Below are 72089 nucleotides of genomic sequence, written 5' to 3'. Positions count from 1 at the left end.
ATTAAAATAAAAATAAAAATAATATTTATTAAATAAATAAACAATAATTAAATTAATTAATTAATTAAGGAATTAATTAAGTTAATTAATCATAATTAGATTAACCTAATTAACTAATTAGTTAAATTAAACTGTAATTAGATTAACCTAAACCCTAATTAATTTAAATAGAGAATGACAGGTGGGTCCCACTGGACCCATATGTCAGGGTTGACTCAGTCAACCCCTGTTGACTGCTGACGTCAGCATGACATCATGCTGACGTCATAAATACATTTTTTCGAATTAATTAAATAAATAATTAAATTCCAAAATTGTTAAAATCTTTTAAAAATCATATCTTTTAATCCGTAACTCGGATTAAAATATTTTCAACATGAAAGTTGCTCAGAACGACGAGACGATTCCGGATACGCAGTCCGTTCGTCCGCCACACACCCCTAACCTATCGAACTCGCAACTTTTCCCCTCCGGTTCATCAGTCCGAAAACGCGAAACACCGGGAATACTTTCCCGGATGTTTCCCCCTTTCGTCGGTATCACCTACTACCGCGGTTGGGCACACCTAGCATCGTTACTTGTCATGTCATGCATCGATATGCATTTGTTTGCATGGTATTCATTGTTTCTTCCCCCTCTTCTCTCCGGTAGACTACGAGACCGACGCTGCTGCTGCCCAGTTAGACTACGGAGTTGACGACCCCTCTCTCTTGCCAGAGCAACCAGGCAAGCCCCCCCCCCCCCCTTGATCACCAGATATCGCCTATTCTTCTCTATACTGCTTGCATTAGAGTAGTGTAGCATGTTACTGCTTTCTGTTGATCCTATTCTGATGCATAGCCTGACATTGTTGCTACACCTGTTGATACCTTACCTGCAATCCTAAATGTTTAGTATAGGATGCTAGTTTATCATCATTGGCCCTACATTCTTGTCAGTCTGCCTTGCTTTACTATTGGGCCGTGATCACTCGGGAGGTGATCACGGGTATATATTATACATACATACATACTATACAGATGGTGACTAAAGTCGGGTCAGCTCGAAGAGTACCCGCGAGTGATTCACGGATTGGGGGCTGAAAGGACCTTGTCCCGACGGCCCTCTGTGTGGATCTTTGTGGCGGAGCGGCAGGGCAGGTTGAGACCACCTAGGAGACAGGTGGGCCTGGCCCTGTTCGGCGTTCGCGGATACTTAACACGCTTAACGAGATCTTGGTATTTGATCTGAGTCTGGCTACGAGCCTATACGCACTAACCATCTACGTGGGAGTAGTTATGGGTATCCCGACGTCGTGGTATCAGCCGAAGCACTTCAGACGTCAGCGACGGAGCGGCGCGCGCCGGATTGGAACGTAAGCCTGCTCTGTATTAAGGGGCTAGTTCTGCTTTCGGCCGCGTACGCAACGTGCAGGTGTGCTATGGGCGATGGGCCCAGACCCCTGTGCGCTTAGGTTTAGACCGGCGTGCTGGCCTCTCTGTTGAGCCTAGGTGGGGCTGCGACGTGTTGATCTTCCGAGGCCGGGCATGACCTAGGAAAGTGTGTCCGGCCAAATGGGATCAAGCGTGTTGGGCTATGTGGTGCACCCCTGCAGGGAAGTTAATCTATTTGAATAGCCGTGATCTTCGGTAACAGGACGACTTGGAGTTGTACCTTGACCTTATGACAACTAGAACCGGATACTTAATAAAACACACCCTTTCAAGTTCCACAGACAACCCGGTGATCGCTTTTTCCGCAGGGCGACGAGGAGAGGATTGCCGGGTAGGATTATGCTATGCGTTGCTACCTGGATATGCTACTTGGAGATGCTACTTGGAGGACTACAATCTACTCTCTTCTATATGCTGCAAGACGGAGGCTACCAGAAGCGTAGTCTTCGACAGGATTAGCTATCCCCCTCTTATTCTGGCATTCTGCAGTTCAGTCCACCGATATGGCCTCCTTACACATATACCCATGCATATGTAGTGTAGCTCCTTGCTTGCGAGTACTTTGGATGGGTACTCACGGTTGCTTTTCTCCCTCTTTCCCCCTTTCCCTTCTACCTGGTTGTCGCAACCAGATGCTGGAGCCCAGGAGCCAGACGCCACCGTCGACGACGACCCCTACTACACCGGAGGTGCCTACTACTACGTGCTGCCCGCTGATGACGACCAGGAGTGACCTAGGAGGATCCCAGGCAGGAGGCCTGCTCCTCTTTCGATCTGTATCCCAGTTTGTGCTAGCCATCTTATGGCACCCTGTTTAACTTATGTCTGTACTCAGATATTGTTGCTTCCGCTTACTCGTCTATGATCGAGCACTTGTATTCGAGCCCTCGAGGCCCCTGGCTTGTATTATGATGCTTGTATGACTTATTTTATTTGTAGAGTTGTGTTGTGATATCTTCCCGTGAGTCCCTGATCTTGATCGTACACATTTGCGTGCATGATTAGTGTACGATTGAATCGGGGGCGTCACAAGTTGGTATCAGAGCCGACTGCCTGTAGGAATCCCTCTTCCAACTCCTTGGCCGAAGTCGAGTCTAGACTTTACAAAACTTTTACTAACATGGCTGTGCGGCCCATGGGCCCACGTCGCCAATGGGTGGTATTAGGATCTTTTACTCCTCGATCTTTACTCTGGGATTCTGAACTCTCTTCTATTCGGGTTAAACGATTTTGCTAATATCAAAACTAACTTTAGGTTCTCGCGAGTACTTTCTCCCGGAGAGCCCCTCACTTCAGATGATCGTCTGCTAATCAGAAGAATTCGGAGATACTCTACGATGTGCTCTCGAGACTATGTGCCATCGCGTTTGCAATCCCCCTTCCACCGCAAACCCTTATGGATAACTACTTGAAGTTATCCTTACATTCATCCCCAGTTGGTCTTGTTATTACAAGATACCCCGAAACACTCGTCGTTGTTTCGATAATCCTTTGAGCTTACTGCCTCGCTGTTCATTGACACCTGAATACCCCTCCGGTTAATTCTCGCACTTGTTGTGTATCCGCTCATTCCCCCAGTTGTTCATGTGCTACCCAAAAGTCTTCGAAATACCACCCGATATTCCGAAAATCCTCAGCAACCTATTGCTCTGGAATTTCTTGTTTGCTTTCATTATGATTAATCCCATAAGTATAGAAATCTTATTGACATTCCTTGTCATTATCATTTTGAGTCTGTTGACTCAATATGTTTGCGAATACCCGCAATCATCATTGATCCTTATAAATTACCTTTCCGGCTGAGCTGCCATTCTTTTAACTGGAATTGGTTCTCGACCAATCCAAGTGTCGTTGATTGTACCCTAAGGCTATTCAACTTATCCATCCCTAATCAGAGCATTGCTTCTGACCCCTTGATTTGGGAATCGTAATTCAGTTGCATTTGACAATTGAGTTAGTCAGTTGTTTCTATATTTTGATCTCCTTGCATCCTTCTTCCTCTAGATGAGAACTGATGCTCACGTCAGATCCCTTGAGGATCACCAGATCCTTTGTTGGATTTTATCTGACAACGCCTTTCATATTCAATAACCTTGTGAGCCTTTTCCTCTGATACATAAGGCCTTTGGTAAATTGTATCCTCTGCTTTCTCAACCATGCTCTGCCTTCGAGCTTGAGTTAATTATTTCTAAAGATTCTGGTATATGATTCCAAGAAGCCCCTATGGGTTGAACATATGCCTTCACTAAACCGTGTGAACCCGAAAGTTTTCACGAATCATACTCTTCTGGTGCCTCGCCAGATAAAATTTTCAACACTGCAACTTCATCGAACGTGAGAAGTGAATGGAAGGTTATACATTGAAGAAGTGGGAGTCGACCTTGAACTTGTGTTCATGCCCATGGACACGATGTAGATCTTATCATTAAAGCTTCTATTAAATTAATTATTCCTTTGGTATAAGTTCATCTTATATCTAGGATCTGGCCTTTTGCAATCGTGGTTCCGACCATGATTGTTCTTCTTTGATCTCATTTCTCGGACAAGTTAAAACAATTGTCTTCTATGGATCAGTACACCGGTCCAATCTTTACTTTGATCTTGTGTCGAGTATTACCCCCTGGTATCTCAAGATTATCATGAAACTGCATAACTTCTTATGAGTTCTTCATCAAGTGCTACCTTTCCACTGATTCCAATTTTTCACGGGCTCTGAGTTATTATACACTCAAAGACACCGATAACTGAATCGAGTTCGCATTGCGATTCAACAAGTATTTGAACCCATCACTGCTTACAAATTTATTAATCCTTCAAGTCATTCCTAGCCTGATCGGCTATATCATTATCGAGCTAATTTTAACTGTGCTACCCGGTCCTTCTTCCCGGAGCACAATTTTCGACGATGAACTAACCTTACGTCGATCATCATCGTCCTATCATTTCACCTTGAACAACAAGCTTGGTTTCGAGTTTGTGTCGTACCCTTGGTTCCAATAACCTTTCACTTTATCATTACTTGACTTGATGTCATCACCGATCGATTACATCTTCATGAACTCTCGCGACAAATGTGTCGTGAATATCATCAACATTCTGAGCTCTTCCAAGAGATCAATTGAATTCATGATGGGTAATACCATCCTTGCCCCTCGATGATTCCTGTTCTCATCGACCACTTTATTGCCTTCCGTTCAACACAACTTGTTCGTGTTTGGTGTAAACCTTGAGATCACTGCTACCCAGCAGTCGATCTTCCTTACCTCGGTAGTATTACCATCTCTTTTGTCAAGAATGTGGTGAGAATTTCACCACCTCTTAATAATTCTTCATAACATAATACTTCTTGCCATCTTCGTTCATTCCTTGGTCCCCGTATTGTTTTCAACCGGAATACCGACAATGGAGCTATGACGTGTGAATTCAAAACTTCTAACAACCCTATTGCTTTGAAGTGAATGGGCAATAGTTCATTCTAAGTCCTTCGCTAATTGAATCACCATTCTGACATTGGTCGTGCAACCCAACCCATATTTCGGGTGCACCTTTCAACCAATGTTTAATTGTGTATGTTTTTCTCGAACATACATCATTATATCATTTGATCTGACAATTGATATTTCCTTGTTCACATAATTGTGGAAATCAAATCCTTTGGAAATCTCGATGATTTGTTGCTGAGCCTATCAGCCACCTCATCCTCTCCTTGGTTTAATGATGAACTCCTGTTGCGGAACTCGCTTCCATAGTTCAATTCTCGAGAATCTTAAAATGTCATCTTGACAATTTGTGTTGCACTTTCCTCTCAGGTATCCTGAAGTCTGAGTTATCCATGACACCAATCAGATCTGAATATCGGTCAGATATGATGGTTGGAACATATTTTCAAGAGTTATAACATTGGTCCTTTGATGACCTGGTAACATGATGTCATGCCTAGCACCCCCCCCCCCCTGGGTGGAGGACCTATTATTGTAGTATCCTTTTAGCAAGTTTAGCCATTCTTCCCTGAGGAAATTGTAAGACTTATTCTACAAGTTATTCCTGATGGATCCTTCGTGTTTCCAAAGTCTGATCTTCACCTGAAGACCATGTCAATGCTATCTCGAAGCATGTCAATGGTACTCCGATTTGCAACAGGAACATTTGAAGCACGATGCTAGATTCATTTATCATTTATCCTAACACCGTTGTATGGGTAATATCATGAGATTCCTCCCCCCTTACCTAAAGAGTTTTCTACATTATATCCTGCCACGGATATCATGCTCTGCTTGTCCTTGGGAAGGACATATCCCTAAAATATGTGTTTAAACACAATTTCCTTTCCATTGTTCTGTTTAATCTGATGATCATATTTCCTCCCATTGTTGGTTTAACCTTTCTTGTGAACTATATGATCTGAGCAGTAATATTCTCCTGCTTATATAAACACCTCGTTGTACAATTCTGTCAGTAAGAACCTGTTACTTTTGTTGATGACATTCCGGTAACCACCGATGGACGAGAACTTCGCCTACTGGTCCGCCTCGTTCAACGAGCAGGAAAATGGTTCTCTTCATCCCTCGCCCTTGGTACCGACATTGCTGCCGACATAACTGACATGCTACTCTCTGACATGCCTTGCTATCGTGATCGTACAAGATGTCAGCCCCCCCCCCTTTTCTACTTTTAACCCACATGGTGGGCCCATAACCCACAGGTCCCAGGAACGAAACCTGACTCTCCCTGTACAACCTGTTGTCAAAGTTATTCCTCGTGCTTGACTTTGTATGTAATTCACGGGCCACTTTCCTGTTGATCTATTCTGGTATGGGACACAATACTTATTCCCGTTGCTCAGAATCCCTTTCGCACTCTGCTTCAGGCAATGAACGATTGCCTATCCGCTTGAAACTTCTTATTGCACCGTCTTACTTTGCTCTCGATAGGTGTAATTTGTTCAACTTGAGAGATACTCATATGTTCATTCTTGGGATACCCCCAGATGAATTTCCCTTATAACCTCCTATCATTGTAGAGCTGCCCCTTACCTATTCGTAAGTACGATGGAGTTCCCCGAAGAAAGGACGACAACTTCATCATGATGCTTTGGAATAAAGAATTGAAGACATCAACGAAAGGGATTAACTTCTTCAAGAAGATCCATAGAATAACCAAACCCCCCCCTTACTCCCCTCTTAAATCTCGGGACGAGATTTCTTGTAGTGGAGGAGAATTGTGACGCCCGGATAATTAGACTACAGTAATCCCAAGCTAATGATGCCACGTCACCTCCATTACTGTGATTAAACTCACGTTGATTCGAACCCGATTCAAATTCAAATTTAAAACATAGGCAAACAACAAAAGTTTTCAAACTTTAAAACTAAAATGTTGTGAGTGAACTAAATAATGCAGCGGTAATTATGGTGGAGAAACCTAACTTTAATAAAATGTTTAAGTGATCAAAATAATTAAAATTGTAGGTTAAATAATAAAATAAATGCCTTTTGAATTTTATAAAATATTAAACTATTTTAGTTGGGATAAGAATTAATGTGGCAGTAGTTTATTTAAAAGTACCAATTTAGGTGTTAGTGATAATTTTTACTAAAACTAAAATAAAACAGAAAAGAAAATAAATAAAAGAAAGAAAATACGAAAGGGAAAAACAAACGGAAAAAAAAAGAAAAGAAGAGAACCCCCCCCCCCACTGGTCTCCGGCCCAGCAGGCCAAAGCCCTACTGGCCCAACCACCGGCCCAACCGGCCTCGCCCACTCTCCTTATCCCCCCACCCGGTGAGACCCCGACCCCCACCGACACCCACTCCCCTCCCCACGAAAATATCTCCTCCCCCTCTCCCCCGATTGGATCGGGATCGAGGAGGAGGTCGCCGCCCGAAGCCGCCTCGCTGCCTCGCGTTGGACGTCGCCACGCCGGAGCTCCCCCGCCGGCCTGCTTCCTCCTCTCCACCGGCCTGCCTCCCCATCGCCGTCGTCCCCGTCAACCCCCACGAGCACCACTGCCCCGTCCCCTGCTTTCCCCCGTGAGCTCACCCTCTCCCGCCTCTCTGTCTCCCCGCGCACACCCGCACCGCGCCCGACGCGGCCCTTGCTGGCCGCGCCCGGGCCGCGCTCGGCCATCGCCGTTGGAGCATCGCCTCTTCCCTCCTCCACTCCCCGCGTCGACCAAGCCCCGCCTTGCCTCGCACCGGTGCCCCGCGAGGCCACGACGTCGCCTAGAACCCCCCGGCTCCGCCTCCTGACGCCGCCACCGTCCGTCGCCCACGGCGGCCGCCCGCACATCGACGCCCCTGCATTCGGGCGGCGCCCTGCGTCCATCACCCCGGGGCTCCACTCCGGCGCCACCCCTCGCCTCGCCCGCCTGTTGCCGTGCTCCGGCACCCGGATCCCCTTCCCCCCTGCTTCGATCTGTCGCCGTTGAGGCCGTCCCCGTGCTCGGCCGCCATGGCCGGAGCTCGCTCCGCGCGTGCTCGCCCGCTGCCCTGATCTCGCCGTGCCCGCTTGCGCCCATGGCCGCGCCGCACCTGACCTTGGCCTCCTGTGGCCACGCGCTGGCCGCGCCCCACCCTTCATTGCTGGCCCCAGGCCACCGCCCCCTGCACCGGCGCCCATATGCGCCCGCTCGGCCCTCCTCTCGGACGGGCGCCCGCTGCGCCCAACGCCCGCTAACCGCCCCACTAAGGCCCCCCCAGGGCCCAATGACAAACGGGGCCCACGCCCCAGAACTTTAAAAAAAAAAGAGGAATTAAAATTAAAATAAAAATAATATTTATTAAATAAATAAATAATAATTAAATTAATTAATTAATTAAGGAATTAATTAAGTTAATTAATCATAATTAGATTAACCTAATTAACTAATTAGTTAAATTAAACTGTAATTAGATTAACCTAAACCCTAATTAATTTAAATAGAGAATGACAGGTGGGTCCCACTGGACCCACATGTCAGGGTTGACTCAGTCAACCCCTGTTGACTGCTGACGTCAGCATGACATCATGCTGACGTCATAAATACATTTTTTCGAATTAATTAAATAAATAATTAAATTCCAAAATTGTTAAAATCTTTTAAAAATCATATCTTTTAATCCGTAACTCGGATTAAAATATTTTCAACATGAAAGTTGCTCAGAACGACGAGACGATTCGGATACGCAGTCCGTTCGTCCGCCACACACCCCTAACCTATTGAACTCGCAACTTTTCCCCCTCTGGTTCATCAGTCCGAAAACGCGAAACACCGGGAATACTTTCCCGGATGTTTCCCCCTTTCGTCGGTATCACCTACTACCGCGTTGGGCACACCTAGCATCGTTACTTGTCATGTCATGCATCGATATGCATTTGTTTGCATGGTATTCATTGTTTCTTCCCCCTCTTCTCTCCGGTAGACTACGAGACCGACGCTGCTGCTGCCCAGTTAGACTACGGAGTTGACGACCCCTCTCTCTTGCCAGAGCAACCAGGCAAGCCCCCCCCCTTGATCACCAGATATCGCCTATTCTTCTCTATACTGCTTGCATTAGAGTAGTGTAGCATGTTACTGCTTTCTGTTGATCCTATTCTGATGCATAGCCTGACATTGTTGCTACACCTGTTGATACCTTACCTGCAATCCTAAATGTTTAGTATAGGATGCTAGTTTATCATCATTGGCCCTACATTCTTGTCAGTCTGCCTTGCTTTACTATTGGGCCGTGATCACTCGGGAGGTGATCACGGGTATATATTATACATACATACATACTATACAGATGGTGACTAAAGTCGGGTCAGCTCGAAGAGTACCCGCGAGTGATTCACGGATTGGGGGCTGAAAGGACCTTGTCCCGACGGCCCTCTGTGTGGATCTTTGTGGCGGAGCGGCAGGGCAGGTTGAGACCACCTAGGAGACAGGTGGGCCTGGCCCTGTTCGGCGTTCGCGGATACTTAACACGCTTAACGAGATCTTGGTATTTGATCTGAGTCTGGCTACGAGCCTATACGCACTAACCATCTACGTGGGAGTAGTTATGGGTATCCCGACGTCGTGGTATCAGCCGAAGCACTTCAGACGTCAGCGACGGAGTGGCGCGCGCCGGATTGGACGTAAGCCTGCTCTTATTAAGGGGCTAGTTCTGCTTTCGGCCGCGTACGCAACGTGCAGGTGTGCTATGGGCGATGGGCCCAGACCCCTGTGCGCTTAGGTTTAGACCGGCGTGCTGGCCTCTCTGTTGAGCCTAGGTGGGGCTGCGACGTGTTGATCTTCCGAGGCCGGGCATGACCTAGGAAAGTGTGTCCGGCCAAATGGGATCAAGCGTGTTGGGCTATGTGGTGCACCCCTGCAGGGAAGTTAATCTATTTGAATAGCCGTGATCTTCGGTAACAGGACGACTTGGAGTTGTACCTTGACCTTATGACAACTAGAACCGGATACTTAATAAAACACACCCTTTCAAGTTCCACAGACAACCCGGTGATCGCTTTTCCGCAGGGCGACGAGGAGAGGATTGCCGGGTAGGATTATGCTATGCGTTGCTACCTGGATATGCTACTTGGAGATGCTACTTGGAGGACTACAATCTACTCTCTTCTATATACTGCAAGACGGAGGCTACCAGAAGCGTAGTCTTCGACAGGATTAGCTATCCCCCTCTTATTCTGGCATTCTGCAGTTCAGTCCACCGATATGGCCTCCTTACACATATACCCATGCATATGTAGTGTAGCTCCTTGCTTGCGAGTACTTTGGATGGGTACTCACGGTTGCTTTTCTCCCTCTTTCCCCCTTTCCCTTCTACCTGGTTGTCGCAACCAGATGCTGGAGCCCAGGAGCCAGACGCCACCGTCGACGACGACCCCTACTACACCGGAGGTGCCTACTACTACGTGCTGCCCGCTGATGACGACCAGGAGTGACCTAGGAGGATCCCAGGCAGGAGGCCTGCTCCTCTTTCGATCTGTATCCCAGTTTGTGCTAGCCATCTTATGGCACCCTGTTTAACTTATGTCTGTACTCAGATATTGTTGCTTCCGCTGACTCGTCTATGATCGAGCACTTGTATTCGAGCCCTCGAGGCCCCTGGCTTGTATTATGATGCTTGTATGACTTATTTTATTTGTAGAGTTGTGTTGTGATATCTTCCCGTGAGTCCCTGATCTTGATCGTACACATTTGCGTGCATGATTAGTGTACGATTGAATCGGGGGCGTCACAAGTTGGTATCAGAGCCGACTGCCTGTAGGAATCCCCCTTCCAACTCCTTGGCCGAAGTCGAGTCTAGACTTTACAAAACTTTTACTAACATGGCTGTGCGGCCCATGGGCCCACGTCGCCAATGGGTGGTATTAGGATCTTTTACTCCTCGATCTTTACTCTGGGATTCTGAACTCTCTTCTATTCGGGTTAAACGATTTTGCTAATATCAAAACTAACTTTAGGTTCTCGCGAGTACTTTCTCCCGGAGAGCCCCTCACTTCAGATGATCGTCTGCTAATCAGAAGAATTCGGAGATACTCTACGATGTGCTCTCGAGACTATGTGCCATCGCGTTTGCAATCCCCCTTCCACCGCAAACCCTTATGGATAACTACTTGAAGTTATCCTTACATTCATCCCCAGTTGGTCTTGTTATTACAAGATACCCCGAAACACTCGTCGTTGTTTCGATAATCCTTTGAGCTTACTGCCTCGCTGTTCATTGACACCTGAATACCCCTCCGGTTAATTCTCGCACTTGTTGTGTATCCGCTCATTCCCCCAGTTGTTCATGTGCTACCCAAAAGTCTTCGAAATACCACCCGATATTCCGAAAATCCTCAGCAACCTATTGCTCTGGAATTTCTTGTTTGCTTTCATTATGATTAATCCCATAAGTATAGAAATCTTATTGACATTCCTTGTCATTATCATTTTGAGTCTGTTGACTCAATATGTTTGCGAATACCGCAATCATCATTGATCCTTATAAATTACCTTTCCGGCTGAGCTGCCATTCTTTTAACTGGAATTGGTTCTCGACCAATCCAAGTGTCGTTGATTGTACCCTAAGGCTATTCAACTTATCCATCCCTAATCAGAGCATTGCTTCTGACCCCTTGATTTGGGAATCGTAATTCAGTTGCATTTGACAATTGAGTTAGTCAGTTGTTTCTATATTTTGATCTCCTTGCATCCTTCTTCCTCTAGATGAGAACTGATGCTCACGTCAGATCCCTTGAGGATCACCAGATCCTTTGTTGGATTTTATCTGACAACGCCTTTCATATTCAATAACCTTGTGAGCCTTTTCAAGTTGCACGGAGGCTCGGAGGCTACACTCAGTGGGTGCGCTCGCGCACCCTCACTCAGCCGGCGGACTCCGCATTCGCATCCGGCAAGGCCCCGCGCCCCCCAGCCGGCGGAGTCCGTGTCCACGCCCTGCAACCTCAACGTCACCGTCGGCTTATTCAACAACGGCAAGACCCTCTGCCCAATTTTTACAAGTTGCGTGAAGGCTCGGAGGCTACATCCAGTGGGTGCGCTCACTCGCCCCCACTCAGCCGGCGGACTCCGCTTTCGCGTCCAGCAAGGCCCCGCGCCCCCAGCCGGCGGACTACGGGTCCACGCCCGGCAACCTCGACGTCACCGTCGGCTACATCGACACCCGCTAAAACCCTCCGCGCAACTTTTCCAAGTTGCCCGGAGGCTCGGAGGCTACTATCGGAGGGATGACCCCCGGGTAGGCCCAAGACGGCGAACGACGCTTCAAAAACAACGGGGCCAGCATCGCCCCTCAAGTTGGCCCGCGCTTGGCCGGGTTGCTTGACCCGGCCAAGTCCCTCGACTCGGCCTCGACAACCAGCGCAAGACAGCCGAACCCGGCATGACCAAGACTTCCGCAACAAGCAAGCTCCGCCCCTGGCGTGTTCCTCAACCCAGCCACGGGTCAGCCCCCGTTCCATCCAGGCCGTACGATGGGAAGAGTCTTCATCCACTAGATGACCAAGGCAACAGTGCCCTGCCCATGCCTCTGGTTAGCCGGAGCATGGCAGCAGTGCCCCTCACCTGCCCGCTGACCAGGGCCGGCGTGGTAACAGTGCCCCCATCGTCACCACTGACGCCAGTAAGTGGCAACCTGACAGAGCGCCATTGTACCCGACTCGACTCGGCCACTCCCTGACGATCGACAAGACGGCGCACAGCCCCCCTAGGCACGCAGGGCCCACACCTGGGGGAACCCGGCGAACCATAGGCATCGGGCGGGTCCTAGCCCGGGTCCCCAGACGCTGACGACCCGGCCCTATAGTCTTGTAACATTATCATTGTACCCCTGGGGGTTGGCCTATAAAAACCCCCAGGAGCCCTCACGCATACGGGCAAGCAAGCATAGAGAAGCAGTAAGCACACAGAACCAGCCACCGATCAGTAGAGCCCACCTAGGGAGAAGGAGCAGCTAAGCCTTGGCCAGTCTTCCTTCTTCCTCCATACAGCTCTAGGAGCGACCTTGTACTGTTGCATGTCAACCACACTCGGCAGGACTAGGGGTGTTATCTCTCCGGAGAGCCCCAAACCTGGGTATGTCTTGTGTCCCGCGCTTGCTCATGCCGACCCCGCCTCTAGAGCCCACCAGTGCCCTCGAGCCTCCTCCTCTCTTTAGCCATCCCATGGCATCTGCCGTGCGCCCACCACGACACCGACGCTGCTGCTGCCCCGTTCGACTACAGAGTTGACGACCCCTCCTTCTTGCCAGAGCAACCAGGCAAGCCCCCCTTGATCACCAGATATCGCCTATTCTTCCGTCTACTGCTTGCATTAGAGTAATGTAGCATGTTACTATTTTGGTTAATCATATTCTGTTGCATAGCCTGTCATTGTTGCTACAGTTGTTGATACCTTATCTGCAATCCTAAATGCTTAGTATAGGATGCTTGTTTATCATCTATGGCCCTACATTCTTGTCTGTCTGCCTTGTTATACTATCGGGCCATGATCACTCGAGAGGTGATCACGGGTATATACTATACATATATACATACTATACAGATGGTGACTAAAGTCGGGTCGGCTCGTAGAGTACCCGCGAGTGATTCACGGATAGGGGGCTGAAAGGACATTTGTCCCGACACCCTTCTGTGTGGATCTTTGTGGCAGAGCGACAGGGCAGGTTGAGATCACCTAGGCAAGAGGTGGGCCTGGCCTTGGTTAGTGTTTGCGGCTACTTCATAATAATACGCTTAACGAGATCTTGGTATTTGATCTGAGTATGGCCACTGGCCTATACGCACTAACCAACTACACGGGAACAGTTATGGGCACTCGGCGTCGTGGTATCAGCCGAAGCCTTCTTGACGTCAGCGACTGAGCGGCGCGCGCCGGGTTGGACCATGTAATGCAACTTCCTTTGTAATGGAGGTTGCTAGGTCTGCTCACCGACCGCGTACGCAACATGCAGGTGTGCAATGGGCGATGGGCCCAGACCCCCGCGCGCTAGGATTTAGACCGGCGTGCTCACCTCTCTGTTGTGCCTAGGTAGCTCGGCGACGTGTTGATCTTCCGAGGCCGGGCATGGCCTAGGAAAGTGTGTCCGGCCAGAGGGATCGAGTGTGTTGGGAAATGTGGTGCACCCCTACAGGGAAGATTATCTATTCGCATAGCCATGTCACTTGGTAAATGGACGACCCGGAGTTGTACCTTAACCTTATGACAACTAGAACCGGATACTTAATAAAACACACCCAAACAAGTTCCAGAGACATCCCGGTGATCGCTTTCCCACAGGGCGACGAGGGGAGGATCGCCGGGTAGGATTATGCTATGCGATGATACTTGGTGAACTTCAATCTACTCTCTTCTACATGCTGCAAGATGGAGGCGGCCAGAAGCATAGTCTTTGATAGGACCAGCTATCCCCTCTTAATCTGGCATTCTGCAGTTCAGTCCATCGATATTGCCTCTTTACACATATACCCTTGCATATGTAGTGTAGATCCTTGCTTGCGAGTACTTTGGATGTTGCTTTGCTCCCTATTCCCCCCCTTTTCCTCTTCTTCTCGGATGACGCAACCAGATGTTGGTGCCCAGGAGCCGGACGCCATCATTGACGACGACTCCTACTACACTGGAGGTGCCTATTACTACGTGCAGGCCGCTGCCGACGACCAGGAGTAGTTTAGGAGGATCCCAGGCTGGAGGCCTGCGCCTCTTTCGATCTGTATCCCAGTTTTTGCTAGCCATCTTATGACAACTTGTTTAACTTATGCCTGTACTCAGATATTGTTGCTTCCGCTGACTCGTTTATGTTCGAGCACTAGTATTCGAGCCCTTGAGGCCCCAGGCTTGTAATATGATGCGTGTATGACATATTTTTCTTTTAGAGTTGTGTTGTGATATCTTCCCGTGAGTCCCTGATCTTGATCGTACACACTTGCGTGCATGATTCGTGTACGATTGAATCGGGGGCATCACAGGGACAAGTAAAAGTAGTTTTCTCTTGATTCTGACACAGGTGTTTGAGAAAAAATAGAATATCCATCAAGGAAACAAAAGTGTGTGTGTGCTTAGATATTCTTTCTAACATTTGATCAATAAAAAGCAAGGGTTAATGATCCTCTTTGTAGCTTTATTAAATTTTCTGAAATCAATTACAATCCTATAACCAGTTACAATTCTTTGTGGGGTTATTTCATTTTTATCATTAGGAAGAACGGTTATACCTCCTTTCTTAGGAACACAATGAACATGACTTACCCATCTACTATCATCTATGGGATAGATTATACCTTCTTCCAGAATATTTAATATTTTAGTTCTTACCACATCCTTCATTTTAGGATTTAACCGTCCTTGGTGATCAACAACTGGCTTAGCATCAGGGTCCATATTAATCTTGTGTTGACACAATGTGGGACTAATGCTCTTAAGATCATCAATTGTGTATCCAATAGCAGCATGGTGGTTCCTTAGAGTTTTAAGTAATCTCTTTTCTTCATGCTCTAAAAGCTTAGAACTAATAATAGCATGATATATCTTATTTTCATCAAGGTAAGCTTATTTCAACGTGTCAGGTAATTGCTTTAATTCAAACACAGGATCACCCTTAGGTGGAGGAGGTCCTCCAAGAGTTTCAATAGGTAAATTATATTTAAGTAGGTGCTTGATCAAAGAATACCTTATCCATTTCATTTCTTTCACTCATATGCATATCATTTTCATGGTCTAACAAATATCGTCCTAACGGATGAGTAGGATGTACAATAATAGAGGCAATACCAATAATTTCATCCTTACTAGGTAATTATATATCATGAGGTTGTCTACGGAATTTAAAAAATTAAACTCATGAGATACGCCACAAAAGTTTAACGATACAGTTTCTTTATTGCAGTCTATCTTAGCAATAACTGTATTCAGAAAAGGTCTACCAAATATAATGCGACAAAAATCATCTTGTGGAGAACCAAGAACTAGAAAATCAGTAGGGTATTTGATCTTTCCACACAAGACTTCAACATCTCTAACAATCCCAAGGGGTAAATAGTATCTCTATTCGCAAGCTTATTAGTAACATCAATGTCCTCTATTTCAGCAGGTGCAAAATCATTCATAATCTCTTGATATAAGGTAAACAGAATAGCACTCACACTAGCACCCAAATCACACAAGTAACAATGATCCCCTATCTTAACAGAGATAACATGCATGCCAACAACAGGCTTATTCTTATCTTTAGGATTTGACTTAGCAATTCTAGTACCTTCATTACAGAAGTAAATAAAACGCCCATCAATATTATCGACCAAGAGATCTTTAACCATAGCAACAACATTAGGTTCAACTTTAATTTGTTCATAGGGTCTAGGTGTTCTAATATTATTTTTATTAACCATAGTTGAGACTTTAGTATGTTCCTTTATCCTAACAGGGAATGGAGGTTTCTCAATGTAAGCAGTAGGCACGACTGGATCAACATTGTAAATGATAGGGTCTAGGTGTTCTAATATTATTTTTATTAACCATAGTTGAGACTTTAGTATGTTCCTTTATCCTAACATGGAATGGAGGTTTCTCAATGTAAGCAGTAGGCACGACTGGATCAACATTGTAAATGATAGTTTCATCTTTAACTATAACGGGTTCCCCAATCTTTTCTTTAATAGGGAGATAATAGTTAAACCATTTCTCCATAAGGAGATCAACATGAGTTGCAAATGATTCGCAAAAAGAGGCTACTCTCTTAGAGCCAAGTCCATATTTAGTGCTAAACTTATGAAAAACATCGGTGTCAATCAAACTCAAGTTTTATACCCGACTCTTTAACTTTGTCAAGTTCCCAATATTCAGAGTTGCTTTTAATTATTTCCATAAGATCCCATCTGAATTCAATGGTTTTCTTCATAAAGGAACCAATAGAAGAAGAATCGAGCATGGTTTGATCATTTTGAGAAAGCCAAGCATAAAATTTTTGTAAGATATTTTCCATTAAGAGGTCATGATTGGGGCATGTGTACATCATGTAATTAAGCCTCCCCCAGGCTTGAACGATACTTTATCCTTCGCAAGGCCAAAAACTATATGTATAATTCCGATCACGATGAACCATATGCATAGGATAAAACGTTTGATGAAATTCCAATTTCAGTCGGTTCCAATCCCATGTTCCAATATCATCACATAGCCTATACCATGTAAATGCCTTTTACTCCAAAGATAAAGGGAAAAACTTCTTCTTAACCCCCATCTTGAGGTAAACCTGCAAGCTTAAATAATCCACAAACTTCATCCACATATATTAAGTGCATATCGGGATGTATTGTTCCATCTTCTGCATAGGGATTAGCTAGTGGTTTCTCTATCATACCCGAAGGGATCTCATAATAAACATTTTCAGTAGGTGTAGTAGGTTGAGAGACAACTCTTTGTGCCTCCGTTCGAGGTGAAGATACTCCGAACAAACCCTTCAAAGGATTGTTTTCCATAGTAACAAGTGACAGCAAATTTTAGCACCTAATATAAATGTTTCCTTACCAAATTCCACTTACAAAGGTGCTTCACTCCTCGGAAATGGCGCTATAAAAGAGTCTTCATGACCCACAAGTATAGGGGATCAATCTTAGTTCTTTCGACAAGTAAGAGTGTCGGACCCAACAAGGAGCAGAAGGAAATGACAAGCAGTTTTCAGCAAGGTAATTTGTAACGAGCAACAAGTAGCAATAGTAACAATAGGTGCAGCAAGGGAGCCCAATCCTTTTTGTAGCAAAGGATAGGCTGGAACAGTCTCTTATAGTAAGCAAAGCATTCCCGAGGACAGACCTGAATTTCATCTAATCACTTCCATCATGTTTATTTGATTCACGTTCGTTACTTTGATAATTTGATATGTGGGTGGACCGGTGCTTGGGTGTTGTTGTTACTTGAACAAGCCTCCCACTTATGATTACACCCTCTCGCAAGCATCGACAACTACGAAAGAAGAATTAAGATAAATCTAACCATAGCATGCATATGGATCCAAATCAGCCCCTTATGGAATAGTGCATAAACTAGGGTTTAAGCTTCTGTCACTCTAGCAATCCATCATATAATTACTACTCCACAATGCATTCCTTAGGCCCAAATATGGTGAAGTGTCATGTAGTCGACGTTCACATAACACCACTAAGGGAAACAACAACATACATATCATCAAAATATCGAACGAATACCAAATTCACATGATTACTTATGACAAGGCTTCTTCCATGTCCTCAAGAACAAAAGTAACTACTCACAAATAATATTCATGTTCAAGATCAGAGGGGTATTGACTAGCATCAAGGATTTGAACATATAATCTTCCACCAAATAAACCAACTAGCATCAACTACAAGATGTAATCAACACTACTAGCAACCCACAGGTAACAATCTAAGGTTTTGAGACAAAGATTGAATACAAGAGATGAACTAGGATTTTAGATGAGATGGTGTTGGTGAAGATGTTGATGGATATTGGCCCTCCCACGATGAGAGGGTTGTTGGTGATGACGATAGCTTCAATTTCCCCCTCCCGGAGGAAAGTATCCACGACGGAATTGCTCCACCGGAGAGCAAAAGTGTTCATGCCCAAGTTCCATCTCGAGACGGCGGCGCTCCATCCCGAAATTCCTCTCTTTATTTTTTCTAGGGAAAATGGTATTATATACTAGAAGATGGGCCACGGAGGCTGGCCAGGGCCCCCACAAGCCACCAGGGTGCGCCCTAGTGCCTTGTGGGTGCCTGGGTGGCCTCCTTTGGTATTTCTTTTCTCCAATATTTTTTATTTATCCCAAAACAATTCTCCGTGAAATTTTAGCCTATTTAGAGTTGTGCAAAATAGATATCTCTGACATAGCTTTCTCAGGTCCAGAATTCCAGCTGCCGGCAATCTCTCTCTTCATGTAAATCTTGCAAATTAAGAGAGAAAAGGCACTAGAATTGCCCCCACAAAGTGTTATATTGATCAAAAATATTATAAATAACAGTAGCAAAACATGATGCAAAATGGACGTATCAGAGCGAAACAGGAGTGGGGCCTATGCTTGCCTTAGGGCATTTCCAACGGCAACCCACAAATGTCCTCCCGCATCCGTCCGCGGATAGGGTTGGACCAGTCCACAGACACGGATGCGGGAGGCCGCCATCCAACCGTAGCTGCATACATTTCAACCCGCATTTGAACTAACCTGATGAATTTCACGCGAACACGACGAATTTCATTAAAATTCCGAGATAATTTAAATAAAATGGCCGATATTTCGACCGTTTAACTAACAAACTAAAAAAAATCTAAACACTATATAGGACGATCACCTCGTACGTGTGGTTGCCTTGTCCTGCTGCACCGTCGTCGTCGTCCCTCCAGCGTCGGTACGTTGTCAGTCCTGCTGCTCCCTGCTACTCGCGGAGGAGCTGCCTCTCCGCCTCCTACTATGCCATGCGGAGGGTCGCCACGGCCACAGTCAACGTGGCCTTCGGAGCCCTGGCGGCGGCCTTGCCGCGACCGGCTTTCGTGGTGCAGTCGCTAAGCGACCACTCCTCGTTGATCTTGGCAAGCTCGCCGTCAAGGCGCTGACGGCGCCTAGCAGCCATCTTCCTGGTGGTCACGGAGCGGTCGATCGCACACACGGCGGCGAGGTCCGGGTCTTTTTGGACCCATTCTGGCGCCACGTCGCTCTTGGCGAAAATGGAGTGGCGACCAGCATTGTGCCGGTCGTACCTCGCCTACTGCCATGTCGTGCGCTCAGCCTCAGACACCACGGCCTAAGAGCCGGAGGCGCCGCAACCGCCTCCTCCAAGGTAGTGGAGGATGGGGTCCTGAGCCTTCACGATCGCCAGTGGCAGCTCCTCCTTGACGTTGCTACATTGGAGGCATGGCGGTGCGGCGTGTTGTGGTGGGGACACCAATTCCCTTGATGCAACGTCCGATCTGGACGCCGCAGTTGCCCGAGGGCGGGGGCGACGACGGCTTGGCTTTGATCGGACGCCGCAGTTGCGCGGGGTCGATACGGGCTCGTGCTTCACCTGAGGAAGCGACTGGTTGCATGGCGGGGATGGCGGCTGTGACGGAAATATGCCCTAGAGGCAATAATAAAGTTATTATTTATTTCCTCATATCATGATAAATGTTTATTATTCATGCTAGAATTGTATTACCCGGAAACATGATACATGTGTGAATACATAGACAAACATAACGTCACTAGTATGCCTCTACTTGACTAGCTCATTAATCAAAGATGGTTATGTTTCCTAACCATAGACATGTGTTGTCATTTGATTAACGAGATCACATCATTAGGAGAATGATGTGATTGACATGACCCATTCCGTTAGTCTAGCACTTGATCGTTTAGTATGTTGCTATTGCTTTCTTCATGACTTATACAAAGTTCCTACAACTATGAGATTCTGCAACTCCCGTTTACCAGAGGAACACTTTGTGTGCTACCAAATGTCACAACGTAACTGGGTGATTATAAAGGAGCTCTACAGGTGTCTCGGAAGGTACATGTTCAGTTGGCGTATTTCGAGATTAGGTTTTGTCACTCCGATTGTCGGAGAGGTATCTTTGGGCCCTCTCGGTAATGCACATCACTATAAGCCTTGCAAGCAATGTAGCTAATGAGTTAGTTACGGAATGATGCATTACGTAACGAGTAAAGAGACTTGCCGGTAACGAGATTGAACTAGGTATTGGATACCGACGATCGAATCTCGGGTAAGTAACATAGCGATGACAAAGGGAACAACGTATGTTGTTATGCGGTTTGACCGATAAAGATCTTCGTAGAATATGTAGGAGCCAATATGAGCATCCAGTTTCCGCTATTGGTTATTGACCGGGAACAGTTCTAGGTCATGTCTACATAGTTCTCGAACCCGTAGGGTCTGCACGCTTAACGTTACAATGACAGTTTTATTATGAGTTTATAAGTTTTGATGTACCGAAAGTTGTTCGGAGTCCCAGATGTGATCACGGACATGACGAGGAGTCTCGAAATGGTCGAGACATAAAGATTGATATATTGGAAGCCTATATTTGGATATCGGAATCGTTCCAGGTGAAATCGGGATTTTACCGGAGTACCGGGGGGGTGACCGGAACCCCCCGGGAGTTATTGGGCCTACATGGGCCCTAAGGGAGAAGAGGAGATGAGGCAAGAGGTGGGTTGCGCCCCCTCCCCTCCCTAGTCCAAATAGGACAAGAAGAGGGGGGCGACGCCCCCCCTTTCCTTCCCCTCCCCCTCCTCCTTCCCCCTTTCTCCTTCTCCAACTAGGAAAGAAGGGAGTCCTACTCCCGGTGGGAGTAGGACCCCCCCTTGGCGCGCCCTCCTTGGCCGGCCGCCCCTCCCCCTTGGCTCCTTTATATACAGGGGCAGGGGGGCACCTGTAGACACACAAGTTGATCTTCGTGATTGTTCCTTAGCCGTGTGCGGTGCCCCCCTCCACCATATTCCACCTCGGTCATATCGTTGCGGTGCTTAGGCGAAGCTCTGCATCGGTAGAACATCATCATCGTCACTACGCCATCATGCTGACAGAACTCATACCCGACACCCTGCTGGATCAGAGTCCGGGGATGGTCATCGAGCTGAACGTGTGCTGAACTCGGAGGTGCCGTATGTTCGGTACTTGGATCGGTCGGATCGTGAAGATGTACGACTACATCAACCGCGTTGTCATAACGATTGCACTTACGGTCTACGAGGGTACGTGGACAACACTCTCCCCTCTCGTTGCTATGCATCACCATGATCTTGCGTGTGCGTAGGTATTTTTTTGAAATTACTACGTTCCCCAACAGTGGCATCTGAGCCTGGTTTTATGCTTAGATGTCATATGCACGAGTAGAACACAAGTGAGTTGTGGGCGATACAAGTCATACTGCTTACCATCATGTCATACTTTGGTTCAGCGGTATTGTGAGATGAAGCGGCCCGGACCGACATTACGCGTACGCTTACGCGAGACTGGTTTCACCGTTACGAGCACTCGTGCTTAAAGGTGACTGGCGGGTGTCTGTCTCTCTCACTTTAGTTGAACCGAGTTGGCTACGCCCGGTCCTTGCGAAGGTTAAAACAACACTAATTGACGAACTATCATTGTGGTTTTGATGCGTAGGTAAGAACGGTTCTTGCTAAAGCCCGTAGCAGCCACGTAAAATTTGCAACAACAAAGTAGAGAACGTCTAACTTGTTTTTGCAGGGCATTTCGTGATGTGATATGGTCAAGACGTGATGCTATATTTTATTGTATGAGATGATCATGTTTTGTAACCGAAGTTATTGGCAACTGGCAGGAGCCATATGGTTGTCGCTTTATTGTATGAAATGCAAACACCCTGTAATTGCTTTACTTTATCATTAAGCAGTAGCGATAGTCGTAGAAGCAATAGATGGCGTAACGACAACGATGCTACAATGGAGATTAAGGTGTCGCGCCGGTGACGATGGTGATCACAAAGGTGCTTTGGAGATGGAGATCACAAGCACAAGATGATGATGGCCATATCATATCACTTATATTGATTGCATGTGATGTTTATCCTTTATGCATCTTATCTTGCTTTGATTGACGGTAGCATTTTAAGATGATCTCTCACTAAATTATCAAGAAGTGTTCTCCCTGAGTATGCACCGTTGCGAAAGTTCTTCGTGCTGAGACACCACGTGATGATCGGGTGTGATAGGCTCTACGTTCAAATACAACGGGTGCAAAACATTTGCACACGCAGAATACTCAAGTTAAACTTGACGAGCCTAGCATATACAGATATGGCCTCGGAACACGGAGACCGAAAGGTCGAACGTGAATCATATAGTAGATATGATCAACATAGCGATGTTCACCATTCAAACTACTCCATCTCACGTGATGATCGGACATGGTTTAGTTGATTTGGATCACGTGATCACTTAGATGACTAGAGAGATGTTTGTCTAAGTGGGAGTTCTTTAGTAATATGATTAATTGAACTTAAATTTATCATGAACTTAGTACCTGATAGTATTTTGCTTGTCTATGTTTGTTGTAGATAGATGGATTGTGCTGTTGTTCCGTTGAATTTTAATGCGTTCCTTGAGAAAGCTAAGTTGAAAGATGATGGTAGCAATTACACGGACTGGGTCCGTAACCTGAGGATTATCCTCATTGCTGCACAGAAGAATTACGTCCTGGAAGCACCGCTGGGTGCCAGGCCTGCTGCTGATGCAACTGACGACGTTAAGAACGTCTGGCAGAGCAAAGCTGATGACTACTCGATAGTTCAGTGTGCCATGCTTTACGGCTTGGAACCGGGTCTTCAACGACGTTTTGAACGTCATGGAGCATATGAGATGTTCCAGGAGTTGAAGTTAATATTTCAAGCAAATGCCTGAATTGAGAGATATGAAGTCTCCAATAAGTTCTATAGCTGTAAGATGGAGGAGAATAGTTCTGTCAGTGAACACATACTCAAAATGTCTGGGTATAATAATCACTTGATTCAACTGGGAGTTAATCTTTCTGATGATAGTGTCATTGACGGAATTCTTCAATCACTACCACCAAGCTACAAGAGCTTCGTGATGAACTATAATATGCAAGGGATGGACAAGACTATTCCCGAGCTCTTTGCAATGCTAAAAGCTACGGAGGTAGAAATCAAGAAGGAGCATCAAGTGTTGATGGTTAACAAGACCACCAGTTTCAAGAAAAAGGGCAAAGGGAAGAAGAAGGGGAACTTCAAGAAGAACAACAAACAAGTTGTTGCTCAAGAGAAGAAACCCAAGTCTGGACCTAAGCCTGAGACTGAGTGCTTCTACTGCAAGCAGACTAGACACTGGAAGCGGAACTGCCCCAAGTATTTGGCGGATAAGAAGGATGGCAAAGTGAACAAAGGTATATGTGATATACATGTTATTGATGTGTACCTTACTAATGCTCGTAGTAGTACCTGGGTATTTGATACTGGTTCTATTGCTAATATTTTTGCAACTCGAAACAGGGACTACGGATTAAGCGAAGATTGGCTAAGGACGAGGTGATGATGCGCGTGGGAAATGGTTCCAAAGTCGATGTGATCGCGGTCGGCACGCTACCTCTACATCTACCATCGGGATTAGTTTTAGACCTAAATAATTGTTATTTGGTGCCAGCGTTGAGCATGAACATTATATCTAGATCTTGTTTGATGCGAGACGGTTATTCATTTAAATCAGAGAATAATGGTTGTTCTATTTATATGAGTAATATCCTTTATGGTCATGCACCCTTGAAGAGTGGTCTATTTTTATTGAATCTCGATAGTAGTGATACACATATTCATAATGCTGAAACCAAAAGATGCAGAGTTGATAATGATAGTGCAACTTATTTGTGGCACTACCGTTTAGGTCATATTAGTGTAAAGCGCATGAAGAAACTCCATACTGATGGACTTTTGAAATCACTTGATTATGAATCACTTGGTACTTGCGAACCGTGCCTCATGGGAAAGATGACTAAAACGCCGTTCTCCGGAACTATGGAGCGAGCAACTGATTTGTTGGAAATCATACATACGGATGTATGTGGTCCAATGAATATTGAGGCTCGCGGCGGGTATCGTTATTTTCTCACCTTCATAGATGATTTGAGCAGATATGGGTATATCTACTTAATGAAACACAAGTCTGAAACATTTGAAAACTTCAAAGAATTTCAGAGTGAAGTGGAAAATCATCATAACAAGAAAATAAAATTTCTACGATCTGATCGTGGAGGAGAATATTTGAGTTACAAATTTGGTTTATATTTGAAACAGTGCGGAATAGTTTCGCAACTCACGTCACCCGGAACACCACAACGAAATGGTGTGTCCGAACGTCGTAATCGTACTTTACTAGATATGGTGCGATCTATGATGTCTCTTACTGATTTACTGCTATCATTTTGGGGTTATGCTTTAGAGACGACTGCATTCACGTTAAATAGGGCACCATCAAAATCCGTTGAGACGACGCCTTATGAACTATGGTTTGGCAAGAAACCAAAGTTGTCGTTTCTTAAAGTTTGGGGCTGCGATGCTTATGTGAAGAAACTTCAACCAGATAAGCTCGAACCCAAATCGGATAAATGTGTCTTCATAGGATACCCAAAAGAGACTATTGGGTACACCTTCTATCACAGATCTGAGGGCAAGATTTTCGTTGCTAAATTCAGATCCTTTCTAGAGAAGGAGTTTCTCTCGAAAGAAGTGAGTGGGAGGAAAGTAGAACTTGATGAGGTAACTGTACCTGCTCCCTTATTGGAAAGTAGTTCATCACAAGAACCGGTTCCTGTGACAACTACACCAATTAGTGAGGAAGCTAATGATATTGATCATGAAACTTCAGATCAAGTTTCTACTAAACCTCGTAGGTCTACCAGAGTAAGATCCCTACCAGAGTGGTACGGTAATCCTATTCTGGAAGTCATGTTACTATACCATGACGAGCCTACGAACTATGAGGAAGCGATGATGAGCCCAGATTCCGCAAAATGGCTTGAAGCCATGAAATATGAGATGGGATCCATGTATGAGAACAAAGTATGGACTTTGGTTGACTTGCCTGATGATCGGCAAGCCATTGAAAATAAATGGATCTTCAAGAAGAAGACAGACACTGATGGTAATGTAACTGTCTACAAAGCTCGATTTGTTGTGTAAGGTTTTCGACAAGTTCAAGGAGTTGACTATGATGAGACTTTCTCACCCATAGCGATGCTTAAGTTTGTCCGAATCATGTTAGCAATTGCCGCGTTTTATGATTATGAAATATGGCAAATGGATGTCAAAACTGCATTCCTGAATGGATTTCTGGAAGAAGAGTTGTATATGATGCAACCAGAAGGTTTTGTCGATCCAAAAGGTGCTAACAAAGTATGCAAGCTCCAGTGATCCATTTATGGACTGGTGCAAGCATCTCGGAGTTGGAATAAACGTTTTGATAGTGTGATCAAAGCATATGGTTTTATATAGACTTTTGGAGAAGCCTGTATTTACAAGAAAGTGAGTGGGAGCTCTGTAGCATTTCTGATATTATATGTAGATGACATATTGTTGATCGGAAATAATATAGAATTTCTGGATAGCATAAAGGGATACTTGAATAAAAGTTTTTCAATGAAAGACCTCGGTGAAGCTGCTTACATATTGGGCATCAAGATCTATAGAGATAGATCAAGACGCTTAATTGGACTTTCACAAAGCACATACCTTGATAAAGTTTTGAGAAAGTTCAAAATGGATCAGGAAAAGAAAGGGTTCTTGCCTGTATTACAAGGTGTGAAGTTGAGTCAGACTCAATGCCCGACCACATCAGAAGATAGAGAGAAAATGAAAGATGTTCCCTATGCTTCAGCCATAGGCTCTATCATGTATGCAATGCTGTGTACCAGACCTGATGTATGCTTAGCAATAAGCTTGGCAGGAAGGTACCAAAGTAATCCAGGAGTGGATCACTGGACAGCGGTCAAGAACATCCTGAAATACCTGAAAAGGACTAAGGATATGTTTCTCGTTTATGGAGGTGACAAAGATCTAGTCGTAAATGGTTACGTCGATGCAAGATTTGACACTGATCCGGACGATTCTAAATCGCAAACCAGATACATGTTTTTATTAAACGGAGGAGCTGTAAGTTGGTGCAGTTCTAAACAAAGCGTCGTGGCGGGATCTACATGCGAAGTAGAGTACATAGCTGCTTCAGAAGCAGCAAATGAAGGAGTCTGGATGAAGGAGTTCATTTCCGATCTAGGTGTCATACCTAGTGCATCGGGACCAATGAAGATCTTCTGTGACAATACTGGTGCAATTGCCTTGGCAAAGGAATCCAGATTTCACAAGAGGACCAAGCACATCAAGAGACGCTTCAATTCCATCCGGAACCAAGTCCAGGTGGGAGACATAGAGATTTGCAGGATACATACGGATCTGAATGTTGCAGACTCGTTGTCTAAGCCTCTTCCACGAGCAAAACATGATCAGCACCAAGACTCCATGGGTGTTAGAATCATTACTGTGTAATCTAGATTATTGACTCTAGTGCAAGTGGGAGACTGAAGGAAATATGCCCTAGAGGCAATAATAAAGTTATTATTTATTTCCTCATATCATGATAAATGTTTATTATTCATGCTAGAATTGTATTTCCCGGAAACATGATACATGTGTGAATACATAGACAAACATAACTCACTAGTATGCCTCTACTTGACTAGCTCATTAATCAAAGATGGTTATGTTTCCTAACCACAGACATGTGTTGTCATTTGATTAACGGGATCACATCATTAGGAGAATGATGTGATTGACATGACCCATTCCGTTAGTCTAGCACTTGATCGTTTAGTATGTTGCTATTGCTTTCTTCATGACTTATACAAAGTTCCTACAACTATGAGATTATGCAACTCCTGTTTACCAGAGGAACACTTTGTGTGCTACCAAACATCACAACGTAACTGGGTGATTATAAAGGAGCTCTACAGGTGTCTCCGAAGGTACATGTTCAGTTGGCGTATTTTGAGATTAGGTTTTGTCACTCCGATTGTCGGAGAGGTATCTTTGGGCCCTCTCGGTAATGTACATCACTATAAGCCTTGCAAGCAATGTAGCTAATGAGTTAGTTACGGAATGATGCATTACGTAACGAGTAAAGAGACTTGCCGGTAACGAGATTGAACTAGGTATTGGATACCGATGATCGAATCTCGGGTAAGTAACATAGCGATGACAAAGGGAACAACGTATGTTGTTATGCGGTTTGACCGATAAAGATCTTCGTAGAATATGTAGGAGCCAATATGAGCATCCAGTTTTCGCTATTGGTTATTGACCGGGAACAGTTCTAGGTCATGTCTACATAGTTCTCGAACCCGTAGGGTCCGCACGCTTAACGTTACGATGACAGTTTTATTATGAGTTTATAAGTTTTGATGTACCGAAAGTTGTTCGGAGCCCCGGATGTGATCACGGACATGACGAGGAGTCTCAAAATGGTCGACACATAAAGATTGATATATTGGAAGCCTATATTTGGATATCGGAATTGTTCCGGGTGAAATCGGGATTTTACCGAAGTACCGGGGGGTTACCGGAACCCCCCCGGGGGTTATTGGGCCTACATGGGCCCTAAGGGAGAAGAGGAGAGGAGGCAAGAGGTGGGCTGCGCCCCTTCCCCTCCCTAGTCCGAATAGGACAAGAAGAGGGGGGCGGCGCCCCCCCCCCCTTTCCTTCCCCTCCTCCTCCTCCTTCCCCCCTTCTCCTTCTCCAACTAGGAAAGAAGGGAGTCCTACTCCCGCTGGGAGTAGGACTCCCACTTGGCGCGCCCTCCTTGGCTGGCCGCCCCCTCCCCCTTGGCTCCTTTATATACGGGGGCAGGGGGGCACCTCTAGACACACAAGTTGATCTTCGTGATCGTTCCTTAGCCGTGTGCGGTGCCCCCCTCAACCATATTCCACCTCGGTCATATCGTTGTGGTGCTTAGGCGAAGCTCTGCGTCGGTAGAACAATATCATCGTCAGCACGCCGTCGTGCTGATGGAACTCATCCCCGACACCCTGCTGGATCGGAGTTCGGGGATCGTCATCGAGCTGAACGTGTGTTGAACTCGGAGGTGCCGTACGTTCGTTACTTAGATCGGTCGGATCGTGAAGACGTACGACTACATCAACCGCGTTGTCATAACGCTTCCGCTTATGGTCTACGAGGGTACGTGGACAACACTCTCCCCTCTCGTTGCTATGCATCACCATGATCTTGCGTGTGCGTAGGAATTTTTTTGAAATTACTACGTTCCCCAACAGGCTGCACCTTCACGCGCACCGGAGATGGTGGCGATGGCCACATCTGATGGAGCAAACCCTCCATCAGCAACTCGATCTTACGGATGAATTCTTCATCCATTACCGTGGCCTCCGAGAGGAGTCGGGACCGCTGCTGCGGCGTCAGCTCCGGCTGATGCTATGGGGCCTGGTCCTCCTTGTCGCCAGAGGAGATGACAATGTCCTCCTGGGCGGAGGTGCCGGCCACCGTGGATGCCGAAGGGCCCGGAGAGCGACGGCGACGTCGCCAAGAACCATCGGAGGAAGAGCTTCTGCCGATGCCGCCTGCTTGCGCGGAGCACCATGACTTCGACATTGCTTCTGGGATCGAAGAGGAGGAGGGCTCGGCGAGGTGGGTAGGGAAGGCGGAGGAGTGCGGCAGTGTTGCGGGAGGGGCATTGAGGCTCTGTGCTTCGCCGGAGCACGACTTATAAAGCCGCGTCCAGGCCATGCGAAGGGGCAGTCAGTCCGCTTCAATGCGGCGCAGCGGCCGGAGTTTGTTCCTCGGGAAGCTGCATCTGCATTGAAGCGGCGGCTCCCGAGAGGTCGCGTCGGTCAGCGCCACCCTCCGTCCCTCCAGTAACACCGTTGCATCAATGTCGTCTGCTGCGTGTCCTGGGCTGGCATGAGTGCGGTGTGTTAAGCGGCGCGTGCATCAGAAGGAAAGCGCGAGGAGGGGCGTTTGGTTTTTTGTGGGCAAGGGCGGTCAGAAGCCGGCTTGGGAGCGGTCCGGACTCGCGCAAAGCCCCCCATGTTTGTCTTCGGTTTATGGGAGAAATCGCGTCCAGATCGCGCCGCAGACTGATACAGAGTTACAGACCCACTTGGATGGCTTCCGCTGTCCGGACAGCATGGTCCGAACGCATGCGGGAGGTTTACGGGTCCGCTTTGGAGATGCCCTGAGACCTCGATGCAACGTGTAGGACATCCATCGTAGAGGGATTACTGTCCTAACTGAAGTCATCACTGTTGATTAGACTGATTTGTTTCTATGTGAGTCAGATGTTTGGATAAGAAGGTTGCCATTGCTTTTCTCTGTATTGTTTTATTTAGATGCCCTTTCTCTCGTTCTGGTGAGCAACATATTGCTAACAAGTTTGGGTAGCTCCAGTTTCGCGCTGTTCACAGCGTTCGCGCCTGCCCCAAATTCGTGGCGGACCAACAGAAATGGAAAGCCCGGACACGAGCTTCCGTGTGGGCAGAAGCAAGAAAGCTCGGATGTCACAGGTGGGGAACAAAGTAGGTCGCTTGCGGCACCATCACAGAGATCACATACACTTGTGTCATCCTAACTACCAGTACACGTAGGTTGTCTGGATTTCCAAATGAATCCATAATGCACCAACTTGTTATGCTGTCTTTGTTACTGGCACTGTCAGGAAATGTGCTTTAATTCAAAACTCTTAATATAGTATGGAGCAGTCCAATGCAGTGCAAGTTAGGGCCCGCTTGGATTAGCGTTTTCGCTTGTATCCGGCTGGTTTAGAATACAGACCTGGACTGGTCGTTTTGTTTCCAAGCAGAAAATTAGCTGTGACCGGTATTTTACATGTGTAAAATAAATACAGGTGTAAAAGTTTACACCCATTCCAAGCGGAGCCTTAGGTAAGTAACAACCATGGTTTTTACGGTGGTGGTTGGTAGATCTCGCCCCTTTGCAGGCAGCATCTCACCCATCGCACTCCGGGCGATTCATGTGAAACCGTGAGCCCGAGGTGTCCCCTTCACTCCAGTGTCAATTGGGTATGATGGGATTTTCCCATTTCAGTGCAAGTTGGGCACAATGGTCAGCAAGTAACCATGATGTTTACGGTGGCGTCAAGTAGATTTCGTGCAGAATTGACGTGTGGATCCTAAAACGTAATACTCTATGCCAGCCATCTTCGCTTGCTTGAGTCCCGGATGAGGCTACCTGTCTTTCTCCACATTTTTTGCGGTGCCACCACCTTGAGAGAGCTAGCTAGAAAGGTGGCACACTCCATGAGAAAGTTCAGGGCTAAGCATGCATCATGATGCAGGACAACTCTAGTAAGATCAGAAAGCGCAAAAGGGGCACCGAAACGGCAGGACGGTGCAACTCATGCCCGTCATAATTGGGGCAGAAAAGCAAGCAGCGAATGTGCAGGAGCGTTGCAGAGGCAGGAATTCATCAGCGAAAAGCAAGCGGCATGCAGAGCCCTCTGCCACATTCGCGCGCGCCCGGGCCTGTGCTGTGGCCGCCACCACGAGAGGAACCAATTGAGAATGGCATGGCATGGCATGCTAGGTGTGCAAGCCAAGCAAGCGTCTTCTCTCAGTGCGCCCTCTTTGCTTTGTGTTGTGCGCCAACGGACGACAGCTCGCCGGCCGGGATGAGTGCCGAGGCTTCACTCCTCAGCTCACCCCAGCTCTGCTGACTGCTACTCCATCCTGGGACACAAGGCCACTCCTCTCGGCTCAGCCCGTCCTTATTGGGACACCTGTGAGGCGTAAATGGAAAATCTGAGCCGATGATTGCCGTGACTGAGCACCGCAGAATTACCGGTGATCCGTACGGGCGTGCGCTGTCACTCACCGGGACGTGGAACTAGGAGGTGATTTGGAGGAACGGAGATCCAGTTGCAGATCCACACATCATTTTTAGAAGCGCAACACGCCCAGCCATCATGATGTAACATTTCCTGGGTAGTATTTAGGCGAGGTAGTTATTTTTGTATTGGATTAGCTCGAGTTGTTTGCAGTTTTCTAGCACGGTGAGCACGTCACAAGTGTGCCTAGCCTAGCGAAGCAGGCTGCTACCTACGTGTAACGTGCCTCGTGGAAAATGGGCACGCAAATTATTTCCCGGCGACAATTTTGCTCGAACAGGGGGCGGTGCTCTACGCTACTCCACCTTGCTAGTTTAGTTTTGGTGCGCTCCTGGGATAAGAGTACAGTTTACAATCTACTCCTTCACTCCACTCCACCTCACTTCACTTCAGTCTTGGAGTAGAAATCATGAAATACAGACGTGAATTGGTCATCTGATCTGGCCGCCTGGGGATGTGATCGCACCTGATCTGACCGGTCACCGCTATTTACTCCCGGCCCCTGCCTCCGCGCCTCGGTCGCTCGACCCGACCCGATCCACCGCGCAGCCCAGAGACTCGCCCTCGCGGATAAAAGGCGCGAGACCTCCGTCCCCTCACCGGTTAAGCCAACTCCATCTCCAACCCCCACCACCCCACCGAGCCAAAGCCTCCTTCCACCCGTCGTCCACCGTGATGTCATCCTCTTTCACGGCTCCCCCGCCGCGGCACGCCGACGACCCCGGCACCTCCGTGGGCTCGTGCATCCTCATCATCCTCGGGCTCTTCGCCTTCGTCTTCGTCGCCTCCTGCTCCATCAGCGCCTGCCTCGGCCGCCGCGAGCGCGACCGCTCCAGCCGCACGCGGCCGTCTCCCCCGCCGTCGCCGCTGCCCGGGACGCACCGCCAAGACGACGACTGGACGGCGGAGGGGAAGAAGGATCTGATCGAGTCGCTGCCCCGGTTCACGATGGCGTCCGCGCTGGCGGCGCTGCCCAAGAGCTCCCCGGACTGCGCCGTCTGCCTGTCGCCCTTCAGGCCCGAGGCCGAGCTGCGGCTGCTCCCGGCGTGCCGCCACGCGTTCCACGCCGTCTGCGTCGACGCCTGGCTCCGCACCACCCCGACCTGCCCGCTCTGCCGCGCCACCGTCGCGCCCCCGCACCCCTCCATCGCCGCCCTCCTCGCCGCCGAACAGCCGCCGCCGCCGCCGGAGCCTGCTGCCGCGAGGGGCAGGGACCGCTCCAGGAGGTTCCGCGTCGAGATGGGCAGCGTCAGCAGCCGCGGCGGGTCGCCCGCCACTTCCACCGCCAGCGACGACAGCCGCACCTACTCGCTCGGATCCTTCGAGTACCACATCGACGAGGAGGTCGAGGCCGTCGTGTCCCGCATGGTGCGCGCTGCGGCCAGGGCCGACACCATCAAGGACGAGAAACCAGCAGCCCAGGTGTCGCCGTCGCCGTCGCCGCCCGGCGAGGCGGTGGCCGAAGCGGCAGGGACGCCGCCGCGCGGATGGCTGCGGGAGTACATGGACCGCGTGGCCTCCTCGGCGTCATCCTTCTCCTACTCCTTGTCGGCCCGGTGGAGCCAGAGCCAGCAGGGCCAAAGGCAGGAGGAGCCGTGGCTGTGGGACGCAGAGGCGGCAACAGTGCCGCCGCCGCCGCCGCCACCGGGGTCGGACGAGGAGGTGGAGACGACGTTCATGGTGCTGTACCGGTGGATCGCCGCCGTCTGAACTGAACATAATGAGTGAAAGTGCCGGGGGCCGTCGTCAGGTCAGGTGATCCAATGTTTTGGAAGCTTCTGTTGACCCTGGCACAGAATGTAGGTGCACATAGGAGTTCGGATCTTGGAACCTGAGCAGAGAATTGCAGGCAAGGGTAGATTTGTTCCTTTCTTTTCTCTAGACTAGTTTTTACCTTGCCATGGATGTAGCTGTGCCATGGAGTATGTGCGTGTGTGTCGCGACTAGCAACGTGTCAGTCTAGGTGCCACCATGCAGTCTTTGCCTCAAAGGCAGACGGGGAAATGGTGCTGAAAATTGGGATCAAAATCCCTTGGATTGGTTGGCTCTACTCTTGCAATGTTATAATATCGTATATCTAATATCGGATTCTTAGGGTTAAAAGTAAATGCAATTGATATCCGTCAGGAGAACTAGACAGTAATCTAGTGACAAGGGTCGCAGTGACGCACCATGCGCCCATAGTTCGACTTAGGCCGGAGCGGATTTCTGGCGCCTTATCCGGATGAGCTCTATCTATAAAATATGTCATGGGTTCTAATGCTCACATATCTAGTTTTTTATTGATATCCGTCGGACTGGCGAAGGGCATGAACTTCTAATGCTCACATATCTAGTTTTTTTATTGATATCCGTCGGACCGGCGAAGGGCATGAACTGATTACTGAATTTATTCACTATATTCTTTGAATGTGGTGATGATCAATTCGAATGCCTTGGGTCGAAACAACATTGATGCCCGTCATGCTTAGTAAACAGCATCTCAGGGTTCAGATCTTGGAACCCTGTGCAAAGAATTGAAGGGCAAGGGTAGATTTGTTCTTTTATGTAGACTAGTTTTATCACAGATGTAGTTGTGCCAGATGTACTCCACTTATGTGTGTGTGTGTGGGGGGGGGGGAGGGGGGGGGTTGCGACTAGCAACGTGTCAGTCCAAGTGTCATCATGCCGTGTGAAGGGCGTGCACGGAGGGAGGGGGACCGAAAACTGAAATCTGTTGGATTTGTTCCCTCTACTCTTTCAATGTGGTGATATCTTATTCACATTCCTGACATTTGATATCGGTCGGGTTGGCAAAAGGCATGCACTGATTTTTGAATTTATTGGCTCTACTTTTTCGCTGTGATGATACCTAATTTTGGATTATTGAGCTAAAAGTATTGATATATCTCTCGAAAACAACAACAAATGATATTCGTTAGGCTGGAAAAAGAGATCCAATCATCCACTGAACTGAATAGCTAGTGAACACGTGGTACTGTACTGCTGTTTGAAAGCCCCCCACGGCCCCTCCCAATCACTCTCCCAGGAGCATAACAAGCAGAACCTAGGTCGCCGCCACCGGCCATTCCCCTCCTGCTCCCCTCCCCTTGCCATCATTAGCGGGCGCCGCCGAGCAAAGCCGGCAAAAGGTTTAACGATGACGGAGCCGTTTCTGTCGCGCCTTCGGAGGATCCAGAATGGGGGTTACTGATGGATTTGCTCATCGGTGGGCCAAGCTTTCAATTCGGGTTGGCAATAGGCACCCACCGACTATTGGATTTATTCGCACTATTCTCAACGTGGTGATATCCAATTTTGAATTCTTTAGGTTGAAATAACATTGATTCCGTCGGGCTGACAAAGGGCATCCACTGCATTGAGTAGCTAGCAAACACGGGAGGTGTCGTCTGCACCTGGCTTTTCAGTGCTCCACTGAGTCACAAGATAAGAAAGCACATACCACTTTCCAAAGTCATACACACCTAATTATGTTCACATGTTTCTCATGCACACATTTGGTCTTCAGCACAAGAAAGTCGCGGTTGCTATTGATAAATTTCCCGAGAAACGAATTGAAAGCTATCCTCACAGTTCGATCTTGGAACATGGGAAGAGAACTAAAGGGCAAGAGTTGATTTTTTTTCTTTCTATAGATTAGTTTTACCAGGAATGTAGAGTTGCCATATGTACTCAACTCATGTGTGTGTGTGTGTGTGTGTGTGTGTGTGGTGTGTGTGTGTGTGTGTGTGTGTGTGTGTGTGTGTGTGTGTGTGTGTGTGTGTGTGTGTGTGTGTGTTGTGACTAGCAACGTGTCAGCCCATGTGCCACCATGTAGTCTTTGCATGAAAGGGTCTAGCAAAGAAGGGAAACACTGATGAAAATTGTAATCCGTTGGATTTATTCGCTCCATTCATTCAGTGTGGCGATATCTAATCCTCGGGCACTGATATCCGTCGGGCTGGAAAGGGCATGCATTGATTCATGATTTATTTGCTACAATCTTTACAATGTGATGATATATATTTTTGGATTTTTGGGTTGAAAAAACAACGATGTACCTGGGAAAAACAACAACATTGATATCCATTGAGCTCACAAAGAGCATCCATTGATCCACAACATTGACTAACTAGCAAACACGCATAGATGTGATGGTACATAGAGCTGTCAGTACCCTCGTAGGGTGGCAAACATGGTCAGAAGTGCCAGAAGGGAGTTCGCACAAGCAGGTTACCCAGGTTTGGGCCCTCGATGAGAGGTAATACCCTACATCATGCTTCTGATTTGCATTCTTGGTGGACCACCCCATGCAAAGGGTATATAGTGGAGATGATGTATAAGGCTGCTGAGAGTACAATCTTTGGTCGTGGATGAGATTGACTAAAGGGCAAGAGTTGATTTGTTCTTTCTACAGATTAGTGTACCAGGGACGTAGAGTTGTCATATGTACTCAACTCATGTGTGTGTGTGTGTGTGGGGGGGGGGGGTTGTGACTAGCAACGTGTCAGTCCATGTGCCACCATGTAGTCTTTGCATGAAAGGGTCTAGCGAAGAGGGGAAAGACTGATGAAAATTGTAATCCGTTGGATTTATTCGCTCCATTCATTCAGTGTGGCGATATCTAATCCTCGGGCACTGATATCCGTCGGGCTGGAAAGGGCATGCATTGATTCATGATTTATTTGCTACAATCTTTACAATGTGATGATATATATTTTTGGATGTTTGGGTTGAAAAAACAACGATGTACCTGCGAAAAACAACAACATTGATATCCATTGAGCTCACAAAGAGCATCCATTGATCCACAACATTGACTAACTAGCAAACACGCATAGATGTGATGGTACATAGAGCTGTCAGTACCCTCGTAGGGTGGCAAACATGGTCAGAAGTGCCAGAAGGGAGTTCGCACAAGCAGGTTACCCAGGTTTGGGCCCTATGAGAGGTAATACCCTACATCATGCTTCTGATTTGCATTCTTGGTGGACCACCCCATGCAAAGGGTATATAGTGGAGATGATGTATAAGGCTGCTGAGAGTACAATCTTTGGTCGTGGATGAGATTGACTAAAGGGCAAGAGTTGATTTGTTCTTTCTACAGATTAGTGTACCAGGGACGTAGAGTTGTCATATGTACTCAACTCATGTGTGTGTGTGTGTGGGGGGGGTTGTGACTAGCAACGTGTCAGTCCATGTGCCACCATGTAGTCTTTGCGTGAAAGGGTCTAGCGAAGAGGGGAAAGACTGATGAAAATTAAAAATGCATTGGATTTATTCGCTCCACGCATTCAGTGTGGCGATATCTAATCCCCGGGGACTGATATCCATCGGGCTGGAAAAGGCATGCATGGATTCGTGATTTATTAGCCACAATCTTTACAATGTGATGATATCTCTTTTTGGATTTTTGGGTTGAAAAAGCAACGATGTGAAAAAGCAACACCATTGATATCCATTAGGCTCACAAAGGGCATCCTTTGATCCGTTGCATTGACTAACTAGCAAGCACGCATAGATGTGATGGTACTTAGAGCCATTAGTACCCTCACTAGGGTGGTAAACACGGTCAAAAGTGCCAGAAGGGAGTTCACACAAGCAGGTTACCTAGGTTCGGGCCCTCAATGAGAGGTAATATCCTACATCATGCTTCAGATTTGTATTCATGGTGGAGCACCTCGTGCAAGGGGTTTATAGTGGATATGGCCTTGCCAGCGCTCTGTGACTTGTTGCATTTATTTTGGTCTCACCGAGTTATGCAATCGGTCTCATCGAGTTGGCTTGACAGACTCTCTGTTGCTTATTGCTTCACTTTGGTCTCACCGAGTTGATGCAATCGGCGTCACCGAGATGGTGTTTTCCCTAAGCCCTAGCACATCGGTCCCACCGAGTTGTTCCACTCGGCCCCATCGAGATTCCTATTTCACATTTTTGAGCTGATCGGTGCCACCGAGATTAACTATTCGGTCTCACCGAGATGAGTAAATTGTGTGTAACGGTTGGATTTTCTGTGGAGACTATATATGCCCCTCCACCCCCTTCTCCATTTGTGAGAGAGCCATCAGAACGTGCCTAGACGTCCACCATACATTTTCAGAGAGAGAACCGCCTACTCATGTGTTGAGATCAAGAAAGTCCAACCCTACCATTTGAACCTTGATTTCTAGCCTTCCCCAAGTTGCTTTCCACTAAATAACTCTCTCACCATAGCCAAATCTGAGAGAGAGAGAGAGAGAGAGAGAGAGAGTTGTGTGTTGGGGAGACTATCATTTGAAGCACAAGAGCAAGGAGTTCATCATCAACACACCATCTATTACCTTTTGGAGAGTGGTGTCTTCTAGATTGGTTAGGTGTCACTTGGGAGCCTTCGTCATGATGTGGAGTTGAACCAAGAGGTTTGTAAGGGCAAGGAGATTGCCTACTTCGTGAAGGTCTACTCGAGTGAGGCAACTCCTTCGTGGTCGATGGCCATGGTGGGATAGACAAGGTTGCTTCTTCGTGGACCCTTCATGGGTGGAGCCCTTCGTGGACTCATGCAGTCGTTACCCTTCGTGGGTTAAAGTCTCCATCAATGTGGACATGCGATAGTACCACCTATCGGAACCATGCCAAAAATCTCCGCGTTTCCATTGCGTTTGCCTTGTCCAAACCCTCCCTTTACCTTCATATGCAATGTTGTACTTTCTGTTGCTATACTCTTAGAATTGCATGTGTAGGCTGATTGCTTGACTTGTGCTAATAGCTAAAATCTGTCCACAACTAAAACTGGGAAAAGGATAGAATTTTATTTGGTCAAGTAGTCTAATCACCCCCCTCTAGACATACTTTCATTCCTACAGCGTGTCCGTGTCCTCCCAGGCCCGCCCGTCATGGACATAGGCGCCCCTTTTTCTCCCCCTCCTCCCAGCCGCCCCAAACCCTACCGCGCCATCGTCGTTGTTGCCACTTTCTTGGTAACCTCCATCTCCAGCACGATGCCCCCTCCTCCTCCCACCTCACCCCACCACCTACCATGGCCTTTGTCTTAGTCGCGTCGTTGTCTAGCTGAGCCGCTGGATTTGGGCGCATATGGCCGCTTGATGTGTGTGCATCTGGCCACATATAGATGTGCCTACACTACAAGAAAAAGATACATCCATGAAATTTTGGGCCGAACAATTTTTTTTCGGTCATGCTTATGACACTTCTATGACGATAATTGTGACAAAACCCAGTATCATCATAGATGTGGTGGGCTCCTACTTCTATGACAAAAAATCATGACAGAAAATGGGCTTTTCATCCTGGGCAGGCGGAGATGCAGCTGCATGACATTCTTTGGGCCGCCCATGACGGAAAAAATCATGGTAGAAGCGAGGGCGAGGAAAATCTTGGGGAGTTCCTGGTTACGGTGGGTGGTCAGGGCCGAGCGATGCATGGAGGGATTGCACGTTTCTCTCGTACACGTATGTGCGTGGGTGCGAGGCGTTAGGCTCTAACTGAACCTGAGTAAGGCACTCGCTTACTGAACCCGAGCGGTTGCAATGTGTAAGTGCATCTAGTGCCACCCCTTATTGGTTTTGGAGTATTGATGACAAACTTGGTTGAGGGACCATTGTGTTCGTGAGAATTGCAGGATAACACGGGTAGTAGTCCCATATTGATTCGGTTTACGTAGCAGAGATGACCCCTAAAAATGTGTGAAGACATTGAAGACAATGGTGGTCTGTGAAGACATTCACATTGAAGACTATTACAGGAGAAGACATCACGTGAAGACTATGGAGTGCGAAGACATAGTTGTTTCGTAGTTTCCTTTTCTTCTTTGTTGAGTCATAGGAACCACCGTACTGTTAAGTGGGGTCCAAGTGAACAAAGTCAGAGTGACTGATGTGATGCTCAACCAAAACCTAAGTCTTCGAGTGAAGACAATGAGAGAAAATCTTATCTAGAGCTGGATGAGTCAGCTTGGCTTGTAGCCCAAGCTAAGCTGTCGCGTGTGTTTCAAATCTGACCGTTGGACATGTGTCAGTTCCTTAGTGACTCAGGGTCATTTTGGACAAATCAGGTCGGGTTGCCTCCTGGCTATAAATAGCCCACCCCCTACACCATAAATTGGTGGATGCTTAGAGTTTGTGCATGGCTTTTGTCGTTTGAGAGCAACCCACCTCCGAAGCCTTTGAGAGAGAATCCTTGCAAGGACAAAGCCCAAAACACCCAGAGGCAAAGAGTGGTAGGCATCACTTAAGTCCTTTTGTCCGCGTGATCTGAAGACTTATTACACTTGAGGACCGTGAATCCTCCAACCGGTTAGGCGTCGTGTTCTGAGCATCCAAGAGTCATTGTGGATTGCCGGTGAACAAAGTCTGTGAAGGTTTGAAAGTCTCCCTTGAAGACTTGCCAGAGTGATTGGGCGAGGACTAAGTGTTCTTAGCTCAAGGGGAATAAGGTGAAGACACGGTCTTCTGAGTTGAATCTCACCCTCCCTAACCAGACGTATAGTTGTCACAGCAACTGGAACTAGTCCAACAAATCCCTTTTCCTCTCCGAGCAACTGGTTCTATCCTACCTATCTCACCTTACTTACAGTTTGTCTTCGTGAAGTCTTTGCCTACTTGCCTGATCTGTTTGACTTCACTGTGTGAAGATTGGTGTCTGTTTGGCTTCATACTATCTTCCACCCTGATCCAGTCTACCTAGTTGCTTATAGTCTTCGTGCTTTCACTTCATTGCTTACTTGACTATGGCTTGTCTAGTGTAGTCTACCTTCCGCTTCATATCAATAGGGTCATTTCTATCATTTGTCTTCGAAACACCCATGTTTTGAAGACTTCCATAAAAATCGCCTATTCACCCCCCCTCTAGTCGAATACTAGCACTTCCAATTGGTATCAGAGCAAGGTGCTCCCTTGTTCTGTGTGATTCGGTTTAACCACCTGGAGTTTAGCTATGTCGACTGCAGGGATAATCAAAGTCTCCACTGCGTGCCCTGTCTTCGATGTCACTGATTACCCCTACTGGAAGAAAAAGATGCGCATGCATCTTGAAGCCATAGACGTCGATCTCTGGTATGTCGTCAAGAACGGCATTCCCAAGACTGGTGAAGGTGTCACTCCTGCTGATGTCAAGAAGTTTATAGAACTAGACTCAACTGCCAAGAACATTATCTGTGGTCATCTCACCAAGGGGCAGTATGGTCGTGTGAGTGCTCTGGAAACTGCGAAGCTAGTCTGGGACTGGCTCTCCAAGGTCAATGAAGGCGTCTCAACACAGAGAGATTCAAGGATCAACATTTTTCGCAATCTCTTCAACCGCTTCAAGAGAAATGATAATGAGAATGTCCAGCTCACATTTGATTGCCATGAGCTTCATGCACTCGGCGCCACTGAGATCACCAAGCACGAAATCATCAATACACTTCTGAGATCTCTTGACAGCTCATTTGACACCTTGTCCCTGATGATTCAAGAGCGCCCTGACTTCAAGACTCTCGATCCGTCTGACATACTTGAGAGGATTAACACACACGAGTTCTAGCTATCTGAGAAAAAGATATCTATGGTCCCAACTATGGCCGTACTCGCGCTTTGAAGGCAAAGGCCGTCTCCTCGTCTGAAGAAGAATCTGACTGCAGCTCTAGTGATCTTGAAGACATTGGAAAGGAGCTCGCTATGCTTGTGAAGAAGTTCCAGAAGTTCACCAAGAAGAAAGACTTCAGAAAGTCTTCAAGATCCAGCTCAAGGAATGATGAAGCTTCCTCTCGTGATCACAAGAAGAGAACCTGTCACAAGTGCAAGAAACGTGGTCACTACATCTCTGAGTGTCCATAGTGGGACAATGAGACAAATAAGAAGAAGAAGAGCAAGGAATATGATTCTGATGACAACAAGAAGAAGAAATCCTCAAAGTCTTCTTCCAAGTCCTCATCGAAGTCTTCTTCACACAAGAAGAGCTCATCTAGCAAGGCTCGTGCTTTTGTTGGCAAGGAGATGGATTCAGAGGAGGAGTCTGCATCTGAGGAGGCAGAGGTGGAGTCTGAAGAGGAATCTGATTCTGGAGTAGCAAGCCTGGCTCTAGCTTATGCATACGTCGCCAAGTCCATCTTCAACGCTGAAGACAATGGCCTCGTCACCAATGTTGATGCCAAGGATGAGGATGACTCTGCTCCCACCTACTGCTTCATGGCACATGGTGGCAAGGCTATGACACCTCAAGCTTCAGAATGGATTATGGATAGTGGCTGCACCAACCACATGACTGGTGATCGAAGTCTTCTGATGGATTCAACTCTTTGGCCATATGATAAAAGTCATATCACATTTGCTGACACTTGTAAAAGTAAGGTATTGGGTCTTGGTAGAGTTGCAATCTCAAAGGATCAGCACATGGATAAAGTGATGCTTGTTGAATCCCTTCGTTTCAACTACATGTCTGTATCAATGTTATGTGATTTGAACACGATTGTGATATTTGGAAAATATCGTTGCCTTGTCCTTATGGAATCTGACAAATCTTAGTCTTTGAAGGGTATCGAAAAGATGATCTGTATATGGTAGATTTCTCAGCAGGACCACAACTTGTTGTATGTCTTCTAGCAAAAGCTTCAGAGTGCTGGCTCTGGCATCAGAGGTAGGACATGCGGGCATGAGGAACTTGTACACTCTCGCAAAGAAGAAGCGTGTCGTGGGCATCGAAGGCGTCAAGTTCAAGAAAGACCATCTGTGTGGTGCCTGTGAAGCTGGGAAGATGACTAGGGCCAAGCATCCCTCGAAGACAATCATGACGACATCTCAACCCTTCGAGCTGCTTCACATGGACTTATTCGGCCCTACTCATTACTCTACTCTTACTACCCCTGCTTGTCTCTATGGTTTTGTTATTGTTGATGATTACTCAAGATATACCTGGGTGCATATAATTCTCTATAAGACTGAAGTGCAGGATGTCTTCAGACGCTTCACCAATCGTGCCATGACGAACTATGGTGTCAAGATCAAGCACATCAGAAGTGACAACGACACAGAATTCAAGAACACTGGCCTCGACACTTACCTTGATACACTGGGCATCACTCATGAGTTTTCTGCTCCCTACACACCTCAGCAGAATGGCATCATGGAGCGCAAGAACAGAACCCTCATTGAGATGGCTCGGACGATGCTAGATGAGTACAAGACTCCAAGGAAGTTCTGGCCTGAAGCCATTAACACTGCATGCCACATCATCAACCAAGTTTATCTTCACAAGCTTCTAAAGAAGACATCATATGAGTTGCTAACTGGTAAGAAGCCAAATGTCAGTTACTCTAGAGTATTTGGTGCTAGGTGCTGGATCAAGGATCCACACCACACTTCAAAATTTGCACCGAAAGCACATGAAGGTTTTATGCTTGGATACGGAAAGGATTCGCACTCCTACAGAGTCTTCAACCTCTTTCACTATAAAGTGGTTGAAACTGTGGATGTGCGGTTCAATGAGACTAACGACTCGCAAAGAGAGCACCTGCCAAATGTGCTAGATGAAGTCCCTCCTAGTGAATCTATCAAGCTCATGGGTACTGGAGAAATCATACCGTCTGAAGCTCAGGCTGAAGATGAACTCATCATTGCACCAAGTCAACCTGAAAACAATGCTTAGCCTGAAGTCAATGCTGAAGCTGAAGACAATGATCTGCAATGGAAAATCTTCGTCCCGTACATCCCCGTGTTGCAAATGAAGTATAGATTGAGAAGAGAATTGACAGCATCAATGCACCTGGTCCACTCACTCGTTCAGGAGCAACACAACTGGCAAATTTCTGTGGGCACGTTTGATACATCCATTTTGCATCATGCTTTTATATCGATATTTATTGCATTATGGGCTGTTGTTACACGTTATGTCACAATACTTATGGCTATTCTCTCTTATTTTACAAGGTTTATCATGAAGAGGGAGAATGCCGACAGTTGGAATTCTGGCTGGAAAAGGAGCAAATATTGGAAACCTATTCTGCACAACTCCAAAAGTCCTGAAACTCCACGGAAGTCATTTTTGGAATTAATAAGAATTATTGAGCAAAGGAAGTACCAGAGGAGGCCCACACCCTGTCCAGGAGGGTGCCCCCCCTACTGGACGCGCCCCTTGTCTCCTGGGCCCCCTGGTGGCCCTCCAGTGCTCATCTTCTGCTATATGAAGGCTTTTACCCTAGAAAAAAAATCATAAGCAAGCTTATGGGAAGAAATTCCGCTGCCACGAGGTGGAACCTTGGCGGAACCAATCTAGGGCTCCGGCGGAGCTGTTCTACCGGGGAAACTTCCCTCCGGGAGGGGGAAATCATCACCATCGTCATCACCAACGATCCTCTCATCGGGAGGGGGTCAATCTCCATCAACATATTCACCAGCACCATCTCCTCTCAAAACCCTAGTTCATCTCTTGTATCCAATCTTGTATCAAAACCACAAATTGGTACCTATGGGTTGCTAGTAGTGTTGATTACTCCTTGTAGTTGATGCTAATTGGTTTACTTGGTGGAAGATCATATGTTCAGATCCTTAATGCATATTAATACTCCTCTGATCATGAACATGAATATGCTTTGTCAGTAGTTACATTTGTTCCTAAGGACATGGGTGAAGTCTTGCTATTAGTAGTCATGTAAATTTGGTATTCGTTTGATATTTTGATGAGATGTATGTTGTCTCTCCTCTAGTGGTGTTATGTGAACGTCGACTAATGACACTTCACCATTATTTGGGCCTAGAGGAAGGCATTGGGAAGTAATAAGTAGATGATGGGCTGCTAGAGTGACAGAAGCTTAAACCCTAGTTTATGCGTTGCTTCGTAAGGGGCTGATTTGGATCCACTAGTTTCATGCAATGGTTAGGTTTACCTTAATAATTCCTTTGTAGTTGCGGATGCTTACAATAGGGGTTAATCATAAGTGGGATGCTTGTCCAAGAAAGGGCAGTAACCAAGAACCGGTCCGCCCACATATCAAATTATCAAAGTACCGAACGCGAATCATATGAGCGTGATGAAAACTAGCTTGACGATAATTCCCATGTGTCCTCGGGAGCGCTTTTCTCATTATAAGAAATTGTCCAAGCTTGTCCTTTGCTACAAAAAGGATTGGGCCACCTTGCTGCACCTTATTTACTTTCATTGCTTGTTACTGTTTACCAATTATCTTATCACAAAAATATCTGTTACCTACAATTTCAGTGCTTGCAGAGAATACCTTACTGAAAACCTCTTGTCATTTCCTTCTGCTCCTCGTCGGGTTCGACACTCTTACTTATTGAAAGGACTATGATAGGTCCCCTATACTTGTGGGTCATCAAGTCTCTTTTCCGGTGCCGTTGTCGGGGAGTGAAGCGGCTTTGGTGAGTGGAACTTGGTAAGGAATCATTTATATAGTGTGCTGAAATTTTCTGTCACTTTTGCTATGGAAACTAATCCTTTGAGGGGCTTGTTCGGGGCATCTTCGCCCCAACTAGTAGAGCAAAGAGTTGCTCCTCAATCTACTGAACCTACTGAAAATGTTTACTTTGAAATTCCTTCGGGTATGATAGAGAAACCGCTAGCTAATCCCTTTGCAGGAGATGGAACATTGCATCCCGATTTACACCTTATCTTTGTGGATGAAGTTTGTGGATTATTTAAGCTTGAAGGTATTCCTGATGATGTTGTTAAGAGGTAGGTATTCCCTTTATCTTTGAAGGGAGATGCATTGACATGGTATAGGCTATGTGATGATATAGGATCTTGGAACTATAAACGATTGAAGTTGGAATTTCACCAGAAGTTCTATCCTATGCATCTTGTTCATCGTGATCGTAATTACATATATAATTTCTGGCCTCACGAAGGAGAAATCATCGCTCAAGCTTGGGGGAGGCTTAAGTCAATGTTATATTCATGCCCCAATCATGAGCTTACAAGAGAAATGATTATTCAAAATTTTTATGCTCGGCTTTCTCTCAATGATCGCACCATGCCTGATACTTCCTGTGTTGGTTCTTACATGCTGAAGACTATTGAATTCAAGTGGGACTTATTGGAAAGAATTAAACGCAACTCTGAAGATTGGGGTTCCAACGATGGTAAGGAGTCAGGTATGACATCTAAGTTTGATTGTGTTAAATCTTTTATGGATACCGATACTTTTTGTGGATTTAGCGCTAAATATGGACTTGACTCTGAGATAGTAGCTTCTTATTGTGAATCTTTTGCTGCTCGCGTTGATCTCCCTAAGGAGAAATGGTTTAAATATAATCCTCCCACTGAAGTAAAAGTAGTTGCACCTATTAAAGTTGAAGAAAAGACTATCACTTATAATGATCCTATTGTTCCTACTACTTATGTTGAGAAACCACCTTTTCCTGTTAGGATAAAGGATCATGCTAAAGCTTCAACTGTGGTTCGTAAGAGTAATACTAGAACATATACACCTCCTGAGAAAATCAAAGTTGAACCTAGTATTGCTATGGTTAAATATCTCTTGGATGATAATATAGATGGGCATGTTATTTACTTCTGTGGTGAAACTACTAATATTGCTAGACCAGATGCTAAGATACATAGACCTGTTGTAGGCATGCCTGTTATTTCTGTTAAAATAGGAGATCATTGTTATCATGGCTTATGTGATATGGGTTCTAGTGCTAGTGCAATACCTTTTTCCTTATATGAAGAAATTATGCATGATATTGCACCCGCTGAAATAGAAGGTATTGATGTTACAATTAAGCTTACCAATAGAGATACTATTACACCAGTTGGGATAGTTAGAGATGTTGAAGTCTTGTGTGAGAAAGTTAAATACCCTGCTGATTTTCTTGTTCTTGGTTCCCCACAAGATAGCTTTTGTCCCATTATTTTTGGTAGACCCTTCTTGAATACTATCAATGCTAAGATTGATTGTGAAAAGGACGTTGTTACAATTGGCTTGGGGGATATGAAACATGAGTTTAATTTTGCTTAATTCCATAGACAACCCCGTGATAAAGAATTGCCTAGTAAGGATGAAATTATTGGTCTTGCTTCTATTGTCGTACCCCCTACTGATCCGTTAGAACAATATTTGCTATACCATGAAAATGATATGTTTATGAATGAAAGAAGGGAAATAGATGAAGTATTCCTTCAACATGGTCCTATTCTGAAACACAACTTGCCAGTTGAAATCCTAGGGGATCCTCCTCCACCCAAGGGTGATCCCGTGTTTGAGCTCAGACCTTTACCCGATAATCTTAAATATGCTTATCTCGATGAAAAGAAGATATATCCTGTTATTATTAGTGCTAACCTTTCAGAGCAAGAAGAGGAAAGATTATTGAAAACTCTGAAGAAGCACCGTGCTGCTATTGTATATACTCTGGATGATCTTAAGGGCATTAGTCCCACTCTATGCCAACACAAATTAAAATTGGAGAAAGATGCCAAACCAGTTAGAGATCCTCAACGACGGTTAAATCCTAAGATGAAAGAAGTGGTAAGAAAGGAGATACTAAAGCTCCTTGAGTCAGGTATTATTTATCCCATTGCTGATAGTGATTGGGTAAGTCATGTCCATTGCGTCCCTAAGAAGGGAGGTATTATTGTTGTTCCTAATGATAAAGATGAATTGATCCCGCAAAGAATTATTACAGGTTATAGGATGGTAATTGATTTCCGTAAATTAAATAAAGCTACTAATAAAGTTCATTACCTTTTACCTTTTACCGATCAAATGCTAGAAATACTATCCAAACATACGCATTTCTGCTTTCTAGATGGTTATTCTGGTTCTCTCAAATACCTGTGTCAGTGGAGGACCAATCAAAAACTACTTTTACTTGCCCTTTTGGTACCTTTTCTTATAGACGTATGCCTTTTGGTTTATGTAATGCACATGCTACCTTTCAAAGATGTATGATGTCTATATTCTCTGACTTTTGTGAAAAGATTTGTGAGGTATTCATGGATGATTTCTCTGTTTATGGATCTTGTTTTGATGATTGCTTGAGCAACCTTGATCGAGTTTTGTAGAGATGTGAAGACACTAGTCTCATCTTGAATTGGGAAAAGTGCCACTTTATGGTTAAAGAAGGCATTGTCTTGGGGCATAAGATTTCTGAGAGAGGTATTGAAGTTGATAAAGCTAAAGTTGATGCTATTGAAAAGATGCCATGTCCCAAGGACATAAAAGGTATAAGAAGTTTCCTTGGTCATGCCAATTTTTATAGGAGGTTCATTAAGGACTTTTCTAAAATCTCTAGGCCTCTGACTAATTTATTGCAAGATATTCCTTTTGTCTTTGATGATGATTGTGTTGAAGCATTTGAAATACTTAAGAAAGCTTTGATCACTGCACCTATTGTTCAGCCACCTGATTGGAATTTACCCTTTGAAATTATGTGTGATGCTAGTGATTATGTTGTAGGTGTTGTTCTAGGGCAAAGAGTTGATAAGAAACTAAATGTTATTCAATATGCTAGTAAAACTCTTGACACTGCCCAAAGAAATTAAGCTACTACTGAAAAAAAATTCTTAGCATTTGTATTTGCTTGTGATAAGTTCAGACCTTATATTGTTGATTCTAAAGTTACTATTCACACTGATCATGCTGCTATTAAATATCTTATGGAAAAGAAAGATGCTAAACCTAGACTTATTAGATGGGTTCTCTTGCTCCAAGAATTTGATTTGCATATTATTGATAGAAAGGGAGCTGAGAACCCCATTGCAGACAACTTGTCTAGGTTAGAGAATGTTCTTGATGACCCACTACCTATTGATGATAGCTTTCCTGATGAACAATTAGCGGTCATTAATGCTTCTCGTAGTCCTCCATGGTATGCTGATTATGCTAATTACATTGTTGCTAAATTTATACCACCTAGTTTCACATACCAGCAAAAGAAAAAGTTCTTTTATGATTTAAGACATTACTTCTGGGATGACCCACACCTTTATAAAGAAGGAGTAGATGGTGTTATTAGACGTTATGTACCTGAGCATGAACAGGAACATATCCTACGCAAGTGTCACTACGAACCATATGGAGGACACCACGCTGGAGATAGAACTGCACATAAGGTATTGCAATCCGGTTTTTATTGGCCTACTCTCTTCAAAGATGCTCGTAAGGTTGTCTTGTCTTGTGATGAATGTCAAAGAATTGGTAATATTAGTAGACGCCAAGAAATGCCTATGAATTATTCCCTTGTTATTGAATCATTTGATGTTTGGGGCTTTGATTATATGAGACCTATTCCTGCCTCTAATGGATATACACATATTTTAGTTGTTGTTGATTACGTTACTAAGTGGGTAGAAGCTATTCCAACTAGTAGTGCTGATCATAACACCTCTGTTAAGATGCTTAAAGAAGTTATTTTTCCGAGGTTTGGAGTCCCTAGATATCTCATGACTGATGGTGGTTCACATTTTATTCATGGTGCTATTCGTAAAATGCTTGCTATGTTAATCATAGAATTGCATCTCCTTATCACCCACAGTCTAGTGGTCAAGTAGAGTTGAGTAATATAAAGCTCTAATTAATTTTGCAAAAGACTGTTAATAGATCTTGTTGGGGATATAACTATTGGTATGATCCGCCCAGGAGGGGCCGGGTTATACTTACAACTATTATTTAAGCCCAAGACCCAGGATAGAGATGGCCGTTCAGTAAAGGGCCCAAAGCCCGGAGGCGACTTAAGGCCCGTGGTGATAAACCACCATGTATACGTGACTTGTATTGTAAGGCAAGAATAGTTAAGAGACCGAGCCGGACACTGTTTATGAGCCGACGGGGACTCTGTAGAGCCGCTGGGCGTCGACCTATGTATATAAAGGGACGACCCAGCGGCGGTTCAGGGCAAGTAAGATCAACTCGAGAGCTAGGTCAAGCGATTTGCTCCCTAGTTATCGAGACATAAGTAATCCCACTCAAAACTGGATCGTAGGATTTTACCTTCACCGTAAGGGGCCGAACCAGTATAAACCTCGTGTCCTTTGTCCCAATTAACCCCTTCAAGCTTCCTAGTTGCGATGGCTCCACGACTACGTCCTTTCACTAGGACATCTGCCGTGACAATTCCACGACAATTGGCGCCCATCGTGGGACCAATGCACGGTGGATTTGAGTTCTTGAAGGGCAACTTCGAAGGGCTCAAGGGATACATTATGGGCCGAATGACCAAGAGTCGTCGCGGCAAGCTCTACATCGACGATGCAGGCTGGTGCCCCGACGCCAACTCAATTGAGTACGGGTACTGGGTCCCCTTCGGCGGAATTCACGTCTTCATCGGCAAGATCGGCGAGCCAGGCCCTGAGCCAGACATCTGCACTGACCTCATCGAAACGGCCCAGCGTGTGAGAGCCGCCCAGGCTCCGCCTGCTGTGAAGCGTGCCTTCGTGGGATGCATCCATGGAGGGCCCTCTGAAGGATCTGCCTCTGACGGTGAGAAGGTCATCTACTCTGATGGCGAGTCATCCACAGGTATGATAGATTCATTGTATCAACTGCAAGATGGTGGGCTTGGGGGCTTTTCCGATGGCAGCAGTATTCCGGATTTCCTCGAGCCGCCGAGCAGGGTTGGAATCTTCATGGCCGGCACACAACCTATCCAAGACTCCGCAACTGCGGCGGCCATGACCTCCGGGTCAGCAGCAGGCGGGGCAGGAGGCCCTGTGCGCTCGCCGGCTCAGGTGTTGATGGATCTCATAGATAAGCTAACTGCTCTGTTAACTGCCGTGGTCAACCCGGCAGATCAAGCTCGACATGATGCGGAAGTGGCACAGTTAAAATTGGATATGGTGCAGGCTAAGGAAGACCTAGCAGTGGAATATGTCAGGATAACCGCAGAGCGGGCAACTCTAGATGCTCAGGCTCAGCGGATTCAGGCACAGACTTTCCGGCTCACGCAAGATCAGAACGCGTCTAATGAGGTCATGAGGAGAAGACATCAGAAGACTCAGTCTCGACTCCCTTGGTTTATGATCCTCGAAACCTCTTTCACACACCTGGTGCAGGGCCCAGTAACCTGCCGTGGCTCTCCCCGCGTACTGAGGCAGACCGGGTTGCAACACCAGGGGTCGAGGCGCCGGTTCAGCCACAGGTGATGGGGCCTCCCCACGTGAACACTGCTCCACCTCAGTATGTACCAACACCTCCGGGTCACTATTCTAACCCATTGGAGAACATGATAGCGGCGGCGACACGGCTGGCGGCTCTCCCAATTGATGGCGACTCTCCGGCGGCGGTTGAAATCCGCTGGGTCAGAGAACTTCTTCGGACGGCCTTAGCACAACAGGAGGCATACTCATACAGCCGGGACAGGATCCATTCAACCCCTCGTCTAAGCCGAAGCCCGAGTTATAGCAGGCACATGGACTCAGCGGCTGTCTCAAGCAACGTCTGGCGTCGTAACCAGCCAGGCGGGCATGACCCTGCACGCCATGGAGCCTTTAACTTGGTAGATCAAGACAGAATATGTCAAGAGGCTGAGCGGGTGGCTCAGCAGGCGGCTGAGCAAGCGGCTCAGCTGATGGCTTACCAGCCGTATCCGGCTTATCCGACAACTTCTATCGAGGCAGGTGTGGCCACCAGGACCGGAGGAGTCCCCTATCTAGTGCCGGCTCTACGTAACGAGTATTTGCCCAAGGATTTTAAGGGACCTAGGAAAGTGCCGAACTACACGGCCGACTTACAGCCTGGGGCATGGATTGAAAGTTACGAGATGGCTATGGAATTATTGGAGGTCAGTGATGTGCGATGGCCAAGTACTTCACCATGATGTTGGATGGGACCGCCCACACTTGGTTGAAAGGCCTACCACCTAATTCAATCAGTTCATGGGCGGAGCTAAAAGCCCGGTTCATCCAGAATTTCAAGGATACGTGCAAGCAGCCTATGTCAATTGTGGATTTGACGAATTGCAAGTAGGAAGAGGGCGAGTCTATAACCCATTGGGTGTGCCGGGTTAAAGCCATAATACATTCATCTGATAAGATGGATGCTGGCTCTGCAGTCTTAATGTTGGAGAAAAATTGTCGTTTTTTGCCTCTGAAACAAAAGCTGGGGTGGCTCAAGCGCGATTGTAATGATATGGGCACGCTGATGGCGGCTCTGGTCAAGTACGCTGACTCTGATAGTACCAAGGATCCCGAGTCTGATGATGAAAAGACAGGGAAGGGAAATAAGAATGGCAACGACAAGGGCCCTCAGCATAACCCGGCAAATCAAGGAGGTAATAAACGTAAGGCTGATGGTAGTTTGGATTTTGTGGCTAACACTAGTGCGCAGGGCAATAACCAATGAAGTAAGGGGAGACCACCTCCTCGGTCTAGCAGGTTAGGCCCCACACTTGAGCAGTTATTGAATGAGCCCTGTCCAAGGAATGACACTCAGCAGAAGCCAGCTACCCATCTATGGAAGGACTGTACGATCATGAAGGCCTTCAAAAATTCCAACATGTTCGATGGTAACAATGGGCAGGGCGGCGGCTTAGGTGGCGGCGGTTTTCATGGCCCGGGCGGTGGTTCAAACCCCAATTTTCAAAATTCTCAAGGCAATCAAGGTGGATATAACCAACAATCTGGCCAGGGTGGTCAGCAATAGCAGCAAGGTGGATACCGGAGCCATCCGAAGCAGCTGAATAGTGGGAAATATCATGTGTTTACCACCAGTTTATGCAAATGAGACAAGAAACTTCATAAGAGGGCTGTGAATGCTGTTGAGCCGGCAGTTCCTCGTTATTTGAGATGGTCTGAGCAGCCTATTCTATGGAGTAGGGAAGATCACCCTCCCCAGGTTGATAATCCGGGTCACTTAGCCTTGGTGGTGGCCCCTCAGGTGGGTGGATATAAATTCACCAAGGTACTCATGGATGGAGGTAGTAGCATCAGCATCCTCTATTATGAGAACTTCCGTTGCATGGGGTTAACTGATAAAAGCCTTAAGCAGTCCAACACTGTCTTCCATGGTGTTGTGCTCGGTAAATCGGCATATCCAGTTGGTAAGATCGAATTGGAGGTAGCCTTTGGAGATGAATATGACTCCAGGGCCGAGAAATTGAAGTTTGAAGTAGTCAAGATCAAGAGCCCATATCATGCTCTATTTGGGCAGCGGGCTTTTGCCAAGTTCATGGCATGGCCATGTTATGTGTATTTACAGCTCAAGATGCCAGGTCATAAGGGAACCATCACGGTGCACGGTAGCTGGAAGGTAGCCTTGGAGTGTGAAAAAGGCGATGCAGCCTATGCTGAGTCGGTCTGTGCAACACAAGAGTTAAAATTCTACAAGGACAATGTTGATCTGGCGGATATGACGTCTTTGAAAAAGCCAACCACAGAGCATGAGCCGGTCATGAAGTTTAAATCAGCAGATGATACTAAGCTTGTTGACTTTGTTCCAGGTGACTCATCCCAGCAGTTCAGTATCAGTGCTAATTTGGATCCCAAATAGGAAAGCGCGCTTATCGAGTTCATCCATGAGAACCGGGACATCTTTGCACGGAAACCTTCTGACATGCAAGGTGTACCGAGAGAACTCGCTGAGCACACTCTTAATATTGATCCAAAGATTAAGCCGGTCAAGAAGTTTCTTCGGCGGTTCAATGAGGAGAGGCGGAAGGCCATTGGTGAGGAGGTAGCCCGGCTCTTAGCAGCTGGGTTCATCATTGAAGTTTTTAATCCAAAGTGGTTGGCTAACCCAGTGCTTGTGCTTAAGAAAAACGGCACTTGGCATATGTGTGCGGATTACACGGATTTAAACAAGGCTTGTCAAGCTGATCCCTTCGCTCTCCCTCGTATTGATCAAATCATTCATGCTACGGTGGGTTGTGAGCGTTTGAGTTTTTTGGGTGCTTACTCTGGTTATCATCAGATCAAGATGGCAGTTAACGACCAGGAGAAGACGGCGTTCATTACTCCGTTCGGAGCCTTATGCTATGTATCAATGCCTTTTGGGCTCAAGAGTGCCCAGGCGACTTACCAGCGGTGTGTGCAGAATTGTCTTCATAATCAAATTGGGCGCATTGTTCATGCTTATGTGGACGATATAGTGGTGAAATCCAGAGAGAAGGAGACCTTGATACATGATCTAAAGGAAACCTTTGACAATCTTCGGGTTTACAAGATGATGCTTAACCCGGCCAAGTGTGTTTTTGGTGTGCATGTAGGCAAGCTTTTGGGTTTTCTGGTTTCTAACAGGGGCATCGAAGCTAATCCGGAGAAGATCAAGGCCATCACCTCTCTGGCTGAACCGGAGTGTATCAATGATGTTCGACATTTGGTGGGTCGTATCGCTGCTTTAAGCCGGTTCATAAGCCGATTAGGCGAGAAGGCCATACCACTGTATCAAATGATGAAGAAGACGGATAACTTCATCTGGAGTAACGCTGCCAACACTGCTTTTGAAGATTTGAAGAGGCAGCTGGCTGAGCTGCCAGTTCTTGCTGCTCCCATTGATAAAGAGCCCTTATTATTATATGTGGCTGCTAACACGCGTGCCGTTAGCGTGGCCATTGTGGTGGAATGCAAGGAGGCAAGCAAGGAACACCCGGTTCAGCGAACGATTTACTACATTAGCGAAGTGCTTATTGAGTCCAAGCAGCGGTATCCGCATTGGCAGAAGCTCGTTTATGGGGTCTTCATGGCAAGTCGGAAGCTTAAGCAATATTTCCTGGGCCACCCCATCAGTGTGGTTAGTTCTGCTCCTTTGGGGGATATCATTCAACACAGAGAGGCCACATGACGAGTCGCCAAGTGGGCCATTGAACTTGGGCCTCATGGTTTAAAGTATGTGCCACGCACTGCTATCAAATCTCAAGCGCTAGTGGATTTCATCAACGATTGGATAGAACTCCAGATGCTTGAAGAAAAGCCGGACAACACATATTGGAATATTCATTTTAACGGGTCCAGGCAATTGGAGGGCTCGGGGGCTGGAGTCGTTTTAGCTTCCCCTTGAGGTGACAAATTTTGTTATGTGCTACGGTTGATGTTTCCCTGCACTAACAATGCAGCTGAGTACGAAGCCTTACTCCATGGTCTCCGGATGGCTAAGGAGATGAGCTTAAGCCGGGTAAGGTGTTTCGGCGACTCAGATTTGATGGCTCAGCAGGTATCAGGCAAGTGGGATTCTAAGGATCCTCTCATGGCGGCTTATCGCCGTGAAGTCGACGCCATTGTTGGACACTTCAAAGGTTACCAAGGGGAGCACAATGACCGTAGAAAGAATGAGGCGGCTGATGCTTTAAGCCGGCTAGGCTCTCAGCGTAAGCCGGTGCCACCTAATATTTTCTTGGATATTTTGCGTAACCCTTCTGTCAAGTTACCCACAGAGGAGGACTTGGTTGTTCCTGACCCGGAAGCACAATTGGTGGCAGCTCTTCATGTCATTCCAGATTGGACGGTGCCATATTTGGCTTATATGACCCGGGGCGAGTTGCCTGAGGATGAAACCCTGGCCAGACAGATAACCCGGCGGTCTAAGTCAATGATGATTGTCAGTGGCGAGTTGCATCATCGCAGCGTGACAGGGGCGTTTCATCGTTGCGTATCCCCTGAAGAAGGCCAAGAAATTCTACGTGAGATTCACGGAGGGGATTGTGGTCACCATGCCGGGTCAAGATCACTTGTGGCTAAGGCTTTCCGCCATGGATTCTCTGACAGCTCATGCTGATGCGGAGGACCTGTTCAGTAAATGTGGCGTCTATCAAAAGTTCTCAAGACGGGCTCATGTGTCGGCTCAAGAATTGAGGATGATTCGAATTACTTGGCCGTTTGCAGTCTGGGGGCTTGACACGGTTGGGCCTTTCAAAAGGTCAAAAGATAAAAAGACCCACCTCTTGGTGGCAGTTGATAAATTTACAAAGTGGGTTGAGGCAGAGCCAGTCAGTAAGTGTGATGCAATTACGGCGGTTCAGTTCATGAAGAAGGTGATATTTCGGTTTGGCTTTCCACACAACATTATAACTGACAATGGCACTAATCTGTCTAAAGGCGCCATGGAAGAATTTTGTCAACGTGAGCATATTTGGCTTGATGTTTCATCAGTGGCTCACCCCCAATCCAATGGTCAAGCTAAGAGAGCTAATCAGGAGATCTTGAAAGGCATCAAGCCCCGGCTTTTGGTCCCCCTGCAGTGGACGCCGGGTTGTTGGGTTGAGGAGTTACCCTCTGTGTTATGGAGCATCAACACTACTCCTAACAGATCTATGGGTTATACGCCTTTCTTCATGGTCTACGGAGCTGAGGCAGTTCTCCCTAGTGACATCCTTCATGACTCACCTCGCGTGGCGGCTTATGTGGAGGCGGACAATGAACAGGCGCGTCTGGACGCTCTTGACCTGTTAGATGAAAAGCGGGACTTGGCAGCAGCTCGTTCGGCGATTTACCAACAGGACTTGTGTCGCTACCACAGCCGCCGGGTTAAGTCCAGAGCCTTTCAGGAAAATGATTTGGTGCTCTGGCTCATCCAGGATCAAACTGATGCGTACAAGTTATCCCCACCTTGGGAAGGGCCCTTTGTGGTCAGCAAGAACTTGAACAATGGTTCATATTACCTTATCGATGTTCGAGAGCACAAGGACTCACGTAAGTCGGAGGAGGAGACCCGCCGGCCGTGGAATATCGCTCATCTTCGGCCTTACTACACTTTGAGCCATCGGCTCTCCTAATGTACATATTTTGACAATGTATATATTATGATAAATAATAAAGCAGGACCTCTGTCCTTTTTTCCTTCCTCAAAGGTAAATTTGTCATTGTTATTATCATTATTATCTCACATGATCACTTGGGGGCTGATCATATTTGATCCGGCTTAAACCCTCTTGATCTGGCTTACGATCGTATTTGATCCGGCTTAAACCCTCTTGATCTGGCTTACGATCGTATTTCAAAGGTAAATTATGATCACTAGGGGGCTTCCTATTCAAACATAGGTCCTATTCGAACCAAAGAGAACATAGCTTTCGGTACCCTTTTGATTGGCACACTGCCAAGCTCACTAGGGGGCTTCTTGATCGTATTCGAATCATAGCTTAACCCCTTTTGGGAACCGACTTTGATCGTATTCGAATCAGAGTCGTTAAAAAACTCTCAAAGTCATTAGGGGGCTTCCTGTTCAAACATAGGTCATATTCGAACCAAAGAGAACACAACTGTCGGTACCCTCTTGATCGGCGCAACGCCAAAGCCACTGGGGGCTACATGATCGTATTCGAATCGTAGCTTAACCCCTTTGGAAAGGTTTACTGATCATATTCGAATCAGCAGCCTTGAAATTCTATTTTGGTTTAAGTTTTCTTTGGAAGCACCCTTTATTTGAGACTTTTCTGAGGTTTACAAGTAAAAGTGTGGTTATTTTCTAACCCGGCTTAATATTGACTGATGAGTCGCCGATATATGAGCATCATTATACCTTTGAAATTTCGGGTGCCTGAAGACTGGGTTATCACCCTTACTGACCAGGTCATATGAGTCGGCGGTGCAAATTTAAAAGGTCACAGGTGTAAGATCATTTTGTCTTTTTTTACAACAAACTTATCTGTGACTGTTTTATGTTAAGTTATTTTTTACCCGCCTGGCGGTAAGCCGTCAAGGGATCTTGTGGTCTGCTTTCATATGCAGGACACTTAACAGGTCTGGTCAAGCATACGGTGAGCAGATGAAAAGTAACACGGGTGGATATATAACACGACAGCTTAATAACATTAAGCATTAAAACATGCACGATGGCACGGCCAAAATAAAGTTATTTCTATTCTATTACATGACTCCCTGAGTCCAAATAAGTCCCATTGTTTTTTCAGTACGTCACAGGTATGAGCCGCCACAACAGGTTAGCCTTCATGATTGGCCTGAAGCGTCTGGGTTAGCCCTCTCCGCGTCTTCGCCCTTCTCCCTTTCCTGGAAGGTTGACGATGACCAGTCAATGTTGTGCAAAGCTTCAAATTCATCTTCATCATCAACTAGGCCGGCCGAGTCAACTTTAGGGGCGAAGGTGTGCTTACGGAGTGGGGGAATCAGACTGGTCACTTCATAGTGAGGCATTGGAATTCTTTGGTTCTCTTCATCATAACCCGCCTGGTACTTGGTAAGATCCACTTCGTTTGCTATCAGGGTAGTCACAGGGCGTATCTCCTTTACGCAAGCGGTAAAATCCGCCTCTTCAAAAGGAGTGCCATCTTCCTTCAAGCTTGGATAGCCGGTGGCAATGTCGGCCGGGTCTAATTCTGGTAGCCAAGCCTTGGCCCGGCTTAAAGCATTTACCGCTCCGGATCTTGTGGATGACCGTCTCAGTTCATTGAACCGTTGGGGTAGCACCAACAGCTTCTTCAAGACCTCTACCAGGAGGGTAGGCACTTCATTTGATAAAGCCACCGTGGCTAATGCGCGTTGAGACCCGGTGCTCCACCAGTGTGTATACTGCCTTCAGTTGTATCATCATGTCTTGGTTCAAATTAGAGCTTCTAGGGCCTGCATAAACATGATCAGGTGAGTCAATTCCAAATTATATGGTCGACTAAAAGGATCAAATGTTTAAATGTTTGCAGGGCGACTTACCAAAGATCGCTGAGACCATCTGAGAGACATGGCGCTTTAAGCCGGTTAGTTCACTGGTTGCTTCTTCCAGAGCCGCCTCTGCCTTCTCAGCTCGGCTGATCAACGCAATTTTCTCATCAGTCCAGGCTTTATTTTCAGTTTCAAATTCTTTCTTCAATTTTTATTGCTCAAAAATGCTGAATTTGAATTTGGTGTCGGCCTTTTGGAGTTCCGTCTCTTGGGACTCCAGGCGGCTCTTCAGATCAGTCACTCTGATTTGAGTTGACTTGTGGAGGCCTATACGGGTCAAAATCAAGCCATTTTTAGTACAATGTTAAAGTTCCAAGCCTTTTGCAAGCAACAACGCTTGGCACTTGGGGGCTAAGGTTTACTGAAGAAATTCTATTTTCAGTGGCGGTTCATAACATGGCGGTTCATAACAGTAAGTCCCAAGCATTTTGCAAGCAATAATACTTGGCACTTGGGGGCTAATGTGTATTGCTGTTCAAAGCTATGTAAGTGTTTTTCATCTATATTTTAAAGAACCGGCACAACCATGTTGGTTAAGCCGCCCCTTGGGGACTATAGAGTAAGTCGGATTTCTTCCATGTTTTGTCCATCTATGCTACTAATGTCGCTAAATTTGTTTCTAAGTCTGCAACATATTAATCATAAGAAATAGACTTGGGGGATGGCACAGTAAAGATAAATGAATACGGAGAAAGGATTGTACCTCAAATTTTTGGTGCATTTGCTTCACCATGTCAACTTCAAGGTTTCGGCTGCTGTGCACTTGGCTCATGTAGTCAGAAAAGATGTCCCCAATACTCATGTGAGAATAATTCGCAACATCAAGCTTGACCCGTCGGTGGTCTAGAAGTTCTTCCTTGGCACGGCACATAGCCAATACAGTCGGCCTTCCCGGCTGAACAAAGCTGGTTCTGGTGATCTCAACATCAGTATTTTGAGGGTCATCAGTCCTGACCGGGCTAGGGGCTTCTTGATTTTCTGATTCATCAGTGGCTCGTTCAGCGGGCAAGTCAGTAGTGGGAGTTGGTAAGTCTTTAGCTGGCTCAGATGGCGTCTCATGAGTTGACGAGTCCAACACAGCTGTTTCAACAACTGGCTCGGTCACGACCGTGTCTTCAGCTGGCTTGTTTTTCCTAACCCGTTTGCTGGGCTTGGCTTGTCCACTGCGTGAAAATAAAGGTTAGTACAGAGGCAAGGGGTTAAAGTAAAAACAAGATAAGCAGATTATTATTACCCTGGAGCAGTCTTGAAAGCCAGCAGGTTGGACTGCATTGAGTTGCCGGAGGAAGGGGAAGTGTCCTGGTAATCCGACTCAGAAGAATTGAGCAGTTGACGAGTAAGACCCGCCAAGGGATAAAAGGTATTTAAAACAGAAGTGACCTCATTCCGGCGCTTTCTTGGGGTGTTTGGTAAGCCGGAGGAGAGCTCCGCATCCTTGCTGGTCCGGGTCTGCCTCAGGCTCTCATGAGTCTGCCGCTTCAAAAGAAATTGAGGATCATGATGAGCTAAAGGATGAGAAAACCTTACTTTCTGGGTCACTCTGCGGATTTTTCGTCGTGTCAAAGGCTCGGAGTCGGAGGAAAGGATAGTTACCTCATCAGCCTTGCTGCGGCTTGCTCGTGTGCCCTCCTGCTGATAATCAGTATCAATAAGATGGTTAAAAATGAGCCAAGGGAGTCAAGGGCTACCTCCGACTCAGAAGAGTCTGCTAGCTGAAGCAAGTCAGAGGCGGTGGCCTTTTTCCTTTTATCTTGTCCGCCTCTTTCCTGGCGAGTTTCTTCACCTTCCTGACTTTCTTGGCAACCTCATGGTCATATTTGACCTTCCAGAATTTATCACCCGCCTATAGGAAATTAGCAAAGATATAAATATGGGTGAAGCCATGGAAAAATCAAAGTAATTAATTCATATGGGCGGCTTACCTTTGGCGCCGGGTTAGCCTTGCAGAAAGGGGCTAAGCCCACTCTACTATAGTCTGCCAGGCTCTCGTTCAAAAGAGACTTCATCATATCATCAATGATGTCTTCTGGCAAGTCATCAGGGTTGTGACGCAGAGGGTCATCCTTCGGGCCTATATAATCACACATCAAACCGGGGCAGCGGCTCAACAGAATAACCCACCAGGCGAGCCAAACCCGGACCAGGTCGTTGCCTGTTAGCCCATTCCCCAGAAGAGCCTTGATCTTGGCCAAAGTCGGGGCGAGTGATTTGCGTTCGGTGACTATAATCTTGTCAGGAAAATGATGGTTGGGCCCGAGACGAATAGCACGAAAGCCGGGCAGAGGGTTTTCGCCAGCCAGAGAGGTATCTTGACAGTAAAACCACGTCATATTCCAATCTTTGGGGTGGCTCGGCGGGTTGGCGTAAGGAAATATCACATCCCTACGGTGCTGGATTGAGACACCACCAAGCTCTAAGCTCTGACCGCTAGCAAACTCATTCTGTCGGTTCAAATAAAACAGTTCTCCGAAGAGCAGTAGATTGGGTTCTTCTCCAAGGTATACTTCACTGAATACTTGGAAGTTGCAGATATTAGACACGGAATTGGGTCCGATGTCTTGTGGGTGAAGATCAAAGAAATGCAACACATCTCTGAAGAATTTTGATCCAGGTGGAGTGAAACCCCGGTTCATATGATCTGTGAAAACAATAACTTCTCCATCTTTGGGTTGAGGAAATTCCTCCTCCGGGTCAGGAGCATGATAAGGCATGACTTCTTTTTTCGGCAGATAGCCGGTCTTCACAAAGTCATCCAAAGTACTGTCAGTGACAATGGATTTAACCCAGTTGCAGGAAGTAGGTGCCTTTGGTGCCATTCTGATTGAAAGCCTAAGACAAAGTAAAAGTGCCGGTTCAAATTTAAGCCGGGCAGGAAAAAATATTACTATGCATATTCAAGATGGCGGCTTACGAAGGGGCCTAATGGTATAAGGATAATTATGTCATGGTTATTTAAGCCGCCATAGGTTCTATACGCCGCCAGGATTATTTAAAACCACTGCGGGTGATCAGAATTATCAATTGAGCATGGTCTTTTGAAAGTCGGTAATTAGAGTCGCCATGGCTAGATAAATCTAACAGGTGCCGATTTTGCCTAAGTGTTGCATAAACAGGTTTCACAAACTGAAACTATTATTTTGGATCAAACTGACATTCAGAAAAGGAAAAATTCTAGACCTAAAAATATGGTGCAGAGAAGTTCATGCGTTCTACTGAGGATTCTTACAAAGAAAGAAGATCTGCTAGTACTAAAAATGGATTCGGAGCAACTACTGCACGAGATCTACGCTATCGTTGGATCAAACAAGCTACGACAGAAGCAAATGCGAAGAACTAGGATGAACGAGGAACTGTATAGAAGAACATACTAGCCCTAGCACGGATCTATGGCGCAGAAAGGGGAAAACTTACTGCAGAAGATCTGCGGCGGAGGGGCGCTGTCATTCTCTGGTCAAGTTCAGGTCGATGCAGCGGCCAAGCTCGACGGAGACGAGATGCGCTGTGGCGGCGGCGGCGGAGCTCCAGTTGACAGATGGGGGCGAGAGGAAGAAGATGTGGAACGGGAAGAATGAGGAAGACCTAGTCGGGTCTATTTATAAGGAAGGGCCACTAAAAGAGCGCGAAAAATGAGGAGGCCGAAAATATAAGTTATCCAACTACGGGGGTGCCTCGATTTTCGGGACGGTCATCAAGATAGAGATCCGTTGGGATACATTGAAGAAAATGTGCTTTTATGGCAGGTGACGTCATGGCGGGTTACCACAAATCCAGATGATGATGTCATGGCGGGTTGCAATTTTTTTTAAAGAGCGGAAGATTTTTCTTAAAGTGTCAAAGATTGACATGAACCAGTTCAAATCAATCTGGGGCCTAATGTTGGGGATATAACTATTGGTATGACCCGCCCAGGAGGGGCCGGGTTATACTTACAGATATTATTGAAGCCCAAGACCCAGGATAGAGATGGCGGTTCAGTAAAGGGCCCAAAGCCCGGAGGTGACTTAAGGGCTGTGGTGATAAACCGCCATGTATACGTGACTTGTATTGTAAGGCAAGAATAGTTAAGAGACCGAGCTGGACACTGTTTATGAGCCGGCCGGGACTCTGTAGAGCCGCTGGGCGTCGACCTCTGTATATAAAGGGACGACCCTGCGGCGGTTCAGGGCAAGTAAGATCAACTCAAGAGCTAGGTCAAGCGATTCTCTCCCTAGTTATCGAGACATAAGTAATCCCACTCAAAACTGGATCGTAGGCTTTTACCTTCACCGTAAGGGGCCGAACCAGTATAAACCTCGTGTCCTTTGTCCCGATTAACCCCTTCAAGCTTCCTAGTTGCGATGGCTCCACGACTATGTCCTTTCACTAGGACATCTGTCGTGACAATTCCACGACAGATCTAGAAAGAATTGGTCCAAGAAACTTGATGATGCATTATGGGCCTATAGAACTGCATATAAAAATCCTATGGGTATGTCTCCGTATAAGGTTGTTTATGGAAAAGCATGTCACTTACCTCTCGAACTTAAAGATAAAGCATATTGGGCTATTAAAGAGCTCAACTATGACTTCAAACTTGCCGGTGAGAAGAGGTTATTTGATATTAGCTCACTTGATGAATGGAGAACCCAAGCCTATGAGAATGCCAAGTTGTTGAAAGAAAAAGTTAAAAGATGGCATGAGAAAAGAATACAAAAGCGTGAGTTTAACGTAGGTGATTATGTGTTGCTATTCAACTCTCATTTAAGATTTTTTGCAGGAAAACTTCTTTCTAAGTGGGAAGGTCCTTACGTTATTGAGGAGATCTATCGTTCCGGTGCAATAAAAATCAACAACTTCGAAGGCACAATCTGAAGGTGGTGAATGGTCAAAGAATAAAACATTATATCTCAAGTAATCCTATAAATGTTGAAACTAATATTATCGAAACCGTAACCCCGGAGGAATACATAAGGGACACTTTCCAGAATGTTTCAGACTCCGAAAAGGAATAGGTATGTGGTACGGCAAGTAAACTGAATCCAAAACAATTCTAATGGCAATTTTTCTCCGGTTTGGAATATTTAAGAATTTTGGAAAGCAAGAAGTAATCCGGGAAGGACACGAGGCCTCCATGAGGGTGGAGGGCGCGCCCACCCTTATTGGGCGCGCCCCCTATCTTGTGGGCACCTCGTGTGCCTCCTGGACTCTGTTTTCTTGCACATTACTTCTTTTGGTTGGTAAAAAATCATTATATAATCTCCCAAAGGTTTTGATCATCGTATCATGCAAAAATCTTCTATTTTCGTTTTGAGTTCTTTTTGTTACAGATTTAGAGCAAGATGTCTTCTCAAGAGTCAGTCGGGGAGAGTCGGGTGTCTCACCCGACGCCAGGTCTAGGAGCAAACATCGATGCTTATCACTTTGGACCATCAATGGAGGATGAGATGGAGGCTGACTTGAAAAGGATAGATGCCATGGAGGAGGATCAAGAAGTTACCTCTCGCTTCCAAGAAGGATTCATGATGGGGGAACTACAGAGCTCAGCTATTCCAAACTCGGTCATCCCTTCTAATGTTAAATTTCTTTCTTATGAAAATATGAAAAAGTGTGTCACTTGTTCTCCAGAAGCTATGCAACATCCTTGGGTAAAAGGAGCTTTAGCCGTCACGGGCAAGCTCCGCAAGGAAAATATGGACCTCAAACAACAAGTCAATAAGCTCGAGGAGGAGAATCGTATCCTTAGGGGCATCATCGCCAATAAGATCACAACACCAACCCTGAAGAAGGAGAGATAATCACATGGGTATGGGCACTCCCCTTGGAAACTACCAAGCTTGGGGGAGGTGCCCCAGTATCGTATCACCATCACACTCCTATCTTTATCGTTTTACTTAGTTCAATCCTTTGAAAAATATCTTGATCTATTAGAATAAAGCTTTGGTATGAATTAGTTTTGAGTTTTGTTGATCCCTCTATGTAATCGAGTTCGTGAGCTATATAATAAAGATTAGTGTTGAGTCAAGGGTTTTGCTATCTTGCTATGATCTTGAGAAAATAGAAAGAATAAAAAAAGAGTTCATATTGATCTTATGGATAGTAATGACTTCACATATAAAGAGTATGAGGCATAAAAGTTGTTGAGAGTTGACAAACATAGTTTTGGTCATCGTTGCAATTAATAGGAAGTAATAAGGAAAGAGGGGTTTTCACATATAAATATACTATCTTGGACATCTTTTATAATTGTGAGCACTCATTAAAGTATGACATGCTAAAGAGTTGATGTTGGACAAGGAAGACAACATAATGGGGTATGTTTTCTCACATCTCAGTTAAAGTATATTGTCATAGATCGTCCAACATGTTGAGCTTGCCTTTCCCCCTCATGCTAGCCAAATTCCTTACACCAAGTAGAGATACTACTTGTGCTTCCAAATATCCTTAAACCCAGTTTTGCCATGAGAGTCCACCATACCTAGCTATGGATTGAGTAAGATCCTTCAAGTAAGTTGTCATGTTGCAAGCAATAAAATTTGCTCTCTAAATATGTATGACTTATTAGTGCGGAGAAAATAAGCTTTAAATGATCATGTCATATGGAAGTAATAAAAGCGACGGACTGCATAATAAAGGTTCATATCACAAGTGGCAATATAAAGTGACGTTCTTTTGCGTTTTGTGCATCCAACTCTAAAAGCACATGACAACCTCTGCTTCCCTCTGCGAAGGGCCTATCTTTTACTTTATGTCTTTTACATTATGCAAGAGTCAAGGTTATCTTCACCTTTCCCTTTTTCATTTTATCCTTTGGCAAGCACCTCATGTTGGAAAGATCCTAATATATATATCCAATGGATGTAAGTTAGCATGACCTATTATTTTTGACATCACCCAAAGGTGAATACGTTGGGAGGTGAAATTATAAGCCCCTATCTTTCTTAGTGTCTGATTAAAACTCCATAACCATAAGTATTGCATAAGTGTTAGCAATTGTAGAAGACTATATGATAGTTGAGTATGTGGACTTGCTGAAAATCTCTATGCTTGACTCTTTCCGGTGTTATGATAAATTGCAGTTGCTTCAATGACTGAGATTATAGTTTGCTAGTTCTCAATGAAGTATCAGAATCATACTTGACATTGTGAATAGATTGTTACTTGAGCATAAGAAATCATATGACAAAATCCATATATGTTGCTGATCTAAGAATAATCATGATGCCCTCATGTACGTATTTTATTTTATCGACACCTCTATCTCTAAACATGTGGACATATTTTTCGATATCGGCTTCCGCTTGAGGACAAGCGAGGTCTAAGCTTCGGGGAGTTGATACGTCCATTTTGCATCATGCTTTTATATTGATATTTATTGCATTATGGGCTATTATTACACGTTATGTCACAATACTTATGGCTATTCTCTCTTATTTTACAAGGTTTATCATGAAGAGGGAGAATGCCGGCAGCTGGAATTCTGGCTGGAAAAGGAGCAAATATTGGAAACCTATTCTGCACAGCTCCAAAAGTCCTGAAATTCCACGAAAGTCATTTTTGGAATTAATAAAAATTATTGAGCGAAGAAAGTATGAAAGGGGGCCCACACCCTGGCCAGGAGGGTGCCCCCCCTACTTGGCGCGCCCCTGTCTCCTGGGTCCCCTAGTGGCCCTCCGGTGCCCATCTTCTGCTATACAAAGAAGTTTACCCTGGAACAAATCATAAGCAAGCTTACGGGACGAAACTCCTCCGCCACGAGGCGGAACCTTGGCGGAACCAATCTAGGGCTCCGGCGGAGCTGTTCTGCCGGGGAAACTTCCCTCTGGGAGGGGGAAATCATCAACATCGTCATCACCAACGATCCTCTCATCGGGAGGGGGTCAATCTCCATCAACATCTTCACCAACACCATCTCCTCTCAAAACCCTAGTTCATCTCTTGTATCCAATCTTGTATCAAAACCACAAATTGGTACTTGTGGGTTGCTAGTAGTGTTGATTACTCCTTGTAGTTGATGCTAATTGGTTTACTTGGTGGAAGATCATATGTTCAGATCCTTAATGCATATTAATACTCCTCTGATCATGAACATGAATATGCTTTGTGAGTAGTTACATTTTTTCCTGAGGACATGGGTGAAGTCTTGCTATTAGTAGTCATGTAAATTTGGTATTCGTTCGATATTTTGATGAGATGTATGTTGTCTCTCCTCTAGTGGTGTTAGGTGAATGTTTACTACATGACACTTCACCATTATTTGGGCCTAGAGGAAGGCATTGGGAAGTAATAAGTAGATGATGGGTTGCTAGAGTGACAGAAGCTTAAACCCTAGTTTATGCGTTGCTTCGTAAGGGGCTGAATTGGATCCACTAGTTTCATACTATGGTTAGGTTTACCTTAATACTTATTTTGTAGTTGCGGATGCTTGCAATAGGGGTTAATCATAAGTGGGATGCTTGTCCAAGAAAGGGCAGTACCCAAGCACCGGTCCTCCCACACGTCAAATTATCAAAATACCAAACGCGAATCATATGAGCGTGATGAAAACTAGCTTGACGATAATTCCCATGTGTCCTCGGGAGCGCTTTTCTCATTATAAGAAATTGTCCAGGCTTGTCCGTTGCTACTAAAAGTATTGGGCCACCTTGCTGCACCTTATTTACTTTCATTGCTTGTTACTTTTACCAATTATCTTATCACAAAACTATCTGTTACCTACAATTTCAGTGCTGGCAGAGAATACCTTACTGAAAACCACTTGTCATTTCCTTCTGCTCCTCGTTGGGTTCGACACTCTTACTTATCGAAAGGATTACGATAGATCCACTATACTTGTGGGTCATCAACATTACATTTGTCTCTATATCTGAACCCAAGAAAGTTGCTGAAGCCTTTATGGAACCTGAATGGATTCAAGCCGTGCAAGAAGAGCTTCATCAGTTTGAGCTGAATAATGTCTGGGAACTAGTCAAGCGTCCTGATCCTCGCAAGCATAATATCATTGGCACCAAATGTATATATTGCAACAAACAAGATGAACATGGTCAAGTTGTCAGAAACAAGGCTTGTATAGTTGCTCAAGGTTACACTCAAATAGAAGGGATTGATTCGATGAAACATTTGCTCCCGTGGCAAGACTTGAAGCCATTCGCATACTGCTTGCATATGCCAACCATCACAACATCCTTCTGTACCAAATGGATGTGTAGTGTACCTTTCTCAATGGCAAAATTGAAGAAGAAGTGTATGTTGCACAACCACCTAGCTTTGAAGATCCAAAATCTCGGCGTTCTAGGAACGGGGGTACCGGCTGCCTGCGGCCTACGGCGTGGCTTAAGGAGTGGCCCAGTACGGCCCATCTTCATTGACACATGCTCAAGACCCTCGCGAGGGGCCAAGCCTCGCGGGGCGGGCGACAGGAAGCTTCCTCAGGCACGGCCTCGTCAGGTTGGCTCGTGAGGGGGCAGAGAGATCAAGGCGGGGTACCTCACGACGTGCCCATGATGCAAGCCATGACGACCGAAGCCAGGCGGGCGCCAGGCGGGCGCCGGCCTGCGCAGAGTCCTTGTTTCCTCTTTGGTGCAAAGGGGGAAAGCACAGGCAAGGGTATCAAGCAAAGGCAACCATTTCGATGCAACAAGACCAAGACCAGCAGAACGGCAGGATGGAGGTCATCGTGGAGCCCAAGCCGGCGTCATCATCAGAGCCTTTGGCAGGCAAGGACCAACTTTAGTCAGGATAAGTGTACTAGATGTTCCCCTTCGAAATGGCCAATTGTTGGCGCCCTTCTCGCTCATTATTTGGGAAGAGGACCAGGGCCTTGCTCTATAAATAGGACTAGCCACTCTCAAGAGAGGGGGATCGAACAGTCGAACCTTAGCCAGAACCACCCACACAAGAACACCCCTCGCAAGGCTGTTCTTCCTTTGTATTGTTCATCATCAGCCCCTGAGGCAATCCACCACACCACAAACTAGAGTAGGGTATTACACCACAATGGTGGCCCGAACTAGTATAAACCTCGTGTCGCTTGTGCTGTTCTTCGTGTAGATTAGATCCTTTGCGAGGCAACGAGACACGAGTTGGTAGAGGGAGTGATCTCCGCGCGCACCCCAGAGTTCGAACCTTAAAGGTCTACCGGAACCCAAAATCCGACATTTGGCGCGCCAGGTAGGGGTGTGCCGGAATCTGCCTTCCGCCGCCTTGTGTTTCGCCGTCCGTCGCGTCCATGTCTGACGCTCGTCGAGCCCGCGCTGAGCGCTGGGCTTCTCTCGCCACCCGCGTCGCCCAGACGGCTCCCATCGGCGGATGCCCCTGCCGTTCCCCGTCGCCTGCCGTCAACACCGCCACCGGCTCGGTGGGGAACGAGCAACAGGCGTCGTCCCTGCATCCTTCGGTGCGGCGAGAAGGCCGCACCGCCGCCCCGTCACTGACTCAAGCCGGTTCATCATCCCACGCCCGTCGCGCTCCTGCGGACGCGCACGCCGTGCTGCTCCTTGCGCGGGAGCTTCTGCACTACAGTCCCGTCGACGACCTCTATGACGAGTGGCTCGCCCGCATCACCGAGCTCATCAGCGCCGCCGGGGGCTCCCCTGCACCGTCCCTCTCGCTGCACCGCCCCCGCCCTGCGCGGGCAACGCAGCTCCGGAGGCGCCTCAGCCACCTCCCCCTCAAGAAGGCGCCCTGGCCCCGAGGCATGCGGCCACAGGATGGGACCCACTCCGTTTAGCACTCGCGCAGCAAGAGAAGAGCTGCCAAGAGATCCCTTGTCCTCAAGAAGCTGCCCGTGTGCTCCCCGCACCGGCATGTTATGACCGCGCTCCTGCTCAAGCGCGCCAAGACCCCGCGCTGCTCCTGGCGGCAGCGCGGAGAGACCTCCAAGACCAAGGTCTTCATCACCAAAGGCCTCCCGTGGCCACTGCAGGCTGCCGTGCTTTCACCGCCGAGCTGAACGGCGTGGCCTGGCCGGGCAAGTTCAAGCCAGACCTGCCCCCGTGCTACGATGGTATGACCGACCCCGCGGAGTTCCTGTAGCTCTACGAGCTGGGCATCGAAGCCGCCAATAGGGACGAGAAGGTCATGGCGAACTGGTTTCCCATGGCACTCAAGGATGGTGCCCGCACCTGGCTCCTGAACCTGGCTCCTGGCATGATTTCCTCCTGGGACAAGATGTGCACTCGTGAGGATCGCCCACAAGGCAACGCAGGCCTCCCTCCTCTGCCACCTCAGCCAAGGAGGAATGAAGACCATCATCAGGACGAAGGGGCTGGGGGCTTCCAGGAGCCGCGTGCAATCGCTTTCATCTTGGGCGGCGCACAGGCCCTAGCCCCTCAGCGCATCTTCAAGAAGTTTGCTCGCGAGGTGAATGCAGTCCTCTCCAAGCTTGAGGCCACGCGCCCTCTCAGGTGGTCGGCGTGTGCTATCACATTCATCTCTGTGGATCAGTCAAGTGCGCAGCCACGGCCGGAGTCCTCCCCATGCTTTGCTCCCTGCTCATCAGCAATGTGCAAGTCACCAGGACCCTCATCGATGGCAGAGCAGGACTCAACGTCCTGTCCGTCGAGACGTTCAACAATCTCCAAGTGTCATACAATCAGCTTCAGCCAACCAAGCCTTTCTCAGGAGTCACTGATGGTTCCACAGTTTCGATAGGGCAAGTCCGCCTTCCTGTCACCTTTGGGCCGCGCGACAACTACCACACTGAGCTCATCGACTTTGACGTCACCCACATTCGCCTGCCATACAATGCCACCCTAGGGTACCCAGCTCTGGCCAAGTTCATGTCCTCAAGATGCCAGGAAGCGGTGGAGTCATCCCAGTGCCTTGTGAGGAGAGGGATGCAGTGTGTTCCCTTGAGCGAGCTTTCCAAGCCGCGTCAATCGAAGACCCAGATCACAGGAGCGGAAGACTTCCCGAGGCAGTCCCTAAGAAGAAGAAGACATCGCCTAGTCCGAGCCCTCCGGAGGCGGGCCCCTCAGGATCCACGCCCATTCAAGGGGCGCCTCCTTCTGTCGCATAGGAAGGCGCGCCCGGTGCCCTCCTTAGGCAAGGCTCGGGGGCTCTCTCCTGGAGGGCCATCGACTTTGCCAAGATCACGAGGGAGGCGCTTGGGCACCACTTGGAGGCGTGCTTCAAAGCACGTTTCCCTCAGGAAGGAACAAGGCAAGGAGGGCCAAACCCTTGGGAATTCATGAGCGAGATCATTCAGGAGCTGCAGGAGTCAAGAGTCATGAGTGGCAGCCACCGTTTACCCGCTGTAGCTCCCCATCCAGGCGAGGATGGTGGGCTGCGCATGTGCATCGACGTACCAGGGCTCAACTGAGCTGCCTCTCAGGAGCGCTTCTAGCCCTCACGCGTGGGACGCTGTGAAGGTCCTCCCCACAGCTATGTTCGCATGCCTTTCGGCCTGCCGAACGCGGCTGCTACGCGTCAGCGCCTCATGAGGAGCATTCTAGAGGCTCAGGAGTTCAGGCATTCCGTAGTCCTGGCAGAGATGGAGAAGGCCCTTGAAGAGCCGCCAGCACCTTCGGAGCCCCCCGAGGCTCCTGGGCCTAGGGGCTCGTGAGGATCGGTTTCCGCAGTGCGAGTCGTCAGCTACTTCAGCATCCCTTCGTTTTCAACATCAACAGGTGACATCCTTCAAGTTTCATTTTTAGCTGGGAGCGCCCCAGGGCTGCATCATTCCCAGGCTGCATGGATCCGTCCCTGCGGCATGTATCCCTTTTATTCATGTCTTTAGATTACCTTGTTGGGGGCGCCCCTCGGGCTGCATTATCCCCAAGCCGCTCGGGCCTGACCCAGCGGCATGTATCTCTCTCGCGTTTATCCAGGTCGTGCATTTGACCCGCCACGTTTATTACTTGATGCCTGTGGCGACACCCTTCTTCCCTCATGCCAGCCGCTTGCACTTAAAAGGGGGGTACCTGAGCATCGCGACTCATGGACTCTTACTGGCTCTCCAGCCCTCACCTCCTGGCCTTGTCCACGGCATCGCGACCTAGCATACCAGCGACGGCTGAGCTCACTCGAGGGCCAGGACCTGAGGACGTAGAGCATCGACATCTAACCAAATTTGCAGGAGCACATTACGAACAAAGTCCCAGAGCCAGGCGCAACCCGCCTTGAGGTAGGGCCCTCTGAGTCCCGCGCTGGCTCACGGGTGCCCAGATACACCTCGCCAAGCCCTACTGTGTCAGGGCGGGGCTGTACACGCCTCGGGGGATCCTCTCGGAGGGGAGTCCCTCCCACGCACCAGTGGAAGCACCATGCTCCATGCTGGCTGACGACACTGCTGAGGAGAGGCTATGCCCGTACACATACGGAAGTGCTATGCTCCGCGCTGATGATTAAAAACTGAGGGTGCCCCCCGGCCGCATCAACCTCAGTGAGCCTGGAGCTCAGTGTCCGGCCCTGTCGTAACGCCTCCCCTCGGGAGTACCACGCGAGGGGGCTGGGCACGGGGGCTACGCCTGGGTCACGCCTAGACGCACGCCACCCAGCCAGGCCCCTCGGGGCCTGGTTCGTCGCGCGCCCCTCCCCAAGCGGAGCCAAGGTATGAAGGCTGTTTGAACGTCAAGGGGGACTCCTGAGCATCGCGACTCAGGAGCCTAACTGGTCACGTAGCCCCTCACCCCTTAGTTCCGAAAGGCTAATGGCGGTTGAGGTATGCACAGGGCCGGGCCCTGCCGACGTAGAACGGTAAATCCACTGCTACACCTCCCCTCTCTACTTGCTGTTCGCGTGTCAAGGGGGACTCCTGAGCATCGCGACTTAGGAGCCTAACTGGTCACGTAGCCCCTCACTCCTTGGTCCCTCCTGGTTTCCGGTCGGGACTAATGGCAGCTGAGGTGTGGGCGGGGCCGGGCTCTGCCGACATAGAACACAAGCAAGTAGGAAGGAAAAACGCAATTCTCAAGGAATTCTAAAGCAAATATAATAGTCCATAGGTTGTTTTCACAACGCCAAACACAAGTTTAAATGCCTCCACGAGGCATGATGCATGTTGCAGGAACTGAAACAGAACAGGAGCTGCGAAGGGGTCACTTGCCGGTGGTGCCATCGCTGGTGGTGGAGTTGCGCTGGGCGGCTTCACCTCGCGGAGCCCTAGGGTTGGCAGCGTCTCGCCCTGGCTTGGTGCTGAAGGTGCGGAACTTCGCCAGCAGGGCTTCTGCTCGACCCTTCACCGCCTCAGCGGCGGCAGCAGCAAGCTCGTCGCTCGCAGGCTCCAGCAGGCTATCAAGATCAACGTTGGGGTCGCGAAGATAGACGTGGGTGAAGACACACGCAA

The 72089-nt window shown here is 47.0% G+C and overlaps 1 protein-coding gene across 1 annotated transcript; it reads left to right on the top strand.

The window, feature by feature from the left end:
* Positions 1-31863: 31863 nt before the first annotated feature.
* On the top strand, positions 31864-33393 carry LOC123042043 (E3 ubiquitin-protein ligase ATL4-like). The gene has a single exon (XM_044464572.1). It carries the CDS (start codon positions 31988-31990, stop codon positions 33020-33022), a length of 1035 nt encoding a protein of 344 aa, XP_044320507.1. The 5' UTR covers positions 31864-31987; the 3' UTR covers positions 33023-33393.
* The last annotated feature ends 38696 nt before the right edge of the window (positions 33394-72089 follow it).

The sequence above is a fragment of the Triticum aestivum genome, chromosome 2B (assembly GCF_018294505.1).
Source record: "Triticum aestivum cultivar Chinese Spring chromosome 2B, IWGSC CS RefSeq v2.1, whole genome shotgun sequence".
Lineage (NCBI taxonomy): Eukaryota > Viridiplantae > Streptophyta > Magnoliopsida > Poales > Poaceae > Triticum > Triticum aestivum.
The sequence above is the reverse complement of the archived record's forward strand: the minus strand, read 5'-3'. Positions and strand labels throughout refer to the sequence as shown.

Bases quoted from the DNA above. Each gene is read 5' to 3' on its own strand.
- LOC123042043 (XM_044464572.1), top strand. From the start codon at position 31,988: ATGTCATCCTCTTTCACGGCTCCCCCGCCGCGGCACGCCGACGACCCC.